This window comes from Taudactylus pleione, unplaced genomic scaffold (assembly GCF_031769625.1).
Source record: "Taudactylus pleione unplaced genomic scaffold, aTauple2 ptg000201l, whole genome shotgun sequence".
Taxonomy (NCBI): Eukaryota; Metazoa; Chordata; class Amphibia; order Anura; family Myobatrachidae; genus Taudactylus; species Taudactylus pleione.
The window spans coordinates 58,418,048-58,490,136 of NW_028284603.1; the positions used below are offsets into that span (position 1 = coordinate 58,418,048).

The following is a 72,089-nucleotide window of genomic DNA, read 5'->3' on the forward strand; positions in this document are numbered from 1 at the left end:
CGATCAACCTTTTCGCCGGGCATGTGGCCAGGGGTCGGGGACAGTGTGTGAGGGCCCCCTATGTGTGCGGGCCCCTGGACAACCGCCTGTCGCCCCGCCCTTAATCCGGCCATGGCTACTTGCCTCCCCTACAGCTCACCAGGTTTAATTTCCATATGTAAGCTATTAAGGATACATATTTTACATTTCCAAAGAGATAGAGAAATAAAAGAAAAATATTATGAATAGTATTTAAAAACCTTCTCAACAGCCACTGAGTAGGAATGCATTTTGGGAAATGAAATGGTGAACATAAAACAAACCCACATAAAGACGTATGACAAATAAAATCAAGATCAAAATGGATAAACCAATGTGAAATGGTTTTATTAGATCTTATTATACACCAAAATATTTTATAATTGAAAATAAAGCATTTTGAACACCATGATAAGTAACGGAATTAAATATTACTGATCATCACCAAATATTATTAACTTAAAAGGGGAGGAAAAAAGGCTTTATTAGGTTATTGGTAACAATCTAGGCACCATGCATGTCTATGTGTTTGTTATGTTACTATAGAGACTTTGATATCTCAAATGAATAATCAGAATGAGGTTTCCACCTTAACTGAAAGGTGTCAGTAAGGACCAAGCAGTGGAACTAATTAACTTTTCAATACTGTTACAATGAGATTGTTCCATATGTATAAGTAAAGCTGCTCAATGTGTTTAAAATAAAACAATTCTAACATAACATACCAGAACATTTACACTGAAATCTACACACCCAAGTTTATGAATTTGGATCACACTGCAAAGCTTACTGTATGATTGCAAAATGACTTCAATTTAGAATTGAATTTGATTTTATTTTTTTTAAAGACTACAGAAAGGAAATCTGGGTGGGAAAAAGGTAAACTATCTGGATACACCCTCCCACCACTGGTATATAAAAAAACGTCTGTTAAATATAGTAAATACTGATAGGCGTAGAATAACTTCTTCACATGAAACAGTTCATACATCAATGCTGAATGTATGAGAACATTGCAGCTGTAATGCACCTGAACAGGTTGCTGAGAACTTAAATCACCTTTAAATGACATCTAAATAATACAAATGCAAAGTGCTTTAATGTGTTTACAGTTTTTGAACAACTTTCTGAAGAGAAGAAATAGTTTGTGAAACCCTGAAGTACAAATAGTATACAGTGTGCTCACATCACAGTGACAACTCTAACCATACCTATTACTCATGGATATAAAGCACCAACTGATAATAAAATTATGTGACAATGTTAATGATTCCTGGGTGAAAAGGTGAGATACGGAATTATTGCTGATCATTAGATCTGCCGTTCCTGTCCTCACCTGGAAACGCAATTCTAAAGTGCATTATGCTTTGTAGAAAATCCGTTCACCCAGATCCATAGCCCTAAAATTAAAGTCTGCACAAATGAAATATAATATCCCAATAACTACAGTATAAATCAGGCTTTGGCCTGAAAGGCACTGTACTTTAGCTCAGCTGTGGAAGACTTGTTTAGGAATATAAACTCAATCCCAAATGCATAATTGAAATAGTGCTTTATCTCAGCTCACAAAAAATGAATGGTAAAAACATACAACAAAATAAAAAGGAAAAAAAACATTCTCAAACGTCCTTTTTAAATATTCTACTTTTAAATAACTTTTAATAATACAGAAAATAATGCTAAAAAATTGTAAAATAAAATGCATGTTAAAACTGTAGCTGTATACAATGTTTTATAAACCAACCTCCATTGTGAATTACACTGACAATAATCATGAAGCTAATGAGTAACACTGACTACACTGGTGTATTTGTAGTTGAATTTTCATTAGGTTTTGCAATTTGCAAATTTACTAAAGTCAAAAAAGACTATAAAACCGAAGCACCACCAAAACCGAATATCGACAAAACATCGGTACTTTCACAAAGATGACTACCGGATCCCCTCAATTACTAACAGTCGGATAAAAACACACTTTCAAAGCACCCAAACATTAGACCAGCATGAGGCAGTTGTGTTTGGGAGAAGAATCCACAGATCTCTGTGATCTGTGCATGCTTCTTAGGCTTAAAATAACTTAAATAGTTTAAAATAATAATAATTAAAAAAAAATGGAGTGGGGCCCCTCTAAACACATAACCAGCCTTTTAGCCTGATCTGGTCATGGAAAATCGGGGGGAAAAGCCGGTGTGTGGTTGTCCATATTTTCCATCAGCCAGGGTGTTAAAGCCACAGCAGGCATTAGACATCACACCATTTTTTTAAAAATTTAACTATTTAGGTTCTTTTAACCCTAAAAAGCATGCACAGATCACAGTGATCTGTGCATGCTTCTTTTTTTTGATGTGTTCATTTAGATTTTTAGGCTGTATTTGCATTTGGTTTTGAACAGAAAGATCAAAACCAAATGCATTTACACCTGCCAAAACTGACTAAGGGGGTCATTCAGACCCGCTCGCGAGCGCAGGACGCTCGCAAGCGGGTCGATGTTCCCCCACTGCGCATGCGCACGATGGAGGGAGCTCCGTCGTGCGCATGCACGAGACCCGGCGAGCGACGGGCTCTCCATTGCTCCGGGTCTCGCACCAAACGGGGCGTGCTGTCGATGTTGATTGACAGCACGCCCCCTTTGGTGGGCGTGCCGGGGGAGTGCCTGCCAGACGGAGGCGTTCCCATGGGAACGCCTACCGTCTGAAGCCGGCCCCACTGACATCACTAGTGATGTCAGTGGGAGTGATTTGGGCTCTGATAGAGCCAAAATCACTCCAGGGCTTGCGGCAGCGAGACCCTACCGCAGGGTCTCCGTCGCAAGCCCGATGGTCGCGATGGTCAAGACCATCGTGACCATCATCATGGACGCTTGCATATGCTGTGGGTGGTCCCCCACAGCTATGCGAGCGGCCAGGAGGCCGCTCCATTTTCATGGAGGAGGGCCCTGATTCAGAGCGAGTGCTCTGGTCAGAGCGTTCGGCTCTGAATCAGGCCCTAAGATCGATTTTGATTTTGAAATCAAAATTGAATGTTAGTAAATGAGAGATTGTGGCAGTGCATTACACAGGCGATTTTGAGTCGATTTCAATCGACATAAAAACCGACACCAAAATCGACCTCTGGTAAATATACCCCTAGGTGTGCAGCAAAACATTCCCCACAAAAGAAGGATGCAGAAAAGTTCCCTTTACTCCTACTGCACTTGATCCATAAACAGTCTGAAAAGCTTCCAGACCTTTGAAATAAAGTGTTAGCAGAGAAAATGTTCCATGACTGTTTAAATTAAACTGCATTTTTGTATTAGAGGAAGATAACAATGGACTGTAAAACGCTACAGGAGAAAAGTGTTCCATCTATGGTACCATTTGATGGGAGGCAGATATAGAGCTGGGGAAACTGGAAAGCAGGAGGTGTGCAAGTCTTTCCTGACAGCTGGAAGGTGACCAAGACTGGACTAACGCTGAAGACTACACTTACATTATAACGTTATTTTTCGTCATTATAAAGAAAAATAACAGTAAGTATTGTTTGAGTGCGTCTGCACCTCAGGAAAACGGCACTGGTGAATCAGCATATCGGCCTAAAAGATGAAGATCCGCAAGGAAGTTTAAATCATTTATACTTATTAAGGTTAAAGTCCAGATCCAACGTTCAAATTTCCACAAACATTAAGGCATTTCTTACCCCTTACACCTAAACTATTTCTCTGTAATAGATTTATAAAAAAATAAACATCACTTCCAAAACCATTGCTATATACAGTGAGTGGCTTTTTAGTTATATATTTAAGTGTCACAAATTATTTATATAGAGGTTAAAACTGGTGCTTGAGTGTTGGTGCTTAAAGAACAAGTTTCAAGACAGAACTGAGTGAGTGTCCATCTGTAATCCATCTTGCAATTAAAGGACAGGTCTCAAGACTGAACGGAGAGAGCGGCCATCTTTAGTGAGTTCCCGGGTTACGCACATACAAGGAAGAGGAACAGCATCCTCCCTTTTCTCTGTAGTGTTGTAACTACATTTCTTCAAATGGTCAGCCATGCTTACAACATCAGCAAACTTCCATTCCTTCACTGTACAGAATGCAGTGCTGAATCGCCACACCTGAAATGGAAAAAAATTAGAAAAGTCAGAATAAAACCTCGATTTACGTCCTCTAGTTTCCCTGCTTTTATATTTGCCATTTTGAAAATAAGTTTACAACAGTGTTGTTTGTCCCATGCATTTTACTGTATTATGCCCCACCTCAACTGTTCTATGGTTCCATCACTGTTCCTATATAATGGTGTCATCTCCAAAAGGGCTAAATCGCTGTTGCAGCGACACAAAGTAAAGGAAAAAGCTTCCTCTTCAAAGAGTTATTACGTTTTTTAGTTGCTGCATTCAGTGTATTCAGAACTACAGCGCTCTTGTGTGACTAGAGGGGGATTTTTCCCTTCCCCATGTGACACCACTGTAGAGATCCCATTCTTATGAATACTTCACTCTTCTACATGGCAAAGTGCTTTGTTGAAAATTCTATGTTGAGACTGCACCCTAAGTAATAATGATATTTTAGCTGCCATGCTCTAAGTTATGTAACAACTCATAGTAAGCGCAGCATAAACGGGGAACAGAACACGCCAGCTCTAAACAAGCACTCATGTAAACGCTGGATGGACAGTGCACTGTTTCTCCTTTTACACTCAATTACCATGAAGGCCGGGATACTGTGGTCTCATTCTTTCTTTCCTTATTAGATTTTTATTGAATTTGCAAGTAAATACATACAGTGGGAACAGAAAAATAACAGGGACAGATTAGGGGAATGAAAAGTACATAGACTGAGCGATAGCCCAGGGGGAAAATACACAATTATTACATAATCCAGGCAAAATACATAGAACAAATAGAATTATGTATACTGTATATAACAATAACACATACATCTCAAGAATCATCTCTAGGAGAATTAAGGACGTTAAGGTCTATAGTCCCGCTAAGTAATTAGGAACGATCTAGTGACTCCTGAGTAATGTCAGAGATTGTGCAAGTGTGTGTGAGGCTGTGATGATACTCGATGTTACCGATGGTTTCGCAGTCTTGCTAAGTATTACGGATGTACGTAAGATAAGGCATAGCGATCGCAGAGTATTAGCATATCGTCACATTGAGACTACATGCATAATTGCTACCGCGATCCGTACTGAATCAGGCCCTATATTTGCACCAACCAAACAATTTCATCAGGGGAGAAGAGGCAGAAGAGGAGTAAGGGCAATCAGATGTTTCGAAAACATAGTGTTTTTGAATCTTGTTCTCTATGGAAGCCAAATTGGGTACAGCTGCTGATCTCCACAATTGAGCAATAGCTGCCTTAGTGGCTATTAAAATATGACCTATAATATACCTGTCACCTGAGGATATTTCTCCCGGATAGAAATGAAATAAGGCTGTTAATGGTTCAATAGGAACTGTTATCCCAGTGACCTTCGCAATCAAAGTGCAAATTGCAGTCCAGAGGGACACTTCCAAAATATGTGATAACTGTCTCCAGTCTAACCGCAATTTCTCCAACAATATTTGGAAATACAAGGCCATATTTTATGTTGCCTGCCTGGTGTCAGGTATACTCTGTGAATCAATGTATAGAACATTTCTGTATGATTTATACAACGGGACACCTTGAAACACGAGCGGAATATAAGTGTCCAATCAGGGGCGTCTTAAGAGAGGAGGGGGCCCGTGTGCACTCCCCGGTCTGGGCCCCCTCCTCGCTCCCCGGTGGCCGGCAGCTGACTGACGTGGCTGGCCAGCCACCGGAGCATTAGTAGACTCCGAGCACTAGAGTGCAGCGGCGCCCATTTTTCCGGTGTTCTGAGCAGCGCTGACACCCGCCGTGGAACCACGGACAGGAAAGTTTTAAATAATATGAGTGCAAGGTGTGCGGTGCAGGGCACCCCTGGACTCGGGGGCCCGTGTGCCCCGAAAACACTGCACCCATTGTAGATACGCCACTGTGTCCAATCTTCCTCAGAGATCGGCAGAGATAGATCACTCTCCCATTTAGTTTGGCAAGAAAGTTTATCTTTTTTAACCTTCAACACTTGAAATTGATACCACCATGTAATCCCATTTTTATCGTTTGGAGAGTTAAACTTTGACAAAAAGAAAGATGGAAACTTTAGTTTCCTGATAGGGGAAGGCAAAGAACTTTGCAGCCAATGCCTTAATTATAAATATTTATAGAAGTTCCGGGATGAGACACTGCTCCTACCGCCGCTGCACAGACAGCACTACCCCCTTGGGTGAAAGGGGTAGAGGGCGCTGCTACCACTGTCTGACACCGGCCCGGCAGGCACTATCCTATCCCCATTAAATAAAAGGAGGAGGGCCCACTCAGGCCTGCCTATTTTGTCAGTCCCGGGCCCCATAATTTCTGACTGCAGCCCTGAGGACACATCTGTATGCCAATCCAATTGTGTTTTAGGAGGGAAGGGCTGGCAGGCACTTAGAAATGCTAAGCAATCCAATTATTACAGACCCGTCTCTAGCATTCCTCTGCCCCACCCCCATGTTCTTATTTGGACTATATGTCATACCTCCCAACATTTGTAAACTGTGTATGGAGAGTGGCTAATTCCTTGTAGTTCTTCACAAATGTATGCACTGAGGGGCTAATTCAACATTCTGCGAATGTACAGAATGGGTCCTGCGTGATCACACACAGCCACTTTTTGCCTCTACCTAATTGACATCCAGAGACATTTAAGCAGCGGGGTCGTGGTCAGCCGGCGTTCCCGGAAACGGGGGGGGGGGGAGGGTGTCTGCTCCAGTTTCCTGGAGTGGCAAGGCTAGGTTCTGCGTCCATGGACGCGGTATCCTGGTCTCGCAAGCCGGCCAACCTTTAAGAGACCATCCTATCTTTTTCTAGTTTTTTTGTATTCTGTATTATGTGTTTTGGAAATTAATTGTATATGTATTGTGAATGTATTACTTTACTATTTGCAGTTCTATAATAATAATAATAATAATAATAATAATAATAATAATAATAATAATAATAACAATATTTGGAAAAATAAAAGTAATATTAGTGATATATTATCATATTAGTTGGTGTGATTTTTAGGCAATCTGCAAATTGCAGCAGAATCTAAATATACCTATACAAATGGCAGAATTTGAAGATTAAAGCATAATATTTTGTAGATAAACAAACCTTTTCTTTGATTTGCCAAGAACTTCCATGTGGATACTGTCTCTTTTCCCAAAGCAGAACAACCATCCCACGGGACTGCAGCAAACTGGCACATACATCTCTCATATGTCGAGACACCCTTGAAAGTTGGCACATGGTAAAACCATCAAGAAATCCTGCAATGTGCTGCAGAACTTCGTAAGGCAAACTACTAAAATGATCCTCAGACAGCCCTAAAGTAGAGCTCTTTACATATTTAATGTCACTGGATAAATGAGGCTGAACCCCAAATGACTTCAAGTGTCTATCATGAATGATTTTTGATCCTTGTGTTGATGGACAAAATCTACGTTGGGAATATGTACATCCGTAATATGCTAATGGACATCTTTGCTCCATCCAGCCATTTAAGCCTGCATGAATATCACCATGTACATTCTTAAAGTGAGAAGAGAATTCGTCTCTTCTAAATAGTTGTCCACATACAAATGTAAACATAGACCTCTGTTTGGCTTGGTATCTTGCAACACATTCCAGAACTAAGTCAAGACCAAGTGTCTGGAAAGGGCTTGGATTGGAAAGTTGAGGATTAGCATGGTCACAAGCAGAAGCTGATGCAATTTCTCCAACCATAGTATTTGTTGCTAATATTGCAGATGGAAATGAAAAGGTTTGTGTTCCAAAGTCAACATGATAACCATCTACATTTCGACTATCTGAAATACCTCTGCCCCCAGGGGAATCCCCCAAGCAGAATAGCAAAGCTGCAGTAATGAAGTCGATACTATTGAGCCCCATGGGATCCTCCTGCAGCTCCAAGTCCGCAGTGTCCACTGCTTTGTTCTCCATTTTAGCTTTGAACCAATAGGTATCAACCAAGAAAGGACGTCTCCCAAAGACCGCAACGTTCCGTAATCCTTGTTCATCTTTTTTATCCATTATGTGTTCTTCTGACCCATTTGTAATGCATGATGCCGACACCTGTTCACCAGTGGGCAAATGATCACACAGATTTACAAGTTGTTCACCGGCTTCTAAGACAACACCAGCACCATTGTGTTTTGATCGTCGATCCCTTCCCATAGGAGCAATGTTGGCATCATGGAAACCATTGCACAATGTGGATGACTGGCTCATGTTAATGTCTGCACTTTCTAACACATAACTACCATTTGTTCCTGGGTAAAAATCACTTGAACCATTTTGATGCAGCGGTTTCAAGGAACTACACGTCACTCCAGCAGCAGTCTCAATGCTTTCCTCTTCTTCAGGTTCAGGATCCATGAGGATATCATTTGTACTACTTTGCTCAGTAAGCTGGAAATTTCGGTTCATCTCACAGCTTGCATCTCGTAGCCTACCATTAAGCATAGCAATGTCTCTTGTAGCATTATTTAAGATATCCAGAGCAGCGGCTAAACTCTTAGTGGTCTCCACTGTTGCTTGGTAAAGTGCATTATAGGAATCTTCATCACCAGATGCACCGTTTGTAAGTATGTTATCAACTTCCTCTGTTTTTACAGAGATTTGTTCTTTAGATTTAAGTTTTTCAGTTGTTTTGGACATCATTGTTGCCACTCTGAGAGACTCCAGAAGCATTCTTTGATCTTGCAAAGCTAAAGCCATATCTAGCTGTTCTACTTCATCAACATCTCTACTTAGGCTTTCATAGGATTTTCTATCTGCATAGCTCACTGGCCATCGATTCCATTCCATTGTGCAGCACACTACACTCGCAGGACATATTTGTAAGTGATCAGCAAGTTTGTTACGAACCATAACAAATGGACATCCAAACCCATTGTTTAAGCAAGGCACTCTTTCTAGGGGGCACAATGTCCGATGTTCATCAGCTTTGCATGAGTGAAAGACTGCTCCGCAAACATGTGGGCAGCCTACCAGGTCACACGAAACACCAGTCTCTGGCCTTATCATGCAACGTCGACTGAAACAGGTAACACAATGTGAATGTTGATGTTCTTCATCCATGATGAGGCCCGTTCTAAAGAAAGAAAACAAAAAAACTTTTATTGAATAAATTTTTTCAAAATGATGACTCTTTATAAGAAAAAAATCCTAAAAAAAAAGGTTTTATTCAAAAAGGGCCAAACACTACATAAATACAGCTGTGTCCTGTGGTTTCAGTCGCATCAAACAGCCCCTCTTGGCGCGCCATGTCCCTGGCGCCCCGGCCACGCTGAACATTTAACTCAAAATGTGTGACTTATTTGCACAAATAAAACAACTGGAAGCAACAAAGCTACTTTGCTAGATTGCACTTGGAACTGCCACATTTTTATATCTGTGTGCGAATGAGTCCACATCTGTATATGAAGTGCTACGATGCAGCAGGTGCTGCTTTTTCTCATGCCAAGTTCTGTTGTGCTTCATCTGTGACTTTGTTTGTGTTTAAAACTAATTCTTGTGCGGTTAAGTCACAGCATCTGTAGTAAACTTTGAGTGACGTTGCAAAAATAAGACACAAAATGTAAAGATAATGATGCTATTCTACATCTCTCTGAAAGTGTATGAAGACACATCTATAAAACATATGCAAACGTATGCATTACTCTGCTGTTTTACTTATCCTTCAAGCAATACAGTACATCTTAGAAACAGATAAAGAATCAGATTGTTTATCTGACCTCAAGGACTGTAACAAGCGAATAAAGCAAAAGAGGAAGGACGATAAAAAGAAAGCTCTATTTTGTTTTTAAAGTTATATCTAAATTTTGAATCTGTAGAGGCCATTAACCATAAAGAGGTCTTATTCTGGCCACTGAGATCAAACTCACTATCAGAAAGACAGACCAATTATCTGGCATTGCCATACACAGTCACATCATTGGTCTGTCTGATGGTGACAATGGGCCTGATTCAGAGCCCCTCGTAAGCGGCCGCTCGTTCGTTCCGAGCGATGTTTGCCCAACTGCGCATGCGTACGGATCGTAATACGCATGCGCGAACCAATGAGTGCGGCTGAAAATCGTTTATTCGCTAAATAGCGAATGCCTGCTATTTTGAGTGACAGGAGGAGGCGTATGTGGGTGGTAACAGGGGAAGGTGCTTGAAAACGGGGAGTGGAGATCCGAACGCAGGCGTGCTTAAAGGTCAAAACGGGCGTTTTATGGGTGTGCATAATTAATACAGCAGCGTCATTGACCACGTCACTGGGTTATTTTATAGTCAGAACTGCTCGCAAGATTGTGGTAGGAAAACCAACCACAAGAATAGCGAGCAGTTCATACGCTGGTCGATGTACTCGATTAATCTAATAAATAGCGGACATGACGTAGGATGCGAGCGGCCAGGGACGTAGTTATCCAAAAAACTACCGCAAGTTTTGTTCGCTCGTTCAGACATAGAGGCGTGAACAGACCGCAAAGAGCGAACGGTTCATTTGAATAGCCACCCCTTGTTTCAGAACGAACGACCGCAAATAGCGTCTGGCTCTGAATCAGGCCCAATATCCACTGTCAGATCCAAAAACACATCATCGCATCTGTCAGGCATGCTGGAAGATTTCTCATGTCAGACACATAATTGCTTCGCAGCCACAGCCGTGTGCGATGATTAGCAGCAACAAGTGCTACAATCAGAGTGATTTGCAAGATAGACAACAGTCCCAATCACACTTTAGTCATACATGCCTACTCTCCTGGAAGTCACGGGAGGCTCACGATTTTTCGGGTAACCCCTGCACCCCCAGAAGCGTAGGCATAGCTCCCGCATCCTGCCCACTTCCTAGTGAAGTGAGCAGGATGGGGAGATTTTACAGGGAATTTTTGGGTCCGCTGGTAGGAGGTGAGGCTAAAATGACGCAAATCGCGTCATTTAGCCCCGCCCCCTGCTCATGGACACGAGAAAAAAAAAATTGTATTATAGTACATATAACTTATATTTCATTGGTCTGTTTGTTTGTCTGTCCAGTTATGCATTCGGGCACCACTGCACCAATTGGGATAAAACCAATGCGAGATGGTACAGTTGGATTCTGGCCAGGTTTTAGGGGGTGTAGGGTCCCGGTTGGACCTCCCGTTGGATGAATGGATTTGGATGAAAACTTCACAGAGGGGTAACAATTGGTCTGGGATGCCTAATGGAGTGGTTGGTGTCCCATTCGGACCTCACGGCGAAGTGCGCTGGAAATGTATCCATACAAGTACTGTGACGCTACAGACCGTACCCCAGTGTGTATCCCTAACACAAGTACTGTGACACTGCAGGCTGTAGCCCAGTGTATCCATACAAGTACTGGGGGGTTGCAGGCCATACCCCAGTGTATCCATACAAGTACTGTAACGCTGCAGGCCGTACCCCAGTGTGTATCCCTATTACACAAGTACTGTAACACTGCAGGCCGTACCCCAGTGTGTATCCATAACACAAGTACTGTGGTGCCTTAGGCCGTACCCTTAGGGGTACATTTACAAAGATTCGAGTTTGGTCGAGATTGCAATCTCGGGTGAGTTTAGGCATTTTTTTCAACGCGCAAATTTACTAAAGACAAGCTCGGATGAGATTTCTCTTTTTTCGCTGTAAAACTCGGGTGAGATTGCAAACTCGAATAAACTCACCATTGGCCACACTCTGAAGTACTTTTCATGAAAAAGATACAACTCGGGAAATTACCAAGATTCGATATTACAATCTCGGGTGTAATTGTAGTAGCAAACTCGCAGCTAAATTGAAGTTTCATATAGACCACCTCCTGAGTTGCGAGTTCGTCAGAAACATACACAAATCAGTGTGATTTGTGTATGTTTCTGCATGTAAACACTATCTAAAGAGTTAATATAAAAAAATGATGTATGCCCCCCCCCAAAAAAAGCATAACCAGCCACGGGCTGCTCAACCAGTCCTGGTTTCTAAAAATACGGAAAGAAAAAAACGAGAAGGGTTACCCTGCGCTTTAGGAACCAGCACCGGGCTGCTGAGCCTGTCCTGGTTTTAAAAATAATGGGAAAAAAATTGTGTAGGGATCCCCCTATTTTAAACCAACTCCGGTCGGGGTGTAATGCCACAGCCAGTGGACCCTTTCACCGGGTCTCCCCAGCTAAAGCATTATAACCCCAAGCCACTCAGCCCAAGCTGGGGATCTCAGGGGAGGTAGGGACCCCCAATAAAGTGGTCCCCCCTCTCCTGAGCACCCCAGCCTGGGTATGCCTACTGATGAAACAGGGAACATCACAAGCCCGGAGAAACGCATCAAGGAACTAATTGAATTGGACACAGATACTTTGTTTCAATTCCTCTGGAAGCTTGCAGTGGTTAAGGAGTGCCAGCAGACAGAGCGAACGGAACACGGAGTTTCAGCCTGTTTAGCCAGACGGAGTTTACCTTCAGCCGCATGGACAATTAAAAGCGGCCTCCGTTGCTTTGTTAGGAATCAGCCATACCAGCGTAGTACGTCTGGTCCCCATCTGGAACGGATCCCGGTGTATAACCAGGTACTAGTCTGACCTACAACATACAGCGTATCAACTGGCAACAATAATACAGGTGATTATTGCACTCTAATGTATGTGGGCTTTATTGTATGTCATAGCTGCTGCCCCAACGGCTACATTATTAATGGCTACATTTGTATCACAAGCCGCCATGCTGTCAATGCTGTGCGGGGGTGAACGCCTGGCAAGCATTTGCTGAAGTCTCCTCCTTCCTCCTGTTAGGATCTGTGGTTGCAGCATTTTGTTTGCAGTCCCAGTCTTGATTGCTGCTGAGGCTCTACACTAATTACTGCCTGTTTGTGTGCAGTGTCAGGTGCACGCTGATTGATTCTCCTGTCTATGCACAGCCCAGGTGCTCACTGGTCTCTCATTAGGGAGTCTTGCTCTGGTTTGGCCCTGTTTTTGTTAAGTTCCAGCCAGCTCTTCACTCCATGCCGGTGATAGAGTTACTCGTGCTTCCGGTTGTTCCAGTCTCCTGTTTCTTCAGTCGAGTATCTGTGTCCAGGTTAAGTATTATTCACTGCCGTTTGTTCCACCCAGGCGGCACGGTCTGCATTCCATCTGCTGTGTGCTGCCTGAGTCATCTAAGCAGCACAGTGTGTATCTCTGCCCTCAGCCGCGTGTGTCAGCGTCCGGCGGCTAGTGTCAACCCGGCGACACTGGTCGCATCTCAGCATCTCAAGTGCGCAGTCCAGCGCACCGACGCCAGTGTCAACTCGGCGACATTGGTAGCATCTCAGCGCCTTGTTCACATTTTCTTATAGATACTCACCAGCCCTCAAGGCTTCCTCCATGGCCCAAAGGCTGTATCACATCTTCGGCCATCAGGCCACAACTAACCACAGCATTCCAGCCCTCAAGGCTGCCTCCACAGTCCAATGGCTGCATCACATCTTCGCCCGTCAGGCCACAACTAATCAAATCAATTCAGCCCTCAAGGCTGCTGCATGGCCGCATCCAGCCAAGATATACCAGCCCTCAAGGCTGTTGCAGGACTATTCCCTACTATCATGCCCAAGCCTTAACAATTTGAGTATAAGTGGACTTTATGCAGATAGCCATTTGTGGACATTAATAGGAGAAGGACCGTTTCAGTAGTCCCGTATTTATCCCAACATGTCCCTGATTTGCTCCTTATATGTATAATTGTCCGTGTTCATTCTTAGATGTGTGATTTATATTTTACTGATTTTGCTTTTCTGCAATAAATTGCATATTATTAATTAGTGTGGTCACTTGATTGAACTAGCGCTCCACTATTTCTTCTTGTTAGGCTGAAGCCTACTACTATTACCCCTGTACCCACAGCCCAGGGGTGCACAGAAAAGCCCCGGGCTTCAGACTAAGCCAGGGGTGCTCGGGAGAGGGAGGACCCCTTTATTGGGGGCTCCCCACCTCCCCTGAGATCCTCGGCTTGGGATGACCTGCTTGGGGTGATAATGCTTTGACTGGGGAGACCCGGTGAAAGGAACCCCTGGCTGTGTTATTACACCTGGCCCGGATTTGAGTCCGGTGCTGGTTTTAAAATAGGGAGACCCTTACGCATTCCCCCCCCCCTATTTTTAAAACCAGGACAGGCTCAGCAGCCCAGTGCTGGTTCCTAAAATATGCTAGAACCCTAATTGTTTTTCCCCTTTATTTTTAGGAACCAGGACTGGCTGAGCAACCCGGGGCTGGTTATGTTTTTTGGGGGGGGTTATGTTTTTTTAATGTTAACCCTTTTTTTACAGATAGAACACACAAGCACCCTTCACATATCTCACTGATATGTGAAGGCTACTTGTTCGGGAGAGTTTGGCAGAGAGAAAACACTGCAAACTCGGGTGACAAATCTCTATCTAAACTTGCTAATCGGGTGAGAAATCTCGATCTGCTTCACCATCGCCCAACTCATTCACAGCTAAACTCACTTCTTAGTAAATTCGAGAGATTCAGAAGCATCAAATCACCCTAGTTTTGGTGATGCAAATCATACAAAAAAAAACTCGATCAGGATCGATTCTTAATAAATTTACCCCTTAAGCTGCACACACATGCAACGATTTTGTTACCAACGATTTTATGAACGATTTTCTGTCAGATTATGTCAGATTTTTTAAAGTGTAATGAACGATTTTTTTGAACTACAAAAGATTTTTGCATATTCTCTTAATGAAAATCATTGAGTTGACAAGTCTGACTGAACTACAATAAACTACAAACGTGAACGCGCATGAACGATAATTGTTCATCGTTTGACTCAGAAAGTGAACGATTTTTTCTAACGATTATCATTAAACAATATTGTTTAATGATAATCGTTCAAAAATTTGTTGTGTGTGTATGCAGCTTTAGTACAGTGACACCTCAGGCAGTACTCTGGGGGTCATTCAGACCCGGTCGTTAGCGCCGATGCGCTCGGACCAGGTCGATGGCCCCCCACAGAGCATGCGCACGACGGTGACGGCGCCGTCGTGCGCATGCGTGAGACCCGCTACGAACGACAGCGCCGGTCGTAGCAGGTCTCGATCCAAAGGGGACGAGCTGTCGATGTTGATTGACAGCTCGCCCCGTTTGGAAGGCAGGCCGGGGGGGGGGGGGTGGCAGCCCAAACGGAGGCGCCTACCGTTTGGGGGAGGCCCCACTGACATCACTAGTGATGTCAGTGGAGAGCTTCCGGCTCAGACACAGCCAGAAGCTCTCCAGGGCTTACGACAAGGGAGACTCTACCCTAGGGTCTCGTCGTAAGCCCCGACGACCATCGCGACCATCACCAGAGCGGTCGTTAGAGCTGTGGGTGTTAACCCACAGCCTAACGACCGCAACAGAGGCGGGCGGTCAGGATGCAAGCGGCCGCCCAGTTTCTGAGCGACCGCTTTCATCCTCCGACCACCTCTGAATGAGGCCCTCTTAGTGTGTATCTATAACACAAGTACTGTGGCGCCTCAGGCCGTACCCTTAGGGTTAAATTTACTAAAGTGAGAGTTTTTAGAAGTGAGTTTTAAAAGTGATGTTGCCCATAACAACCAATCAGATTCTAGCTATAATCTTCTAGAAGGTGCTAGTTAAATGATAAGTAGAATCTGATTGGTTACTATGGGCAACATCACTTTTAAAACTCTCTTCTAAAAACTCTCACTTTAGTAAATTTACCCCAGAGGCGTAGCGTAGTGCTATGGCACCCAGAACATGACCATGTTATATATTCCTGATGTGTAACTAGGGAGAGAGCTTGGTCAGCATATTGGGGAACATTAAAGGAAAAAATAAAACAAGTAGTGCCACTGTCGGACTTGAACATGTGCTTACACAGTACTTTACACACAGTATATAAAATGTTACACAGAGAGACTGCACAGAAGCGTGAGGGAGCTTAGATATGGAATGTCTAAATCCGTATCAGTGCTGACCACTGTACTAGGATTACTCACTTACCTAGTGCTGCACAGTGGCAAACGCAGGATTTCTAGAGGGGGGTTTCCAAATGCTTGATTTTAGAAAGAGTGTGGCCAGTCCATGAAGAGGGTATAATTATCACTTAACCAGCTTTAATATGCGTCATACAAAGTGTATTGTGTGTCATAATTCCAGCATATACAGGACCAGTGATCACAATAAACCATTAGATGCAGCAGTAGGGCCATCCTGCCTGAGCTGAATGTTTTTATTTTAGATGTGGGCACCATTCCAGAGTATTAGAGCAAGTCCAGGAGTCTGGGGGAGCGTCAGAACAACCTAGCATTGCCCTGGATATATATGTACATATTGGGCTCTATAGCAGCATATCCCTAACAGTGAATGTTTTCCAGATCTCCTAGTTGGTGCACAGGTTATTTATTACTAGCTGAAACATTTTAAAAGATCAACAGGTGGTGCTAATTATTTAATTTGTGATACTGTGAAGAACATGCAGCGCTAGTAAAATTCTATTACATTAGTATTTCTATTGTGGCCATGGTGTGCACTTGGGAGGGGGGTTTCCAGCCAGACGGAAACCCCCCCTGTGTTTGCCTATGCTGCATGTTATCTCGTTGCACCCACTGCACTTACCCTTCACCAAATATACCACCTAACCACTATAGTACAGGAATAATAAACAAAAATACTGCGCAGTATTTTTGTTTATTATTCCAGTATCACTAAGGAGGACAACCCTTTTTTTACTCGCAGCACACTCCGAACAAATCAGCAATTCTATCCTTTGGTGCGCAGGTTTAACCACCTACTATTGTAACCACTAAAGTACCACTCGTCCATCCATCAATGCAGTATACTGTACCTGAGTATACAGTAGCCAATACCCACTAATACTGACAGAAGACAACACTCGATCGCCTGTGCACATGCAAAAACCTGGCAGTGATTGACAGCTCAACTGGGCGGGCAATTTAAATGTCCATCCAGTTGAGCTGTCAAGCCCGGCACATCGGACAGACAATTGGTACCCAGCTATAGACATAGGGTGGGCCTTTCTAGAGGGGGATTTTCATAAAGCAAAAAAAAAAAAAAAAGTCAGCGGCTCTGCCGGGTCTGCCCATCAGCGCACTGCCTGCCCACCACCAGCGCACTGCCTGCCCACCACCAGCGCACTGCCTGCGCATGGCTCTCTGAAAGGACCAATCTCCCTGCAGCATTCCTAGGAGAGGTGAGTGACTTTCTCCTGGTGTTGATCGAGCTGTGTCATGGGGCAGTTATTAATGTATCCAGCAGCAGGGTTACTTAGCTTACTTCCTTGTCATGTAGTACGTGCTCATATGGTGCTGTGCTTGCTTAGTTAAACTCCCCCATTTTAGTAGTTTATTAAACTGCCATACTGTCTGCCACTGCAGTGCCACTCTATTTCCTAGATGTGCCATGTTGGAAGCTGAACTGCCACATGCTTGTGACGCCCACTGCTGTCACTTAGCTTAATCAGTCAGCTAGCTTGGTGCAACTTTTTGGCCTAAACTGGATGAAATCAGTAATGGGTCCCATACATCAGAGATGGATTGCTGCTGTCCCGCGATGCTGCAACCCGGCATCGCAGGATCGCAGTAATCCAACATGTTGGATTTTGGCGATTTGACGATCGCGATCAAAAAATGATATCAAACGTGTCAAATGTCTGTGATCCGGCGACGGATCGCAGAACATGGATGGTGGGCTTTTGGAAATTTTCGACCGCATCCCTGCATCGCGGCGATCCGTCGCAGATGTATGGGCATCTTTATGTGAGCTGTGAGGTGGTCAAAACTGACTGGAAATGAATGATATTGAGGTTAATAATACTGTAGGAACAAAAACAGGCCCAAATTATGTGATTTGAACTTTTTTTTTATTTTTAGAAAAAATCCAGATCCATAACCAAAACACACAAAACCAAATCCAGATCCAAAACACAAAGTAGATACAGATCTAAAAACAAAACATATGGGAAACGGCGCACATCTCTAATATACACACACATACAGTAAATGAATGGACATGTTAGGACACCCTTTTATACGCACCTAACAGAATATTCAGAAATAAGTGAGGGTAGCTGTATGAAAAAAGTAACGCGTTCTGTATGCATATTGCAAAAGATTTGCCTCTCTGTTATTAAGCAACTGTTTCCAATAGTTCTATCAAATATACACATGAATAGGAACAGTTTGGCTGTAGAGAAAACTATAATTAGCATATTTCCAAAGAGGCTGCTTTAGTAAAAGCATTTCCACGAACACAAACCTTTTTTCTTTTTATGAACTGTTGGCTATAAAGGGCCTTTCCTAGACTGAGCAGCTCACAAGGTTATTAGAGCAGCTGCTTGCTCCGCTCATGACATGCAACTTGTGCCTCTTTATAACATGATTAAGCAATTCCCTGCTTAGTAAGACGTTTATCAGCATACATGGGACAATAGTCAGATTAGTATAGATCTGATCATTATGTATATTTAAACAATTTTTTTTCTTTTGTGTTAGACTGGAATATTTACTCAACTAGTACTAGTAGGGAAAAGGTAGCATTTCTATTTGGCTGCCTTATATTTGGAATGCTGGCACAGGATTTTAAAATACAGTCAATTATATTCATATGTAACTCCAGTTTAACACACATAGATGTATTCATTGTTTGGTATAAATTTAAAGAACCAGTAGGTGGGGGACAGCATTTAAAACTGGAAAACAACTTATATTTACCTCCACTGTGTAGGGCTTTAATGGGATGGCCCACTAGTGAACGACTGTAGGGTGGCAGGGAGATGGACTACACAGTAACCAGGGTCATTGTTCTACTACAGTTTATGAAATGAGAACAAACATCTGAATAATTGTCCAGTAAGCCAGCCACTTTGTGAGTGGGAAGATCGCTCCACCACCCTCCACCCCACCCCACACACACACTACCAACACTGTCTTAGCTGCAACAGACTTGTATGTGATCTGTATATAAAGAAAATCCAAGAATTCATACATTGGTCTGTTATTACCTGTTAGGGGCATATTCAATTCTTTTTTGAGCCCGTAGCTCCCATCTATAGTGACCAGGAGCTATTCAATTTTGTGAGTGACCATCACTTATCGCAGAGTACAGGCCTGGCCAACTTGTGGCTCTCCAGCTATTATGAAACTATAAGTCCCAGAATACACTCCCACTGATCAGCTGGTAAAGCATGCTGGGACTTGTAGTTTCACAACAGCTGGAGAGCTACAGGTTGGCCTGGCCTGGCATAGTAAGTAAGGCTTTTGGGCTGGGGCAAGAGTGCCTTAACAGCAGCATGCCCAGCACTTGGCACAGGAAAAGTCGCTTTACTTGGCTAATCCTGTACATTTGGATGTGACAATGCGGCCGTCGTGTTCCAACGTGGGGCTGGTCGCCCAAAACAATTGAATAGCTCCCTGTCACTTTAGACAGGAGCTACAGGCGCCACTATAAGATCAAAAACGCTTACACTACATGGCCAAATGTATGTGGACACCCGAACATCACACCCATATGTGCTTATAAAACACATCACACCCATATGTGCTTATTAAACATCTCATTGCTATAACAGTCTCCACTCCCCTGGGAAGGTTTTCCAATAAATTTGGGGACATGGCTGCAGGGATTTGTATCCATTTAGCCACAAGGAAAGGCAGTGAGTGGCCATGTTCTAATTCATCCCAAAGGGGGTGAAGGTGTGTAGGTCAGGGCCGGTCAAGTTCTCCCACACAAAACCATATTTTGATGGACATCTCTTTGTGCACAAAAGCACAGTCATTCTGAAAAAGACTTGTTCGAAATGCTTTGGCCATGGGGTATAGTGCAATCAGAGAGGACCAAACTTCTGGAATCCCTAAACTGCTAAAGTTATTTAAGTGACTTTATAGTCTCCACATGTATTCCTCTACTCGTCCAGCCCACCCTGGTCTCCTCATCTGTCCCTTTACTCGTCCAGCCCCCCCCCCTCTATCCTCATCTGTCACTCTCCTCATCTGGCACGCCCCCTCTCCTCTTGCTGTGCCATGCATAATGGCAGAAGGCAGATGCTTGCTTGTGGGGAGACTGAGGGGGGACCTCAATCTAAATCTGCTGTGGTGCTACATGCCCTGCTGGGACGTCCACGGCTCCTCCCACGGATGTCCCTGCACTGGCAGGCAGCAACACAGCAGATAGTATGATTTTGTCAGTGTGACTGTTGCACTGGCAGATAGTACTGGGTTCAGGGGGAGAAGAGGACCCTGGCGGCAGCCCAGGCCCCATAGCAGCTGCACCCCATGCACCAACGGTAGTTATGCCTATGGCACCAGTCACCAATGTGTGTGGCTGATTAAGGCTGTCTACAGTTTCTTTGTCATGTAGTATATTTCATATTGTTCATGTTACTGGAGGGCACAGCATCTCACAAAGGGGTCTATTCATCATGTTAATCTTCATTGCTACAGCGTGGTGACAGCTGATGCAAAATCAGCTGCCCCCGGGACCGGCCTCACTGCTCCTTTTCAGAGCAGTGAATCCTTTCACTGCTCCTGTCGGAGCAGTGACGGGAGTGTGCATGCGCGACCTACAGGTCACGCATGCGCACAAGAGCCCCGATGTCCGGCGGCAGGAGTCAGACAGGGGCGGAGGGATCCGAAAGGATCCCACTTCACAACCCGGACCTTCTTCCCATAGGGAAGGAGCTGGTTGCGATGCCGTAGCAGTCAAGCTCCGAAAATATTATATTTTTGGAGCTTGATGAATACTGTTCCCATACTAGTGTATGGGGACAGGGGGCCATTGCGCAAAAGGAAGGTAAGTAGGAGATATCTGATATCTCCTGCTTTACCCTTATGATGAATGGCACGATAACTTAATTATCACAATTGCAGGTTAAAATGTGCATTTTCATCTGATTTTGTGAAAGTTAAGTGATGATGAATAGGCCCCAAACAAACACAATGGCAAAACAAACTGAACACTTATTTTTTTCATAATGAGAAAGATATACTTCACAAGTCCAATCTGCCTATACTCTCTGTTTACTACCAGGCTACTTAAGTTATCAGGACAAAACCTCAAGAGGTTATTTAAGGACACACCATTATTAATCTCAGATTTCACTATGTATCTAGCTGGGAGTGACAATGCAGAATGCAGATGTACCAAGCAAGCATCATGAGCTTTATCCTTTTCAACAAAAACAAGCTTCTAATGTTACTAACAGCCTGCATGTGACCTGTAATTACAGAAATTCGACATAACACTTCTAGTAGTGTGTCCCATAAACAGAAGATGTAAACTATGATTTATTTCCAACTTTCTAAAGCATAAAATAATAGTAATGATAGATATTAGCATAATATTTGTTATGTAGATATATGATAGACTTATATATGTATTCATAGTTCATACCTATAGATTGTAAGCTTGCGAGCAGGGCCCTCTTACCTATATATCTGTCTGTTATTACCCAGTTTTGTTTTATTAATGTTTACAATTGTAAAGCGCAACGGACTATGCTACGCCATATAAGAAACTGTTAATAAATAAATAATACCATGGTTCTTTGTAATTTAGATATATGAAAGTCTAATGTATGTATTCATTGCATTGTTATGTCAGAGCCTCAAAATGGTTTTCCCAGAAATGTGAAATAACCACCATCTCTGTTCCCCTATGTATTTATTAGGACTAGAAGAACAGTGAAATGAATAGAGTATTATTCCTTTTTCAGCTGGAAATTCTCTTTAATTACAGTTTACCTTCTTTATATCACACCAGTGTTCTCCCCACGCTTTATCAGGGCCGCAACTAGGGCTGGGCTAAGGGGGTACGTGTCCCGTGCGCCGTACTTGAAAGAGGTGCAGAGGAGACGGGGGCCCAGGTGGCTGCAGGTGTTGATTTGGATTCGCACTGCCAGCCGAGATGCAGTTAAGATACTGCCGCCCGTCGGAATCCCGACGCTGGAAGCTCAACCAGGGACTAAAGATAGGCATCTTAATCCAGACGCCTATCTTTAGCCCCACGCCGAAATACCGATGCCTGGCATCCCAAATGAAGGTAAGCCGGGGCTTTCTAGCTGTTAGCCACGGTGGAAGAGGGGGGGGGAGTGTTAGGTGTAGGCACCCCTGGGGGACTTAAGGTTAGGCAGCCCCCTGGGGAGAGTTAGGGTTAGGCTAGGGTAAGGGGTGGTTAGGGTTAGGCACCACTGGGGGGCAGGTTAGGGTTGGGTGGGAGAGGGGAGTGTACTTACCAGCCCTAGTTGGGATCTTCATTGTTCAGGCTTCCGGCGTCGGTATTTGGTCTGCCAGGAATAGATCTGGCAGCATACCGTTTGCCTGCCAGCCAGCCGCCCGCAGCAGCCCTTGAGACCAATCGGAGCTCGTGGATCGGCAGCCAATTAGCAGCTGCTGCCGGTCTGCAAGCTCCAATTGGCTCGCGACCAATGACACATTAGAATGACGGCAGCGCTATGTCTCTAGTCTCAAGGGCTGATGCGGTCATCTGGCTGCCAGTGTTGCTCCAAATCAACGCCTAAGAAGGCACCTAAGGAACACAGAAGAACAAGATCCTTCTGAAGAAGAGCTCTCATTCTCGAAACGCGTCAAGGATATAGGACATATCCAGAACAAGGAGGGACCCTGGAACCTGGTAACCGGTACCTGTTGGTTAGACACTGCCTGGCATTATCCACATGGTACTAACAGACTTGTGTGAAAGACATAAATTTGTAGCACTCAGACACTGCTCACATTAGTAGTTACACATTGATCTAATAAACTGGATTTGGAAGTATTTGTGTATCTTCAATACGGGACATCAACCCCATATAAAAAAGTGCGTGTAGTGCTATAACTGAATTTGTACTGCTTAATAAAAGTGTGTGAGGACATCACGGATAAAATCTTAACAGCAAATATATAAGCAAACATATTATGTTTTGAATATTGGTGTGGTGGGAGTGAGGATGCAAATGGAATGGTGCTTTTTATTTTCCATTTGGGGACCACAATCTGCAAAGCATAACAATGACCTGCAAATGGGTTTAATGGTAATATTTTGCTGTAGGGAAGACAGTGAGAGAATGAGGACATTTACATTAAAAATAAAGGGCCTGATTCAGAGCCAGACGCTCTGACCAGAGCGCTCGCTCTGAATCAGGGCCCTCCTCCATTAAAATGGAGCGTCCTCTATCAGAGCCAAAATCACTCCCACTGACATCACTAGTGATGTCAGTGGGGCCGGCTTCAGACGGTAGGCGTTCCCATGGGAACGCCTCCGTCTGGCAGGCACGCCCCTGGCACGCCCACCAAAGGGGGCGTGCTGTCAATCAACATCGACAGCACGCCCCCTTTGGTGCGAGACCCCGAGCGATGGAAAGCCCGTCGCTCGCCGGGTCTCGCGCATGCGCACGACGGAGCTCCCTCCGTCGTGCGCATGCGCAGTGGGGAACATCGACCCACTTGCGAGCGTACTGCCGCTCGCGAGTGGGTCTGAATGACCCCCATATTGTAATTTGTATTTATTTTTTAAAGGGATAGATATATTTAAAATCTATTTCCTCTGTGTGTACCTGCTCTCCCTTGCACACATTTCCCCTTGCATAGTTGGAAGCAATCCTCGGTGACATCACAATCATTACACCTATTACTGTGACTTCGGCATAAGAGAATTTGGTTTATTAAACACTTTGTTCTTATTGAGTACCCAAATAACATTTTCTCAGTGCATAGTTATGCTGGAACCCGAGGCTGCTACTAACATCTGTGTTCAAGGCAATGGGGGACAAGCATACCACCATTATGAGTAGATGTTTATACATGGCTGGCAGTCTCAAGTCTTTAAATAAAGAACCATCACACTACAAACAAAACAGCAGGAATGATAGTTACTCTGGCATGTCAGATATACACTTCAGCACAAGACATATTAAAAACAACAACGTCTGTTGAAGAACCTTAAAAGGAAAGCAGACAACATTTCTTACACATCTGATTCTGGGCAATGTACCAGCTGTGTGTCATAAAATGACAACTCTGGGCAATGGGAAAAACAAGATCAGATTATAGGTAGAGTAGAGAATAATTTTGCACTGGTAAAATGCCTGCAACTTAAAATGAAAAGAAAGGATTAGTCACCACAAAAGTGACAGATGCTATCTGGTCTTCTCTGAGAAAGCCTATTCATAGGAATTTCATCTAAACCGTAAAGTGGAATGTTGGGTGTAGTTCACCAAAATAGCATTAGATACGACCACCTATATTTGATGCAACTTTCACCTAGTAAATAACTGGAGACTCCAAAGTGTCTGCACTACTTCCAATGGTTCCCTGCTTCAACAACCGTTTCCTATATGAGTTAGGTGAACAATGCGGTCGGGCAGAAGAAAATAATATATACAGATCACTTCCAAATGAGGATTCCCATATAAATTTGCCCGCAATCGGCATTGGTTTTACTTTTTATCTAACACAGTTTCCAAATTGCAGTCCTTGCCCATGTTTATAAGATCTCTGTCTGTGGAAACAATAGGATATTTACTGACCCAGCCTTGTAAACTAAGTCACCTGTGTATGATTAAAGGAATCTAGAAATGCAAGCTGATTGAGATGCGTGATCTGGATTCGGAAAACAGTGATCTAGAGCAGGGATGGGGAACCTCTGACCCGCGGGCCGTATATGGCCTGCACAATAATTTTATCAGGCCTGCCCTCACCTACCTGCAGCCGCACGCTGCACACATGCAGGATCCGGCTCTGTGACAAAGCAAACCGGATAGGATAGCATCTGCATCTTCTGCTGCCGTCTGCCCTGGAGAAGCTGAGCAGAGCAGCACTACGGTGGGGGCGGAGCTCAGCTGTCTGATGACTCCCGGGATATTTAAGCCAGTGATCTGAGGAGTCTGAAGTGAGCTGAGCTGGGAAGAGGGTGCACAGTGTGGGTGGCATGTGGGAAGAGGGTGCACAGTGTGGGTGGCATGTGGGAAGAGGGTGCACAGTGTGGGTGGCATGTGGGAAGAGGGTGCACAGTGTGGGTGACATATATATATTTTTATATATATATATATATATATATATAGATACATATATCAGGCACATTTTTAAGTTGATCATTTTATATGGCCCGCGAATGATTTTATAAATATTCAAATGGCCCTTGGCAGAAAAAAGTTTCCCCACCCCTGAGTTAGAGAAAGGATCATTATACCCCTTTCAGATATACAACCCGGGAAATTTCCTGCTCAGACCCGGGAATTTCTCCTGTGCAAATTCCCGGGTAATTGGTCGAGACCCCCCTTTCACACTACAGTGACTACCCGGGAAATTCCCAGGTAGACCCCTTTCAGACAAGAGCAGGGTTTTTCTGCTTACCCGCCTCTTCTCTGCCGTCTGCTCCTCCTAGCCTATCCCCTCTCTGGCTGATGATGATGATGGTGTCATAATTCAGCTGCCGGAAGCCGGCCAATCATAATGCAGATTTTTTTTATTATATATTTTTTTACATTTATTTTAATTCCCTGGTGGTCCAGCGGGAGTGCGGGTGGCCCACTATGGCTGGGACCAGTTGGCGGTCTCCAGTGCGGGTGTCCCCAGCGTCCGGCTGGAGTCCTGTGTCGCTGACATAGCAACCGGCGTGGCAGGCGACCCGCTGTGGCAGAGACCCGCCGGCGGGTGTCCCCAATGTCCGTCCGGGGGTTCTCTGTACACAGCCAGCCAGTGCTGGGGGTGATGAGCAGCAGCGCTGAGCATCCTATAGGACGCTCTGCGCTGCCAACTCAAGCAGCAGCGCTGAGCGTCCTATAGGACGCTCTGCGCTGTCAACTACATGCAAAAGCTGCTTGGTGGTGCCCGGGAGTAGTAAATTCCCGGGTAGCACCATTCAGACAGAAACAGGGTAATTTCCCGGGACTTAAGTCCTAGGAAAAAACCCTGGTCGATTGAGGGGGCGGCTACCCGGGAACGTGTTCCCGGGTAGGTACCTTTCAGACAGACAAGGCTACCTGGGAATTTGGCTGAGGCAGGCCAAAATCCAGGGAATCTCGAGATGTCTGAAAGGGGTATAAAACGTAGTACAAATAATTCTGTAATAGACCTTGATTCTGCTGTTATAGAAATGGAGTGTCCTTCTCAAACTGTCTGTTTTAAGGATTCATGTGTACAGTACAGCATATCCTGTGGTGAAGGGGTATGCAAAACTCATGAGTGTGTGACTTACTAAGGCACTGGAACATTCATCCCCATTTATCTGACCTGTCTGTCACTTGTGGCCATGACAGCTGGTGGTGGCTCCATTTATATGCCTCACACGTGACCAAAAGTGTGGATAGATGAATAGAGCACAAGTTAGCATGAAACTAGACCATTCCATTTTTTCTATATTTCACATAAATTTGTGCCCCTTTTACTGCATGCAGCCTAAACATTTCCAAAAATCAATATCTCTAGTTTCTGTTTTACACACAAAGGATAAACACAATTATCCCTGATTTCATAAACATATGGTGAAAATCTAAAGCCGAGTACACACTAGACGATGCGTGTACCCAGCCGACAATAGATGCAATAGATAACATTGTGTGCGGTCCGTACGCACCACACTATTTGCTGAGCGTCCGCACCATATGTTGTTCCCTCACTGTATCCTCAATGCATGGGATCGTCAATCACATCCTCAGATTGAGCTCCTTCTAAATCTAAATCACTCTGCACATTTTAAATCTGCCCCACCTGCAGTGCAGCATGGCTTTACCAAGATGCACAGTTACTTGCTATATCTTACTCAATTCCCAAAGCGGAATCAGGCTCATAGTGTGTACACGCTGGACGATTTGAATGATTTGTTGTTCTGGTCCGTTGCAAAACGACAAATCATTTAAAAAATTGTCTAGTGTGTACCCAGCTTTAAGATTTTTGCAACAGCTTTGGCTAAATATATAGTCCAGAAAAGACAAAATACAGACTCAACAATATTAAATGTTACATTTTAAATGGAAGTAATTTAGAAGACTTACTGCGTACACATGTAGCGATTTAAAAGAACGATTTGAACAATATCGATATAGTTACCGCTATCGTTCAAATCGCTCATTTAAATGGTCCCTACCAACTTACCATCGACCAGCGATGCGCGGCCACGTATGGATGATAGCGATATCGTCCATTGGCCGTGCATGCCGGTCAACCTGCTTGATTGTTGATCGCGGGTCGCTATAGTCGTCGGTAAGTAGGTGGTGTGCTGGATGATCGATATCGATCATCCAGCACACCAGGGAGGGTGCATAACGATCAGCCAGCGATATCGTATCGATGTCTGATCGCTACGTGTGTACGCACCATAACTTTGCCTCTTTAGTCCACCATGATGGCTGTACAACAGAAATCACTGATTATTTATGAAACACATTGTACAATATGAGAGGAAAAGAAGATGGTTACCCACCCACAAGGCATAATTACCAATAACTACAGCGTTTTCCATGGGTGCAAGCTTATCACAGCACAGAAAGGACACCCACTTACATACTGTAGTCCTTTACTCCATTACACAATGTTGGACTATATGTCATGTACAGAAGGTGCTACTATGACCAATTAAAACAATAGATGTCAGAGACGCTGCTGCACAGTTATTTTCCACTTTATTGTGGCGATATTTCATTTTTGATCTACTGGCCTCTCCAACAGGGAAAAACAGTCCAGTCATACAACATAAATGCTAAAATCAAAGCAATTAAAAATAATCTATGAAACCAATATGATAAAATACACTGGTCTTCACAATGCATTACAGGATTCATTTTAAACAGAGGAAAACTGTACACATATTACAATCCATAAGGACAAGCACGAGTGAGAGTATGCTAACCATCTTGGAGCAAAGTCACTGAAAGCTCACTGGTTGAATGTCCGAAATATACAGTGAACAAAGGTAATATAGAAATTTAGAGCTAATAAATATCAATAGTTTAAAGTAGATCACACTTGCCATTTGGTTTCAGATTATGCAACTGTACAGTTAATATAAATGTGTGAAGCAGTAATTGAATATACAGGTCTTCAGAATCTTAATTTTAAGGCTGATTAGACCAACTGTGGGCCTATCATGGAGATAAAACACAATTTAAAAGTTAATCTGGAATTTGGCAATCACTTAGGCCACCGACTTATATGATTTTTCAACTAAGCTTGATAAAAACTAAAAGGTCAGTCTCATACCATGTTAAGGGGGTGGGCTCAATTTGAGACTATTGTATAAAAGGGGGAGGAGTTCGGGGAGACGCCTTCAGCGGGACGGGAGGGGGGTCTCGATTTGCTGTGGGAGATGAGAGAAGGTGTGTCTGTCAGACATCCAATGAAAGCTCTGAGAGGGGAAGTGGAGCCTCCTTCTAGCTCTCAATATCCAACTGCTAAACTAATGGAGCCGATACATCAATCAACTGGACCAGTTCAGCGTTTTGCCGATGATTTGGTAAAAAATAAATTGGTAATGTATGGGGTTCACCGATCGCCAATTGTGACCAAAAAATTATCGGAATCAGCGGATCAGGATTTTCAACATGTTGGATTTTGCCGACCAATCGTGACACTAAATTAGCATGGTTTGATGGCCCTTTTTTCCCGCCATTACTAGTAAAATGGGAAACCGAAAAGAGGACGCTGTCGCCCCCATTTTCATCAGGCTGGGAGCATGCCAAGGGCTCTGGGAGCTGTTGGACATGCTCCCAGTCCCTCTCTCAATGGAATAGATGCTGCACGCATGCGCTATTCACTGCTATTCACAGCAGGTGAGAGGGGGCCTCCCACATTTTTCGGACACTGTCCAGTCCAAATCAGGACATGCCATAATGCATCCTGGTGCCATTTCTTCCCCAGGTAAACAACGCACACACCCCCTGCCACCCACATGATATAAAAGAGAACCTGATTCATCAGTCCAGGCCACCTTCTTCCATTGCTCCATGGTCCAGTTCTGACAGCCATGTGCACATTGTAGACGCTTTCAGCGGAGGACAGGGGTCAGGATGAGCACTCTGACCGCTCTGCGGCTCCATACACAGCATGCTGCGATGCAACTGTGTTCTGACACCTTTCTATCATAGCCAGAATTAACTTTTTCAGCAATTTGTGCTACAGTAGCTTTTCTGTGAGATCGAACCAGGTGGGCAAACCTTCACTCACCACACGCATTAGTGAGCCTTGGGCGCCTATGATCCTGTGACTACCACTGCATATTGTGAACACCACTGCATACTGTGAACACCACTGCATATTGTGAACACCACTGCATATTGTGAACACCGCTGCATACTGTGAACACCACTGCATGTTGTGAACACCACTGCATATTGTGAACACCGCTGCATATTGTGAACACCACTGCATACTGTGAAGATCTTCCATTTTGGATATGCTCAGGCTCAGTCTTCTAGCCATCACAATTTGGCCCTTGTCAAAGACGCTCAGATGCTTACATTTGCCCATTTTTTCTGCTTCCAACACACCCCTTTACAGGTGCTATTGTAACAAGATAATCAATATTATTCACTTCACCTGTCAGTGGTTTTAATTGATATGATGGGTGTATATTATATACACACATTCACTCTTACTTTTAAAAATTTGGTTTGTTTTTATTATTTCTTTACTTTTAACCATGAGGAGTGGCTCAGGATTCCTCAATTATCTGGTTTTAACTTCTAACAGTAGCCTGACATGTAAGCCAAACAAATAGCAAGCCTATCAAATTAATGATATCAGCACAAAAGCTCTCTGTGTGGTCAATAGTTCTCAGGAATTTATTTGGCTGCACTGTCATGAATATTGGTTAATCACACAAAATGGTTACGTTTGCTGACAAATTCATTGTGATGACAAATCAAGGGATAAATAAGGATATATGTGCATCATCTGCAGATTACTTGATAATATATGATACACGCTTTATAAAAAAATCCCTTCATACGGATGGGAAGTCATTGATGTCGACATTTGAAAACATCAACATTGTAAGAATGTCAACATTTTCATTAGGGTTAGGACTAGAATCAGAGTAAAAGCACAATGTTGACATTTCAACCATGTTGACATTCTGCTGCCGACATAATATACAATGGAAATGAAATAAGTATTGATCCCTGGACATTTCAGTTGGTGGAGCGTTTTATTTGTAAATATGGATAATAAATATGGATACTTTCCTTATGATAAGCTTGTCACCCATGAATGAATAAGAAGGTATTTCAACATGCAAAAAAATATGAAACATATATAGTGTAATTCAGTTGATGGGAAACATCATACAAAGCCAATGTAGCAAGATAAAATAACATGAAAATCATTAAGAAATAAGCTCAAACATAGAGCAATAAAGTGTATAAACAGTGGATTTAGCTATATAGAAGATAAAACAAATAAATCACAATAAATACCTAAAATCAAATTAACTCCGCTAATAGAGTGGCATAAAACAAGTAAAATAAAAATGTCCAATAAGGCACCCGTACCAGAGAGCATTGTGAGTTAGGTGAAGGTGTGCACACAGAGCAGTTCCAGAATCTGCCCTGTGTGTCTAACTAAACAGGAGGCTCCTTCTGGTCACTGGGTAGTCCCTTGGAGTATTTTACAGTACAAGGCAGGTTCCTGACACGTTTCAAGCTGCTAGACTCTTCCTCAGAGACTGTGAAGAGCCTAACAGCTTATTTCTTAATAAATTTCATGTTATTTTATCGCCAATACATTGGCTTGTAATACATAAACACTACATAACATCTACTGTATCAGTCTCTCCAGTCTTCCAACTTTGCATAGTTTTTGATAATTTTTTATTGTGTATGACATTTTATTTATAGTCTATTGTTATTTTATGGCTGAAATTTAAATTTTACCTTCTTGCTTCTACATTCATCCACCACTATCAGCCCTCTAAAAGCCCCATGTCACATCACTTCAAACTAAAATAATAGTACCAAAAAAATGTATACAACCACTTCAAACTTATATAATAGCATAGGAAACATATACAACCACTGTACACAATGACTCAGCAAAGTATATTACACACTTAATCATCAACTTATATGTATTTGCAGGTGGGAAAACTTTCTCATGTGACCACATGCCACACTGCATATGGTATTACTGCAACCCGATGCTTATATATCATATTATATGCTTATACAGGTTGAGTCTCCCATATCCAAATATTCCGAAATACGGAATATTTTTAGCATGACTGAGATAGTGAAAGCTTTGCTTTTTGATAGTTTAATGTACACAAACTTTGTTTAAGGCACAAAATTATTACAAATAAAGTATAAAATTACCTTCAGTCTGTGTGTATAAGGTGTATATAAAACATAAATGCATTCTATGTTTAGATTTGGGTCCCATTCCTAAGATATTTCATTATGGTATGCAATTATTCCACAATACGGAATATTCCGATATCCAAAATACCCTTGGTCCCAAGTATTTTGGATATGGGAGACTCAACCTGTATATCATATTATATGCTTATATATGAAATTAATCTACTGTGATTTCCAAAATATTTTAATTTAAAAATCATTACTGGACATATTGGGGGCGATTCAAATTTTTCGTGGGCGGCGATAATGGGCTCCCTGTGTTGAAATTCAATTGTTCTGGGTGCCCATTAATTATAGCGGTTATCACGCCATATTAGACCAGGTTTAACCCTGTCAATAACTGTCCTGCTTTATGGTCAGCAGGAAGCCATCCCAGGAAAGAGTATAATGCATGGGAAGGATGCTAGATTAAATGCTTTGGTGGGTTAACAGATTCACAGAAATGTTTTTTGTTAACTAAATAATGGTGACAGGTACTCTGTAAAATGAACAGAATTTATTAATAAAAAAACAAAACAAGTATTACCAATTACTGTAGCAATGCATACAAAATAGATGAATAATAAGGCTATGACCAGACTGACTTTGGTTAGGATGATAGATGAGAGTATGCAAGATGTTACCAAAATGCATATTTTTCCTTAGCATTTATGGGGAGAATCTTGTCATGCTGCATGTAGGACAGAACAGGAGCCCAAAAATATTGCAGGCACTGTGGTCACTGGAGCCCATGCCGGGAAGTGATCTACTGTATATACTATTTTACTATGTTTTGGTCTGACACTGGTTTTCTGTGAACAGCTAATGTTGCAGATAGAGACTGATTCAGATATGTAAGCAATGGCGATATTTACACAGTTGAATGATTATTGGCTGACTGCACATGCATCACGCACACACTGCGCACGCGCCAAGGTACCTTAGCGATGTTGCTTGCAGTGAAGATTTCTTTGCCCTGTGATTGACAGTCAGGGATCTGTTTGGGGTGCTTACAGGGAGTGGCGTTAAAAAGGCAGGCGCGTCGCATCCATTTTTGGGAAATGTCTCAGCCTACAACTACAATCCCATATGCAGATAAAGTGGTTCCGACATCTCAGTTCAGATGACCATTCTGCGCGAGTATAGGGCTACTCAGATGGGCGATTATTGAATGATCTGCAACGGCGGCTGCGTATATATGTACGCAGTTGCTTGAATTTGTGATGGCCCCGTTGGGCGTCTCAATACATATATACCGGCGCGGCGTCTGCAACATTTCCACACAGCAGCTGCACGCGGGATAGCAGCCGCAGTTGCATTAGCGTACTTATGTGAATCAGGCCCAAAGTTCCTTATGAATGTGATGGTGCAGAGCATTATGCTCCTGGCATCCACTCCATAAGGCAGCGTGGGAATGTAACCTGCTGAATAAGTTCATTTGAACAAGGCATTTGAACGAGTAAAATTATGTCTGCTGTTTGCTATACTCCTTCTTATGTCTACAGCCATGGCCAAAAGTTCTGAGAATGACACAAGTATTGGTTTTCACAAAGTTTGCTGCTTCAGTGTTTTTAGACTTTTTTGTCAGATGTTATTATGGTATACTGAAGTAATATTACAAGCATTTCATAAGTGTCAAAGGTATTTATTGACAATTACATTAAGTTTATGCAAAGAGTCAATATATGCAGTGCTGACCTTTCTTTTTCAAGACCTCTGCAATTCGCCCTGGCATGCTGTCAATCAACTTCTGGGCCACATACTGAGTCATGCCAATAGTAAAGGATCCTGAGACCATTCATGTGTGGGGTTGCTTCTCAGCCAAGTTAGTGGGATCACTCACAATTTTGCCTAAGAACACAGCCATGAATAATGAATGGTACCAAAACATCCTCCAAGAGCAACTTCTCCCAACCATCCACGAACAGTTTGATGACGAACAATTCCTTTTCCAGCATGATGGAGCACCTTGCCATAAGGCAAAAGTGATAACTAAGTGGCTCGGGGGAACAAACCATCTAAATTTTATATCCATGGCCAGGAATCTCCCCAGACTTTAATCCCATTGAGAACTTGTGGTCAGTCCTCAAGAAGCGGGTGGACAATACAAAAACCCACAAATTCTAACAAACTCCAAGCATTGATTAGGCAAGAATGGGCGGCCATTAGTCAGTATGTGGCCCAGAATTTGATTGACAGAATGCCAGGGCGAATTGCAGTGGTCTTGAAAAAGAAGGGTCAACACTGCAATTATTTGACACTTATGAAATGCTTGTAATATTACTTCAGTATACCATAGTAACATCTGACAAAAAGGTCTAAAAACACTGAAGTAGCAAACTTTGCGAAACCAATACTTGAGTCATTCTCAAAACTTTTGGCCATGGCTGTATAGTAGTTATATGCACAGAAAATAATCAATCATTCATATAGCCCCAAAAAGACAATACATAAAGCAAATTTAGTACATATATGGTGGTTCATGAACACCAAAACAAAACCTTTTCCAGAACAAACTTTTTTTTTGGGGGGGGTTATATTGTACCTAAATATAGTGCTGTGCGTCCTGTCTAATTTTGTCACTTGAAATTCCTTTTACAGATCATTACAGTTCTAATGGAATTAAACTGTATTTGTATTTCTAGACACAAAAATATTTAAGATTAGTGTGAGTTTCCATACTGCACATCAAACTAAGCTGTACATGTACTAAGTGGAGATAAGGGAGCCAAATGAAAAAGGCAGAGAAAATCCCTGTACATATACCATATCTACTAAAGGGATTTCTCTGTTTTCTGCCAACTAGTGCTAAGAGCAAGCTACAATATTGCGCTGCAGTGCTAAGTGACCCAGCTATTACTAAACATGACATGTCACTTACCATCAGCTGTCTTCCCCAGCTTCGTCACTTCTAGCTGCCGTTATCTGCTTCTCCTCACTGAAGAAGCAGGAAGTGAGCTGTCACTTTGGCTGGTTGTCAGTAAAGTTTGTTTAAAAAAAAAAGAATTCACTGAAGCAGCTGCACGGGAGGGAGAGCAGAGGTGAGAGTCGACTCCATAGTGTAGTTTTGGATTAGCTCAATTAGTACAAGGGGGCAGGAAATGTATAACCAAATATATAATATATATATATAATATATATATATTTACACAATATATATATATATATATATATATATATATACACGCTGGTGTCCAATATTGCGGACACATTTTGAAATTTGAATGTTTGGCAACTTCGAATGCTTATAAAAACTGTTTCACTTCACGCAGTGCAATGATTCATATATCAAATGAAAGGAAATTTAATGCTGAATTCAACACAATAAACTGAGGTAAAATATTTGCATTACAAGGGAAGTTATGCCGTGAAAACAACACTTATGGTGGGTACACACTGGGCGATATTACTGAGCGACTGCACAATTATGACATCGTAATCGTGCAATCGCTCAGTAATCGTGCACAAATCGTGTACAATTTGTGCACTTTAACGACCAGCGATGCGCACTCCCGCTGGTCGTTTCCGACATTGTCCATCGCCTGAACATGCAGCACAATCTGACGACCTCGTCAGGTTGCTGCATGTTGGGGAATGGGGGAGAGAGCCCGGCGCTGAATGATATCATTAATGATATCATTCAGCGGCTGTGCTCAATGTCATGAACGACAATGAGCGCAGCCTGCCAGGGACACACTACACAATATCGCTCAGGGAGCAAATCGTGTAGTGTGTACGCACCATTAGGGTGAAAATCCCTGTGTACTTATGATGTTACTGTCCTATCAGTATTTTGTTGGGTATCCTTTATTTTTCAAGACCGCAGCATGGTGGAGTGTGCCAGGCAGACCTTTGACCAAGGGAGCCTGTCCTGGGCCTTCCACTGGATGGATTTGGAGGACATCACATAATATATCTTAATAACTTGAAGATTTTAACTCAGGTAACGCCGGGTACTTCAGCTAATATATGTATATATATATATATATATATATATATATATAGTGACATGGAGCGAAGAAATAAGGAGTCATGACAGGCAGGTACACAGTAAAACAGTGTCTTTAATGACAGCAGACACTGCACTTTAGCATACATAGGCTTAGGCCTGCACACACTAGCACATAAAATAAATCCACAGCTGAAAGTAAAGGTCCCAGCACTCCTAGCCACAGATGGTCGCGTTCTTCCAGCATAGCCAAAATCATCAGTCTCTGGCACTACAGTACTTTGGCCTACTAAACCGACCACTAGCCGGTGTCAGTGCCCAGAGGACTGGGTGTATGAGAGTTTTAAACCCTTCCTGTCTCTCAGTGATGAGCTGCAGCTTAGCCTGTGCAACTGTGAAAACCCAGAATTCCACATCTCTACTACTACTGCAGAATGCACAGGCTTCACTCTAGCCTCCCTTGGGGAGCTGATCCCACAAAGAGTGTGGGCAATTCAGGTGAGAGACAACCCCTCTCACCATACATCCCCCCTTTTGCTTTTCCAAGCTTGGGGAAGTGCACTTTTCTCTTTGCGACGGCCAACACCATTTAGCCTTCCTAAATTCCCTGGAATAGACGTCTGTAAACCTGGTTCAGTTACCGGATTGTGGCTTTCTGACCACCTTTCTAGGCTATCTTTCTCAGGGTTGGGTATGATATGTCGGCGTATGAGATCAGTTGAAATACCGATGCTGGAATCTCGATCGTGCAGAATCCTGACAGAGTCAGGTAAGTATCCTAACCCTCCCCATCTCCCCCCCTAGCCCTAACCCTCCTTTGGTGGTGTCAAACCTAACCCCCCTGGTGGTGCCTAACTTCCCCCAGATGGTACCTAACTCTAACCCCCCCTTCCCACACCATAAACCTAACCCTCACCGGGGGGTGCCTAACCATAACCTCCCCGATGGTCCCTAACTACCCTCCCTCCAGCCTAACTCTAACCATTCCCTGGGGGTGCCTATCCCTAACCCTCCCGAGGAGGTTCCTAAACCTAACCCCCCCAATCCCCGGACAAAGTGTAATACTTACCGCGTGGTCGGGATGCTGGACGTCAGTATCCTACTATGTTCAGCATTGTGGCATCGGCATTATGTGGGCGTCGGTATTCCGGCATCAGTATATCGATGTCCAGGATCCCGTCTTCCGGCATCTTAAACGTATCTCCTTCCTCATACCTGACGAATGTGGTGCATTCTGATAAAGGAGTAAACATCCCCCGTTCTCTGCGGACACTTGATTATACTATTTTCCATTGCTTTGTGGACCACGTATTCCTGACAGGGACAGTGGGAGATCCGCGTGGTCTAGATAGAAGTACAGGCATCAAATTCTCCTCTTGCTAGGGTTTGAGCAAGTTGACATGGTATATCTGCTCTGCATGTCTCCGTCGTGACTGTTTGACTCGATAATTTACCTGTCCTATAGGTTCCACCACTTTGTAGGGCCCGTGCCAATGGGCAAACAACTTACTTTCTTGTGTTGGTACCAACACTAGCACTTTGTCCCCCAGATAAAACTTCCGGACCTGAGCTGTGGCATCATAGGCTCGTTTCTGTCAAACTTGGGCCTCTATAAGATTTTCTCTAACAATGGGTCCAATTTGATACAGCCATTCATACAATTTTCTCACAAACTCTACAATGTTTGGTTCCTCTATCTTCTGCTGTTCCCAGCCTTCCTTCAAGATGTCTAGGACACCTCTAGGTTGACTTCCAAAAAGAAGCTCAAAAGGGCTAAACCCGGTTTAGGATTTGGGTACCTCATGTATGGCAAACATGAGGTAAGGGAGTACTTCATCCCACTCCCATTTATTTTCCAGGACTGCTCGGCGAATCATAGACGTTAAGGTCCTGTTAAATCTTTCCACAAACCCGTCCATTTGTGGGTGGTATACTGAGGTATGGAGACGGGTTATTCACAATTTCTTGCACAATTCGGACATTAGCTGGGATATAAACGGAATCCCCTGGTCTGTAAGTATTTCTTTTGGAAATCCAGGTTGAAAAAAGAGAGCAGCAATTTATAGCAATAGTAGTTGTCTTGGTATTTCAAAAGGGTATTACTTCTGGATAATGGGTGGCGTAATCCATGATCACCAGGACATATTGTTTACCCTGCTTTGATTTTTCCAGTGGGCCGACGAGATCCATTGTGATGCAATCAAATGGTAGTCCGACAATAGGCATTGGGACTAGTGGTGCCCTCAGATGAGGTCTCGGGCTGGTCTTCTGGCACACGGAACATTGTTGGAACCTTTTGACTTCGGCCACGATTCCTGGCCAAGAACAGGATACGTTCTAGCGTTTTCTCTTCTCCAAGATGATCTCCCCAGAGATGGGTATGAGCGGCCATCAACACTAGTGGTATATGTACCCTGGGTACCAATAACTGCTCAACTTTTTTTACTTGCTCCATCTTGACTCTATATTGTAGATTTGACTTAAGGACAGAATATGGAGTGCCCTCCGGAGGGTAAGCAATTTTTGCTGGTCCCGTGCAATGCTTCGTAGGTCTATGTCAGCCGGAAGTGTATCCCAATCCAGACTAGGTAAGGCCTTGAAGACTTTACACATGCTTTGTCTCTGAGGTTCCTTTAAAAGCTCAGCAAATCCTGGGAAATTGAACGGATAAGGGAGCTTAGGTCCAGCCATGGCTATCACCTCATAAATGCGCCCTTTTATGGTGAGTAGAAGTTTTCTGTGGAACCATGTACACAGAGTACCTCAACTAACCCTGGCACTTTCTCTACTGTCGTGGGTAGGACAGCCTCTGAGATCAGGGTTAGCTCAGTTCTCGGCCATTGAGCAAAACAGACTCCCACATTAATGGGGGTCTGGAAATCAGGGGTACCATTGTATAGAAAGAAATATATATAGCGCCCGTGCTGGTGATACCACACTTCATAGGCTCTGTTTTCTTTGAACAGTCCCACCTTACATGACATGGCTCTCCCATTCATAGCAGACGACCATGGAGTCTCCAGTGGTGTTTCCAGGAATAGGGGTGGCAGACGGGTTCACAGGTCAGTGGGGTGCCAACTTAATGGGATGCCCATTCCCTGGTTTCTTTTACGGCATTTTTGCCATATTTTCTGTGCTCTGCTCCAACACTATAACTAACTCCTCTAGATTCTGAGGATCGGCGTCTATGACCCGTGGCGCTGCATAGTCCGACCTAGGGTCCATATGCACAGGTCGAAAACTACTGTCTCCACAATCCGAGCGGAAGTGCAGACCTCTGACTGGAGCCAACTTCGCGCGTGTCCTGCGAGTTCTGCAACCTGCTTCCGAATCGGGACCCCTGGTAATAGATCGCCTTTCATAGAAGCACTGCGATTTCTAAGCAGGAGTGAGTCCTGACTGGGCCAGAATGGCACTTTTGACCAGGTCAGCAGAGACTTGCCCCCTACCTCACCAGTGAGGTCTATCAGCCCAAGTATACTCTGGCCACTTTAAGTGCTGTGCCACCCTCTCAAATATCAGTATATATGCCTCTGGGTCATCTGAGGTAGACATTTTCTTTAGATGTCCAGAAGCTGTGGTGCCCATTGATTGGGTCACCAGCTGTAACATTTGGTCCTCTGTTTTTTGATGAGAGGCCAACAAGCTTACCATAGTGCGAAAAACTTCCTCTATTTTATCTCCTGGAGGTTTATACACAAGTCTAGATGCTTTTAAATAAGAAGCTAGTATTTCCCAAAAAATAAATAAATCTTTATCTTTCAGCAATGCAACAGTTATAAGGTTTAACACAGAAAAAGAGAACACTCTTTTTTCCCAGCAATGCAGTGGTTAAATATAACGCAATATGTGAGCCTGGCTCTGTTCAAACAGCAGGTGAATTTAATTACACAGCATGCAAACACTAGCTGGTGAACACTAACAGCATTTGACATGTCTTTAAGGACCTTTTTTTTTCCAGTAAAAAGACAACAGCTTTTTCTTACAGTGCACAGCAAGTTACACAGTGTCCTTAATATAACTGCATTTTTTATGGTTCGCCAACCATACTCACGTATACTGAACGTTCTGCCTTGTCAGATCCTTAGCCACGCCAGAGGCGTCTGGCATTTGCGCTGCGACATAGGAGTGCAGGTCCCCGTACGGGCTACCAAATGTAACAAATAATGTAGAAATAAGGACTCACGACAGGCAGGTACTCAGTAAAGCAGTGTCTTTAATGGCAGAAGACACTGCACTTTAGCATACATAGGCTTAGGCCTGGACACACAGGCACATAAATTAAATACACAAGTGAAAGTAAATGTCCCAGCACCCCCAGTGCTTTATGGTTAGTCTGCTGCAATGGCCTGCAGCCAAAGTCTGCCGTGCTCTTCCAGCATAGCCAAAACCATCAGTCCCTGGCACTACAGAACTTTGGTCTACTAACTGGTCGCTAGCCAGCGTCAGTGCCCAGAGTACTGGGTGTACGAGAGGTTTAAACCCTTCCAGTCTCTCAGTGTTGAGCTGCAGCTAGGCCTGTGCAACTGTGAAAACTGGAGTTCCACACCTCCGCTGCTACTGCAGAATGCACCTACTTCACTCTAACCTCCCTTGAAGGGAGCTAATCCCACAAGAATGTGGGCAATTCAGGTGAGAGACAACCCCTCTCACCCCAACATTATAGTATTTTCCTTTATTTTGAGTTTATTTATTTGAACAGCATAATAGTTTTAGAGATACAAACATGATTTAGGAATATATATATATATATATATATATATATATATATACAGTATATATATATATATATATATATATAAAATATATATATATATATATATATACAGTCAGGTGCATAAATATTGGGACATTGACAGAATTTTCATATTTTGGCCTCTATTCACCACCACAATGGCTTTGAAGTGAAACAAACAAGATGTGCTTTAACTGCAGACTTTCAGATTTAATTTGAGGCTAATTACATCCAAATCAGGTGAACAGTGTAGGAATGACAATGGTTTCTATATGTGCCTCCCACTTTTTAAGCGGCCAAAAGTAATGGGACTATCAACTCAAAAGCTATTTGATGGACAGGTGTGGTCTATTCCCTCGTTATTTCATTATCAATTATGCAGGTAATAGGTCTGGAGTTGATTCTAGGTGTGACATTTGCATTTGGAATCAGTTGCTGTCGACTCTCAATATGAGATTCAAAGAGCTGTCACTATCAGTGAAGCAAGCCATCATTAGGCTGAAAAATCAAAACAAACCCATCAGAGAGATAGCAAAAACATTAGGTGTGGTCAAATCAACTGTTTGGAACATTCTTAAAAAGAAAGAATGCACCGGAGAGCTCAGCAACACCAAAAACCCGGAAGACCACGGAAAACAACTGTGGTGGATGACAGAAGAATTATTTCCCTGGTGAAGAAAAACCCCTTCACACCAGTTGGCCAAATCAAGAACACTCTCCAGGAGGTAGGTGTATATGTGTCAAAGTCAACAATCAAGAGAAGACTTCACAAGAGTGAATATAGAGGGTTCAGCACAAGATGTAAACCATTGGTGAGCCTCAAAAACAGGAAGACCAGATTAGAGTTTGCCAAAAAACATCTAAAAAAGCCATTACAGTTCTGAAACAACATTCTATGGATGGACAAATGAGACAAAGATCAAGTTGTACCAGAGTGATGAGAAGAGAAGAGTATGGAGAAGGAAAGGAACTGCTCATGATCCAAAACGTACCAACTCATCAGTGAAGCATGGTGGTGGTAGTGTCATGTTGTGGGCATGTATGGCTGCCAATGGAACTTGTTCCCTTGTATTTATTGATGATGTGACTGCTGACAAAAACAGCAGAATGAATTCTGAAGTGTTTTGGGCAATATTATATGCTCATATTCAGTCAAATGCTTCAGAACTCATTGGACGGCGCTTCACAGTACAGATGGACAATGACCCGAAGCATACTGCAAAAGCAACCAAAGAATTTTTTAAGGCTAAAAAGTGGAATGTTATGCAATGGCCAAGTCAATCCCCTGACCTGAATCTGATTGAGCATGCATTTCACTTGATGAAGAGAAAAGTGAAGGGAAAATGCCCCAAGAACAAGCAGGAACTGAAGACATTTGCAGTAGGGGCCTGGCAGAGCATCACCAGGGATGAAACCCAGCGTCTGGTGATGTCTATGCATTCCAGACTTCAGGCTGTAATTGCCTGCAAAGGATTTGCAACAAAGTATTAAAAAGTGAAAGTTAGATTTAGGATTGTTTAGTTTGTCCCATTACTTTTGGCCCCTTAAAAAGTGGGAGGCACATATAGAAACCGTTGTAATTCCTACACCGTTCACCTGATTTGGATGTAATTACCCTCAAATTAAATCTGAAAGTCTGCAGTTAAAGCACATCTTGTTTGTTTCATTTCAAAGCCATTGTGGTGGTGAATAGAGGCCAAAATATGAAAATTCTGTCAATGTCTCAATATTTATGCACCTGACTGTATATGTATATATATATATATATATATATGTCAGTGGTGGCAGACCCTCGCACTCCAGATTCTGTGGGACTACATATCCCAGCATGCACTGCCAGAGTTTTGCTATTAGGGAATGCAGGGCATACTGGGATATGTAGTCCCACAGCAGCTAGGTTGGCATTGCAGGGGGCGTGCCAGCGGCAATTGTGGGCAGTGCGGATGCATGGTGGCATGATCGTGTCATCGCGGCCCCACCCCCACCCCCACTATACAATGTTGAGATTTCCACCATAGTAAAGCAGGGGGCAGAGTTACGATGATGCGATTCAGAAATTGCATTATTGCCCCCCCTCGGACCGTTCACTATCTATTTTCCATGGACTGTTACTGGGGTGGGTAGCAGGGGCTGGCTGGCAACTTTTAGCCTGGGGGGCAAATGCATGCAGGCGGCCCTGGCAGAGGAGTAGCATGTAGCCAGGGTGCCCGAAGAATATGCGTGCTACGGGCCCCCCCCCTCAAGTGTTCCAGGGAGGAGGCGGGTCCATATGGGATTAATGTAAGGTAAAAATAAAGATTAGGGCAGCCCCCTGTCGTAGTGCCCATATGCAGTACCCCTGTGTGCCACAGGAGAGAACACCCTTATGCAGGCCTCCAGTAGTGCCCCCAGTAGTGATCATCCCTGTGCAGTGCCCCTTGTGCCCCCAGTAGTAAGCCCCTTATATAGTGCCCCTAACAGTGGTACCCCCTATGCAGTGCCCCTTATATAGTGCCCCCAGTAGCAGTCCACCCCCCATGCAGTGCCCCCAATAGTGGTAACCCTTATGCAATGCCCCTTAAATAGTGGCCCCAGTTGTAGTCTCCCCCCTATGCAGTACCCCCAGTATTGCCCTTTATATAGAGCCCATAGCAGTGGTCCCTCGATGCAGTGCCCCCAGTGGTAGTCCCCTCCCCCTATGTAGTGCCCCTAGTAGTAGTCACCTCCCCCCTATGCAGTGCCCCTAGTAATAGTCCCCTCCCCTTGTAGTGCCCCTAGTAGTAGTCCCCCCCTTTGAAGTGCCCCCAGTAGTAGTAGTACCCCCTTGTAGTGCCCCCAGTAGTAGTAGCCCCCTTATAGTGCCCCCAGTAGTAGTAGTCCCCCCTTGTAGTGCCCCCAGTAGTAGTAGTCCCCCCCCTTGTAGTGCCCCCAGTAGTAGTCCCCCCTTGTAGTGCCCCCAGTAGTAGTAGTCCCCCCCTTTGTAGTGCCCCCAGTAGTAGTAGTCCCCCCCTTTGTAGTGCCCCCCTTTGTAGTGGCCCATTAGTAGTAGTCCCCCCCTTGTAGTGCCCCCAGTAGTAGTAGTCCCCCCTGTAGTGCCCCCAGTAGTAGTAGTCCCCCCCTGTAGTGCCCCCAGTAGTAGTAGTCCTCCCCTTGTAGTGTCCCCAGTAGAAGTAGTCCCCCCCTTGTATGTCCCCAGTAGTAGTAGTCCCCCCCCTTGTAGTGTCCCCAGTAGAAGTAGTCCCCCCCTTGTAGTGTCCCCAGTAGAAGTAGTCCCCCCCTTGTAGTGTCCCCAGTAGTAGTAGTCCCCCCCTTGTAGTGTCCCCAGTAGAAGTAGTCCCCCCCTTGTAGTGTCCCCAGTAGTAGTAGTCCCCCCCTTGTAGTGTCCCCAGTAGTAGTAGTCCCCAGTAGTAGTCCCCCACCCCCCTTGTAGTGCCCCCAGTAGTAGTAGTCCCCTTATAGTGCCCCCAGTAGTAGTAGTCCCCAGTAGTAGTAGTCCCCTCCCCCTTGTAGTGCCCCCAGTAGTAGTAGTCCCCCCCTTGTAGTGCCCCCAGTAGTTGTAGTCCCCCACCCCCCTTGTAGTGCCCCCAGTAGTAGTAGTCCCCCCCTTTGTAGTGCCCCTAGTAGAGCCAGACACACCCCCTCAAGTAGACACACGTAATATAAAAAACAAAATAAAAACACTTACCTGAATCCCCGCTCCCGCCGCCGCTGCCATCCGCTCCTCCGTCTGTCCTCCCGGGCCGCTCTGCATTATGGGAGAGACGTTATATGACGTCATGACGCCTCTCCCATTACCCACTGCGGGAGCCGGAAGATGGAGCGGCTCCCGCAGTGGGCGCAGCTGCAGCTAATGAGAGTCTGACAGACTCTCATTGGCTGCTGCTTACAACAAACACACAGCTGCTGGAGCCGGCGGCTGTGTGTTTGTCACTTATGTAGCGCTGACCGAACTCCGTCCGGTCAGCGCTATACACGCGGTGCAGTCTGTGTCACAGTGACACAGACTGCCCGCGGCCCGCATGACGCTGCGGCCCGGGGGGCACATGACACCCTGCCCCCCGGCCCAGCCCGCCACTGGTGGGTAGGAAGTACTTTCCACCAGTGGCCGCAAACCGGAGAGACTTGTCCTCTCTTGCGGGTTGCCGGGAGCACCACCCGATTTTTAGGAGCATCCTGGCAATTGCAGGAGAGTCGGCAACTCTGATATATATATTTAAAAAACCGTTGTAATTCCTACACCGTTCACCTGATTTGGATGTAATTACCCTCAAATTAAATCTGAAAGTCTGCAGTTAAAGCACATCTTGTTTGTTTCATTTCAAAGCCATTGTGGTGGTGAATAGAGGCCAAAATATGAAAATTCTGTCAATGTCTCAATATTTATGCACCTGACTGTATATATATATATATATAAGTCAGTGGTGGCAGACCCTCGCACTCCAGATTCTGTGGGACTACATATCCCAGCATGCACTGCCAGAGTTTTGCTATTAGGGAATGCAGGGCATACTGGGATATGTAGTCCCACAGCAGCTAGGTTGGCATTGCAGGGGGCATGCCAGCGGCAATTGTGGGCAGTGTGGATGCATGGTGGCATGATCGTGTCATCGCGGCCCCACCCCCACTATACAATGTTGAGATTTCCACCATAGTAAAGCAGGGGGCAGAGTTACGATGATGCGATTCAGAAATTGCATTATTGCCCCCCCTCGGACCGTTCACTATCTATTTTCCATGGACTGTTACTGGGGTGGGTAGCAGGGGCTGGCTGGCAACTTTTAGCCTGGGGGGCAAATGCATGCAGGCGGCCCTGGCAGAGGAGTAGCATGTAGCCAGGGTGCCCGAAGAATATGCGTGCTACGGGCCCCCCCCTCAAGTGTTCCAGGGAGGAGGCGGGTCCATATGGGATTAATGTAAGGTAAAAATAAAGATTAGGGCAGCCCCCTGTCGTAGTGCCCATATGCAGTACCCCTGTGTGCCACAGGAGAGAACACCCTTATGCAGGCCTCCAGTAGTGCCCCCAGTAGTGATCATCCCTGTGCAGTGCCCCTTGTGCCCCCAGTAGTAAGCCCCTTATATAGTGCCCCTAACAGTGGTACCCCCTATGCAGTGCCCCTTATATAGTGCCCCCAGTAGCAGTCCACCCCCCATGCAGTGCCCCCAATAGTGGTAACCCTTATGCAATGCCCCTTAAATAGTGGCCCCAGTTGTAGTCTCCCCCCTATGCAGTACCCCCAGTATTGCCCTTTATATAGAGCCCATAGCAGTGGTCCCTCGATGCAGTGCCCCCAGTGGTAGTCCCCTCCCCCTATGTAGTGCCCCTAGTAGTAGTCCCCTCCCCCCTATGCAGTGCCCCTAGTAATAGTCCCCTCCCCTTGTAGTGCCCCTAGTAGTAGTCCCCCCCTTTGAAGTGCCCCCAGTAGTAGTAGTACCCCCTTGTAGTGCCCCCAGTAGTAGTAGCCCCCTTATAGTGCCCCCAGTAGTAGTAGTCCCCCCTTGTAGTGCCCCCAGTAGTAGTAGTCCCCCCCCTTGTAGTGCCCCCAGTAGTAGTCCCCCCTTGTAGTGCCCCCAGTAGTAGTAGTCCCCCCCTTTGTAGTGCCCCCAGTAGTAGTAGTCCCCCCCTTTGTAGTGCCCCCCTTTGTAGTGCCCCATTAGTAGTAGTCCCCCCCTTGTAGTGCCCCCAGTAGTAGTAGTCCCCCCTGTAGTGCCCCCAGTAGTAGTAGTCCCCCCTGTAGTGCCCCCAGTAGTAGTAGTCCTCCCCTTGTAGTGTCCCCAGTAGAAGTAGTCCCCCCCTTGTAGTGTCCCCAGTAGTAGTAGTCCCCCCCCTTGTAGTGTCCCCAGTAGAAGTAGTCCCCCCCTTGTAGTGTCCCCAGTAGAAGTAGTCCCCCCCTTGTAGTGTCCCCAGTAGTAGTAGTCCCCCCCTTGTAGTGTCCCCAGTAGAAGTAGTCCCCCCCTTGTAGTGTCCCCAGTAGTAGTAGTCCCCCCCTTGTAGTGTCCCCAGTAGTAGTAGTCCCCAGTAGTAGTCCCCCACCCCCCTTGTAGTGCCCCCAGTAGTAGTAGTCCCCTTATAGTGCCCCCAGTAGTAGTAGTCCCCTCCCCCTTGTAGTGCCCCCAGTAGTAGTAGTCCCCCCCTTGTAGTGCCCCCAGTAGTTGTAGTCCCCCACCCCCCTTGTAGTGCCCCCAGTAGTAGTAGTCCCCCCCTTTGTAGTGCCCCTAGTAGAGCCAGACACACCCCCTCAAGTAGACACACGTAATATAAAAAACAAAATAAAAACACTTACCTGAATCCCCGCTCCCGCCGCCGCTGCCATCCGCTCCTCCGTCTGTCCTCCCGGGCCGCTCTGCATTATGGGAGAGACGTTATATGACGTCATGACGCCTCTCCCATTACCCACTGCGGGAGCCGGAAGATGGAGCGGCTCCCGCAGTGGGCGCAGCTGCAGCTAATGAGAGTCTGACAGACTCTCATTGGCTGCTGCTTACAACAAACACACAGCTGCTGGAGCCGGCGGCTGTGTGTTTGTCACTTATGTAGCGCTGACCGAACTCCGTCCGGTCAGCGCTATACACGCTGTGCAGTCTGTGTCACAGTGACACAGACTGCCCGCGGCCCGCATGACGCTGCGGCCCGGGGGGCACATGACACCCTGCCCCCCGGCCCAGCCCGCCACTGGTGGGTAGGAAGTACTTTCCACCAGTGGCCGCAAACCGGAGAGACTTGTCCTCTCTTGCGGGTTGCCGGGAGCACCACCCGATTTTTAGGAGCATCCTGGCAATTGCAGGAGAGTCGGCAACTCTGATATATATATTTAAAAAATATAATAAAATATATAATCTGTATACTTTAGAATATTCAATCCAGTTTACCCTTTATTTTCATTAGACAGCACACATATGTACTGGTTCTACCGCTTGCAGTATTCGGCATACCTTGTCACTTACAGTATTGGGGCATTTACTTTGTCGTCCTGTCCTACCTACACATCTGGTAGTTAAATGCATAAAAAGCTACTTAATTGAAATTCAAGGCATCAGCTGGGCCTATGGGTCTACTCCATCTGTATCTATGCATTCTGTGACTCTCTCTTTGAAGTAATTGAGAAAGTGTTCAGCTTTTTAGAAATTACCTTATGCAATGAAGTATAAATGTCACTCAAAAGGAGCAGATAGGAGGTGTGGCCTATCTGTTTAACATAGCAGATGCATTTTGAAAGAGCTCCGCTGTATACTCTTTTTAATCAGCATAAATCAGATAAAATTACTGGCTTTCCACCCTACACCTTCTAAGAGCAAACTGTTTGTGCTGCCTACAGTTCTCTGCATGTGCTAATGGATCTCCTCAAAGAGACTGAAGGCCTTCCCTCACCCAGCCTCTTGGTTCCTTGTGGGGACTCACTTGGGATCTGCATATATGTTTTACCTGGGGATGGTGCCTTCTCCTGATGCACCAGCGTCTGGCTCCCCACGCCACAACCAATGCCATCCCCGACAGCCAGATGCCTGCCTTCTACTGCCAGCGATACACGCTCCAGCCACCTGCTGTCCTCCTCCACCCAGACACCCCTCTTGCTATCAGGGCAGTGGATACCTACTCTGGTGACCGGCGCGCCTCCTCAGCCTGACTGTCCTCTACTGCCAGCAGTGTGGCAGGCCATCTCCACCCTCCAGCAGGGTGGCCAAGATGGGCTCGCAGCATCTGAAGCCTTATGATTTTGCTTCTACGAGGGAGCACATTGAAGGGTATAGCTTCGATACACAGAGAGAGAGGCTAGTTGGTAGCGAGCAACACTCTACATGGATATGTTGGCACTGCATGCAATAAGATACACGGAGGTGTTGCTTTGTTTGTATAGCATGTAGCGTGCAATAAGGTCCATGAAAGTGTTGTCATTGTGGGAACAGTATCTAGCATGCAATGAGAGGCATGAATGTGTTGGCACTGTGAAAACAGCGAGTAGCATGCAATAAGAGACACAAATGCATTGGCACTGTTGTAATAGCACATAACGTGCAGTAAGATGCATGGATGTGTTGGCACCTGGGAACAGCATGTAGTTTGCAATTAGAGATACAGATGTGTCGGCACTGTGAAAACACCATGTAGCGTTCAATGAGATACACAAATGCACTGGCACTGTGGGAACAGAGTGTAGCGTGCAATGAAAGGCATGGATGTGTTGGCACTTTGGGAAGAGCAAGTAGCATGCATTGAGTGGCACGGATGTGTTGGCACTGTGGAAACAGCATGTATAGTGCAATGAGATACACAGAGTATTGAGCAGATGCAATAACCCTGGAACACAAAACCAGAGAGTATACGCAATCACATAAATAATAAATGTAAACAGGTGAAATTGACACAACCAAATACACTTGCGCATAGTCTAAGACACTGAGTGATCCCCACAAGAGGATATGAACTTTACTTAGTGAGGACCCAAGTCATTGCCCAGTGTAGTTCATTCCCATTGTGAGAGCAACAGATTACTGGCTGGCATGAGGACTCTGCCTGGAAACACCACCAATGGAAATGCGGGTCGAGGAGACCAAAACCTGAAGTTGAAACAACACTGGAAGCAAACTATACCTAAGTATAGTTCTTAGAGCAGGAGCATCTATGTAGACATATTAGATACTCAGGCACTGTAGAAATATACTGAGCAGGTTTATATAGTGACTGGTTGAATGGCAATTTATGAGTCATTTAGCAATTATACCTGAGAGATGTTATGTCATCTCTAGCCTGAGGCTGAATCCAGGTGGGTTTTGTTAAGGTTTTTAATTGAGAATTCTAGCAATTACAAACCTGCTGAGTGTAGGAGGCAGGCCAGTGATGTCTAAAGCTGGGTACACATGTAAAGATTTTCTGTCCAACCATCCAACTAGTTGATTGGTTGGAATGAAAATCTGGTAAGGTATGAAAGCAAATGACAATCAGCAATTTGCTCCCAAATGCCGGAAAATGAACAAATACTGTTGTTTGAACAAATTGTTTAGATCAAACATTTAACAAACTTGTCTGATTGACCATTTTAATTTGTTTTCTGGCATTTAGGAGCAAATTGCTGATCATCAGTTACTCCCGTATGTTACCAGATTTTCTTTCCAACCAACCAACTAGTTGGATGGTTGGACAGAAAATCTTTACATGTGTATGCAGCATAAGACTGCTGGTATGACTGTACCCTCCCCCCACCCCCCATCAAAAGGGTGGCCCTCAGACACCCACAAATCCTTAGGAATTTCTTGATAGCCTATGGAGCATGGCCATCTGATACCTCTATCCAAGTCCATTCCGCTGAACTGTGCCCCTACCAGTCTATCAGATATTGCAGGGCACTTCTATCTGTGGACATCTAAAACCTGCTTCATTTCGTGCTCCTCCTGTGATGTCACCACAGCTGGTGATGGTGGCATGTCCTGGGAGGAGTAATTGTAGATGATGAGTGGTTTAAGCAGTGAGTTGTGGAAAACATTGGGGATCTGCAGAGAGTCTGGTGGTTTCAGTCAAAATGCCACTGAATTGATGACCTGGGTGATTTTGGAAGGGTCTGATGTACCTAGGGGCATATTTCATAGAGTATACCTGAAGATGAATATTCCTGGCAAACAACCAGACTTTGTCTCCATGACGGAAACGTGGGCCCTTTATTCTCCTTTTGTCGACCGCTGATTTGTATGCGGTGGAGGATTTGGCCCGCAGTGGCTTGACACTAACCCAACTGTCGTGGAACTACAGGTGTACATTATCCACTGTTGGTACGTCGAAATGACAGGAGGTGGTATCCATGGGGAGAATAGTGTGGAGCCTGTACTCGAGTGGTAGTGCAGGTTGTGGGCAAATTCTGCCCATGGGAGAGAGTCTACCCCAGCCCTCCTAGTTGCCTGAGACCTACATATGCCGGAAGGCTTCGAGGTCCTGGTTCACCCTCTCAGGCTGACCATTAGACTGAGGGTGGTACGCTAAGGAAAAGTTCAGTTCTATGCCCAGCCAAACCACTGCACAGTCTGTATAACAAAGGCACAGGTAAGACCTACATGCATTTAGTACTAGGGAGCTAGCCAGTTATAGGGTGAATTTTGGGGCGTGGGGCCCCTTGAACTGCTCTGGCTGGACATCTTTGGGGCATCACCACTTAACACTTATTTTTAACACTTTATATCGCTCTGTTTTTTGTTTAGTTATCACACATTCATTTTTCATTTTTCTAACACTTTCAGCACTAAGCCACTCTCACTTACCTAACACTTCACACTTTACTGCTATTTTTTATTTTATTTTGTGTGGTGCCCTGGGGTGGTTTGGCTGGGGTGGTTTAGGGGTGCCCCAATCCCTCAGACATGAACCCCCATAGTGTTAGGGACGTACCCAGTGAGGTTACCTTGACGATGGTGGGTAAGCTCATAACTTTGGCCAAATTTATGCCAAAAACCTTGCATATAATGCATAATTATTAATGGTTGTATGGTGCATCTGGTTTTTCTTTTTTCTATGTTGCTTCTGGCATTCACAGTCTGTGGTTACTCCCTTTCCTGGTTTTGTCCGTCATCAGGGCTACCATCATGGAGTAGTTCTTAATGAACTGCCGGTAGTAGATCAAAAACCCCAGGAATCGTTGCTTGGTTCGGAAGCCAGTGTACAGTAGACACCCCTCCATAGCCATTGCCAAATCCATCTCCAAACCTATGCCTGAAATGATGTACACAAGAAAAGGTAGTGAGGTTTACTCGAACTGATACTATACAGTATAAATGATTGGCTTGTAGTAATTTCAGCACCTCTTTTACTTGTTGATGGTGGGTTGTGAGGCAAGAAGAAAAGATTAAAATGTCATCTAGGTAGACTACAACACATGAGTACAGGTGATCTCAGAATATCCCATTCATGAATACCTGGAGAACTCCAGGTCATTGCAGAGCCCGAAGTACCTGTCCTTTGTGTTAAAAGCGGTTTTCCACTCATCTCCTTGTCAAATTTGGACAAGGTTGTAGACCCCCTCAAGTCCAGCTTGGTAAGAACAGTGGCCCCTTCCAGGTGGTCGAATAATTTGGAAATGTGGTACACATCTTTTTTTTTTAAATCTTTTATTGAGGTTATAATATTACACCAGTAGAAGCATAGTTGGAGCCAAACAATAAAAAGGGAGTAGAAGAAACAGAAACTCATGTCAGGGGTCATAAGTAGATTGGAGTTGGGATAACAGGGTATTTGGGATACATATTTTTAATAGTTATGGGATTGAGGGCCCGATTCAGACCCGCTCACTAGGAAGCGTTCGCACACAGGCTGTCGATGGTTGCATTTTGCGTATGCATCGCAGTGCACGAACCAGTCCAAGCGTTCAGGAAGCATTCGCTCACTGCGCATAGACAGCCCGGCAGAATGAGTGACAGGAGAAGCAGTTTGTGGGTGGTGACAGGGACTGGGCATTAGAAATGAGGGAGTGGAGGTGCGAAGGCAGGCATGCCAGAGCATCTTAAAACCGTTTCAGAGGTGAGCATAATTAAGAGGCAGCGTCATAGTACATGTCACTTGGCTGAATTTTACTCTACAGTGCTCACAGTGCTTGTGGTAGGGTATGGTCAGCCACAAGTTCTGTGTATGTGTCAGATGGTACCGATGGTTGCATACACTTCCCGGAGATGACATGTGCAAGTGGGTTTCTTAAGACAGGCTGGTGGGCATCTGCATTTACAAAGCGATCACACACCAAGACATAGTGGGCGTGCTAATGCCTTGCCGTGCGATGGCCTGCCTTGCTGGGTGTGTGCCGGATTTGCATATGCTGGGTGCGTGCGAATGCATCTAGCGAGCGGGTCTGAATTGAGCCCTCAGACCCCTATAGTCGATGCAAGGACAGAGTGCTCAATCCTTCTTGGCCATGAAGAATAACTCAGGTCTGGCTGGTGATTTGGACTTTCAAATACAATCATTCACCAGGCACTGGCATCACTAGGGGGTGCGGGCCACACTGGGTGACACCATCCAAGGGGGTGACACCAAAATAGCAGAGCTGCTCTGCTATTTTGGTGTCACCCCGTCGTATGGTGTCACCGTGACATGGAGAGAGCAAGGGGAGAGATTGTGGGCTACCCCAGCAGCTGCAGGAGCGCTGGAGAAGCCCACTGTGTGCCGAGAATGGGAGGCATTAACGCCTACCGGATTGGCACACATAGGGGGCGTGGCTTTGCAGGCGAAGCCATGCCCCCTTTTGCAATGCCACACCCCCTTTTGAGCGTGTGCGCCAATGGCGCGTAAAGCATTTCAGCCCTGCCACACCGGGGGTCACAGAGGTAAGTGACGTCTCTGTCACCAGGTTCTCCTGGATGTAGTCTGACATTGCCTGTTTCTGACAATGAGAGTGGAAAAGCCACCCCTGGGACATTCCTGGAACCAGGTTTATTCCACAATTTAATCAAAATAAGGGGAAAAGGGGAAGGGGGGAAAAATCAACACACTGACAAGGAAATGATGAAATATATATATATACAGATAGATAATCACTGTACCCTACCAATATCAAAGTCACATATCGGGTAGTGGAGGTGCTCACTAGAGTAAATACTAGTTTGAACAAAAAGGAGAAAAAGAAACTCTATTTTGTGAGCACTCTTAATAAATAAAGTAATAGAAATAATTAAAACATAACTTTTATTACGTTCATAATAAAATATCTATAGCAAGGACAAAAAACAAGACAAATAACATAAAACATGAATACACCCTCAATATAATCAATTAGAGAGGTCTCTAGGAACAATATAGTGACGAGTCATATCGCATAATAGGACCCCTATAAATCGATGAATAAGGGGATTGATTATTAGAAGTCAATGCTTCATAAGTGAAACCTAATCACATAGTTCAACACAAATATTGTATCATTAAACACATAATTCGATACAATCAATGTATCATTAAACAACGGCGAACATCTTAGGCATCAAAATTGTCACATAACAACTGAATAGCTCTGTTTGAATTCTCACCAGTCTGTCTGTTGGGCTACCTGGTTAGAATGAAATAACAGGACGGTCAGGGTAAAGATTGATCCACCTGTAATACTACTGCCCCTCACTTAGCAGAAGGCCATCAATGAGGGGTGAGGGATCATCTAGTGGCTGTTTGACCCTTAGAAACAACAGTGTAACCGTAACGTTACTCACTATTTTGCTTCTGCTGTTAAGGGTCTTACAAAATGCATTGGACCCTTAATGAGAGAGTTACTCTAAATGAGATTGTCATCAGTTAATAGAGTAGATAGGAAGGAAGTGAGTAACTATTCATAGATATTTGTCACAATATTTGACAGAAATATAAACTGGAGGTTTAGTCCTATGATATAATGTGTAAATGACTTAACTATAGTATTACGGATCATATGTTAACAGATAAATCTTTAAACAATAAAAACCCTTCATAAGAGAATGAACCCGGACTGTTTGATTCCTAGAAGAAGGTAGCCAATGCTTAAGAAATTTTGTTTTTATAATCAAGTTGACAAACATATGGTGCTTATAATGGACTTGGACTAAGTGAAAAAGATAAGACATATATACTATTTTCTCGTATGCAGATGTATAATATACAAAAACACAATAATAGAGGGGGTGGTATAGGCTACCTGTTGATTATAGAAGGGGTTATAGTTTGTATCTTGGAACGATGTTTGACCTACAAGGGGTCGACTATAACATGAATTTAAAGAAACACAGGATACAATGTATAGGACAAAAATGTCACATTAAAACGATTTCTTGGTAACTGAATACCCTAACATATGGTAAATTAAATAAGTAATAACTTCAATATTCTCAACAGGTCCTGCAATATTGACCACAATACACATAGAGATGATATATTGAGTATAGAGCATTTCACTTGCAATACATCGATATACAGAGTATAACAGGTATATGGGCTGAATTAGTTCATATGAACATTTAACAAGGTAGTGCTTTGATCCAACCTTCTACCTCAGTGATGCAACACTCTGCAAATATAGCAATTAAGGACTGTGCATAAACACAATACCCATAGTTACATGTAGTGATCTTAGTTGTTTAAATATAAACCCTCTAACTGACATTGTGGATATAAGGATATCTCATTGACAATGTATATCCATATGAGTGCAGAGTGTAAAAGAACATATCAACTCTAAATGGTTAACAGGTTATATTAAAGTCAAAAACCCACTGCCTAACTAATATCACACTCTGCATATGTAATAATCAAAGCTGTACATAAGCTATATCTCATAAAGGTAAAAATAGTCCAAGTCTTTAGACAAGTGTCCTCCTGCTATGGCAGCCGATCACATCCCCCATACCTAAACGGGGCGGTCGCCGCACAGCGACTCACTATGTCCAAGTACATGGGACATGCAGTCGCCTGGAAGGAGCAGCACACAAATGAAAATACCGTATATACTGACTGGTAGAAGGGGTGTCCTGCACGGCGCCCACGCAGACACCCTCCCGCAGACGCGCGTTTCGCCGGAAAGGCTTGTTCACGGAGGAAGCAGCTGCTGCATAGCAGACCCAGGTAAGTTTAGATAGTTATACTATGTGCTGTCCAATCCCACCTCTGTATCACATGATTGACAGAGCGTCCAGCCAAACGGCAGGTGACCTATCATATCGCATTGGTATTTGATTGACAAGGCATCTAGCCAATGAATGGATAGCCTTTATTATTACCATGTTAATGGGGGTAAAGTGAGTCTTTTCACTTTCTAACAGTACAACCCGCCCATATATCCGGACTCTAGCCAAACATTTATTATACAGCCAATCTTATAAATAATACATTAATATATTGTATTAAAGGTAAATAGAATGATTTGAAATCCCTCTAGAAATAGAAATTTAATATCAAGATTTAATATCTAACAAAATATTATAATTTACAGAGAAAAGGGCTAGTCATTATTATTATAAAGATTATAATTATAAGAATTGTGAAATTATCAGAATTAGTGATAGGAAGAAATGCATAGTAAAAGAGGGTGAGAGCTGCCATATCATTACTGTGTAAGTGAAAAAATATTTTTGGAAAAAACACAAACCAATAAGTGTTTCAATTAGTATTATAATATAACTATATTTCTGGATATATATAAAAATTGCTGGATTAAAGAAATATACATAATAATAATAAATAATAAAGTAAAAATTTTTTTTAGGTAAAATGGGAGAAAAAAATAAAGAAAAAGGTAAATAGAAAAAAGAAGATCAAAAGTAAGGAAAAAGGTGAGGACAAAAATGTGACTAATTAGACAAAAGATTTTAAATGTGTATAAAGTGTCAACACTATATCTATACAAAAGTAAGGTGACAGACAAAAAAACATAAATGATACCATCGTACAAACTGATGGATAAAGTAGTGTTATATACACCTATAGTTGTACATACATCCGTAAGGTGTATGTACGTGACGAAGGGCACGAGTGTTGATACAATATATGTATAACTGGCGTGCCTGTGTCTATTATATAATCAAAGTGACCCTAAATCTCCACAGTGAAGAAAAGAAGTGAATAAAGAAAGTATCTTATTATTTATGAGGATATACAGAACAATTCTTAATTATGTATTATCTAAATTGGAGTCAAACATGTCTTCCAAAGCCACAGAAAACTTACAAAAAGGGACTATAGCTATTGTACTCATTCATACCATTAGGTGTTAATGTATCCAGATTGAAAATCCATTCTGTTTCTTTTTTGAGAAGGGCTGAGCTCAAATCCCCTCCTCTTATGCCCATTTTAACTCTTTCTAGGCCGGTTACTCGTAAATCATCTGGAGCATTGTTGTGTTTGAGCAGAAAGTGTCTGGATACTGATGATAGTTTTTTCATTCTGGCTATATCCGACCTCGCATTTTTGATGTTGTTAACATGCTCTAAGACCCTTACCTTAAGAGCTCTCGTGGTCATGCCTACATACTTGTATCCACAAGTGCAGATCAGGCAGTAGATGACTCCTGTCGTATTACAATTGAAGAATTCGCGGATCTGAATGTCTCTTCCATATTTATCCTTTAAGGGAAATGTAGTGCCTATATACTTACAGGCTTTACAACTTCCGCATGAGAAGATACCCACCACCTTAGATTTCTTCCTTGGCATGTGTTCATAGTGACTATGAGTGAGCAAATCCCCCAAATTCTTTGCTCTTCTCCAGCTCATGGACACTTTTGTTTTCAAGTGGTTATGCAGATCCGTATCTAGTAGGAGAACTGGCCAATGTTTCTGAATGATATCTTGAAGTTTATGCCAATCTCTGCTAAACTCTCCCACAAATCTTATCTCTTGTTTATCCTCTTTGATTTTCTGTTTTGGGAAAACAAGGGTATCCCTTTCAATTTTTGACACCAGATATCTTGCTCTCTTAATCGAACGTTTGCTATAGCCTCTATTTATCAATCTGGAGGTGAGATCTTCACATTGGTTTTTAAAGTCCTCTTCTCTAGAACAGTTTCGCCTAAGGCGTAAAAATTCGCCTTTGGGTAAGTTGACAATCGTAAGCGGAAAATGACAACTTTCTTCAAAGAGAAGACTGTTGGTTGCCGTTGTTTTCCTGTACAGTGTGGTAGTAATCTCTCCATCACTTTCTTTGTTAATTCTTAAATCAAGGAAAGAGATACTTTTGTTGCTGATCTCCCAAGTGAATTTCAAGTTTAATTGGTTGGTATTTAATATATTCATAAACTCTAGGAATTCATGTTCTTCACCTCCCCAGATGACAAATATATCGTCGATATATCTCAGCCATTGTAACACATGTTGTGTGTACTTCTCATTGGTTTCTGCAAAAACCACCTCACGCTCCCACCAGCCCAGAAATACATTGGCATAAGTGGGAGCGCAGGTAGAACCCATAGCCGTTCCCCTGGTCTGGAGAAAAAATTTATCCTGAAAAGTAAAATAATTTTTATGTAAAATGAAGGAAAGTAGCTCGATCAGAAATTCATTGAATACCCCATTGTTGGTCATCTCCAGGAAATATCGTACTGCTGACAAACCATCCTGATGTTGAATGGAGGTATACAGTGATTCTACATCTATGGATAACAAAAGATGTGTTTCTCCTAGTTTGATACCATGTATGCGCTGTAATACATCTCTTGTATCTTTTAGATATGACGGAAGAGAAAAGACATGGTCTCTCAAATGTAAATCTACAATTCTACTTCCCTGTTCTGTCAGGCTGCCAATCCCGGAGACTATTGGTCTACCTGAGGGATTGTTGGTATTTTTATGTACTTTGGGGAGTGCATAAAAGGTGGGTACCTTGGGGTCCTTAACCTGTAAAAATTCTGATTCACTCTTAGTGATTGCATTCTCATAAAAGGCTTTCTGAATCATTCTATTATATTGTATGTGAAATTTGTCAGTTGGATCAAACATCAGTTGTGTATAACAGGAGACATCCTGTAATTGACGCATGATTTCTTTCACATACATTTCCTTTGGCCAGAGAACAATATTGCCTCCTTTATCTGAAGGCGTAATAATCAAATGATTCCATTGTCGCATTTCATTTAGAGCTTGTTTTTCAAATTCTGTGATGTTGTTGCTCATGTTTTTAAGGTATAAATTGTCTTCAAAGAGTCGATCCATATCCCTAGATACTAATGCCATAAATGTCTGTACCAATGCACATGTATTCTCCGGTGGAAAGAAAGTAGACTTCTTCCTGCAGGTGGGTCTACCAACACTTATCTTGCTACTGAGTACAGAAGTAGATTCTCCTGCCAGTTCTTCTAACACAGATAGTGCCTCCATGTCGCTATCCGAATCCAGACATAATGCTTCTTGTGAGACAATATTTGACTCAGCAGAAACTGGGGAAAGACTACTCATCTCCTTCATTCTCTCTTGATTACAAAAGAATTTAGTGAGAAGTTTCCTCGCAAATAGATGTAAATCCTTCTCCCATAAGAATCGGTTAAAATTAACCGTGGGGGAGAATGTAAGTCCCTTCTTTAGTAAGGATATTTGTGCTGGTGTGAGAATTTCATCTGAGAGATTAATAATCTGGAGTTCTTCCTGTATTGAATTTATTGTCTCCGTCTGTTGATTCGTGATGACTGTCTCTGTGGTAGGGAGGGTTCCCAATTTGGGGTACCCCTTCCTCTTCTTCCTCCCCCTCCTCGTAGGCCTTCTGTAAGGTATCTGCCTGGAGGTTCTCTCGTGCCATCTAAAAAAGAGACCGCAGTGGTGGAAGGTGTTGATCTAAAAGTAAGACGAATATCATGGTAGTCTTCTGTACCAGAGGATTCTGCCTCTGATGATGAATAATTAAAATTCTCTCGTCTAAGAAATTTTGGTTTAGTTTGTTGGTTCCATTTAAAAATGGTGCCTGTAGAGAAGTCTTTCATATCTCTGGCGAATTTCTGGCGTTTCCGTGCAATGATAGTCTTCTCAAAGTTTTCTAGCTTCTGTTTGTTCTTATCAAAGCTTTTCTGAAATTGTAAATCCTGTTCCCATTGGGACAGTTGTTTTCCCAAGTTGTCTATCTCTTTCTCACATTCTTCAAGTACAAGAAGATTGTGTTTTATAAGTATTGTGATCAAGTCCTGGGAACACCTCAGGAGACTAGATTCCCACTCTTTTTGCAAGTTCTCTGTGGCTAATTTAAAGGATGGAAACACTTTGGGTCTCAAACCCCTGGGAGAGATTTTGTGTTTTTGTTAATTTTCCAAAGTTCTCAAATCCCAGTTGACCCGGAGTTGGTTGTGTAGCAAGAATTTAAGTTGAGTGAAGTCCTCCTCCCATTTGATGTTAGTGGTAGAATCTATATCTAATGAAGAAAAAATACTATCTAAATCTTCCTGCGTTTTACGTTTCGAGGTTAGTTCCTCCTTCAGATTGAAATTTGCCATAGTATCAATTAATTACTAGAATCATGTAAGAAAATCTAAAAGGGTTGGTCGTGCTGTCAATTACTGAAACTGAGAAAAAACCTCAGCGAGTATACTTAGTCAAAATAAGGGGAAAAGGGGAAGGGGGGAAAAATCAACGCACTGACAAGGAAATGATGAAATATATATATACAGATAGATAACCACTGTACCCTACCAATATCAAAGTCACATATCGGGTAGTGGAGGTGCTCACTAGAGTAAATACTAGTTTGAACAAAAAGGAGAAAAAGAAACTCTATTTTGTGAGCACTCTTAATAAATAAAGTAATAGAACTAATTAAAACATAACTTTTATTACGTTCATAATAAAATATCTATGGCAAGGACAAAAAACAAGACAAATAACATAAAACATGAATACACCCTCAATATAATCGATTAGAGAGGTCTCTAGGAACAATATAGTGACGAGTCATATCGCATAATAGGACCCCTATAAATCGATGAATAAGGGGATTGATTATTAGAAGTCAATGCCATACATTCCTGGAACCAGGTTTATTCCACAATTTCCCTCCCAGTGGGGTGGCATCTGTGCCACACACTCCGCTTATCAAAGATGTCCGTAAATTTTAAGTAGTGGGGGGGTAGGACAGTGGTTACTTCAGTGTGGCATATCATCATGGGGTTTCTCTTGACCATCTTGGCGAAGCAATGTAGTCGACACTTGGTCCCCCATGCTTTGATCTCCGACAAGGGCCAGTGGGTGAGTGTAGACGTTGCCCTTGTAGCCCTAAAATTAAAGGGTGGATGGCTTGTGGCAGGATCATAAAGGAGATGAGTTTGGAGTAAGTGACTCCTGTTTGTATGTGAGTAGCAGTAGTACTCTGGGCCTAATTCAGAACCGGACGCTATTTGCGCTCGCTCGTTCAGAAAAAGGGGCCGGATATTTAAATAGAGCGCTCGCTCTTTGAGGTCTGTTGATGCCTCTATGTCTGAGCGAGCGAACGAAATATGCGCTCGCTACTTTGTAAAAACACTCCCTGGCCGTTCGCATCATACGTCATCTCCGCTATTTATTAGATTAATCGAGTACATCGAAAGACGTCTGAACTGCTCGCAGTGCTTGTGGTTGGATTTTCCTACCGCAATCATGCGAACAGTTCAGGCTAAGAGACAACCAAGTGACGTGGTCGTTGACGCTGCTTTGTTAATTATGCACACCCCTAAAACGCCAATTTTGACCGTTTGGCGCGCCTGCGTTCGGATCTCCACTCCCCGTTTTCAAGCACCTTCCCCTGTTACCACCCACAAACGCCTCATCCTGTCACTCAAATTAGCAGGCACTCGCTATTTTGCGAGCACACGATTTCCGACCGCAATGACTGGTTGGCGTATGTGCATTACAACCCATACGCATGCGCAGATGTGCGAACATCGCTCGGAGCGAACGAGCGGCCGCTTACGAGCGGCTCTGAATCTGGCCCTCTGTGTGATGGAGATATGTGAGATCTTACCCTCATCCATCAGAGAGAATGGGTGGGGTAGTTTGTAAAGTTGGAGACCCCTGTCTTTAGCAAAGTCAGCAGTTTTTAAGTTGCCAGCTGTCCTGGAATCAATAAATGCTTGTACCTTGGTGTTGCCCTTGTGGGTACTGAGGGTGATGGGTATCAAGAAGAGTTTTTCATAAGGGAAGGTTTTTACTGAATAGTTAACAAGTCTGGCCTCCCTGGTCCTGACTAAATATTTTTAGTGAATACTGTAATTACCAAGTCTGGTCTCCCTGGTTCTGACATGGGCATTTCTCAGGCAGGTTATCTGGGACAGCACAGAACAAATATAGTTTGTGCTTAAGGTGGCACTTTTGCCAACTGCTCTACCCAACTGTATTAGTCACGAGGTGGTTGGTACTGGGGTGCCGGTTGGGTCACAGGTCCTGGAACCCTCCTCTCTCAGCTGCCCTTTCGTTCAGCCAGATGTCACACTTAATGCAAGTAGCAATCATGCTATCTAGTTACTGTTGAAGGTCCCTGAATGCTAGGGTATCCTTAATGTGGTCTGCCAAAACCTTCCAGAAGATGGCTAGGAGGACATCGTCATTCCAAGTCAGCTCAGAGAACAGAGACTGGAATTGGACAACGGTATTGATAAATGCTTTAGAGTCCTGGACAAGAGGACTATCTTGCTCCCAGATGGGAGAAGCTTATGCCAGGACCTGGCCAGATAGTACTAAAATGATAAATACTACCCTGGTAAACAAAATTGTCAGAGAATAAGTGAATTGATACTTGACTGAGGAATCACCAGTAACTGCTGGGATTCTCTCCATATTCCCTAGGGTTGGGTTTCCACAGGTGGCTGGACTCTGCCCTGGACAACGGTCGTGTAGGGCTGGCAGGTGGAACTGTTGAATGAAGGATGAAAGCCTCTAGTGGCCATATTCACATAATTACTATCCCAACATACAGATTTGTTTTACATATTTATTGTAATTATTATCTTTATCTTTCAGGTATTCCTGGATATCACTGACTGTATTTCTAGCACACAAGCAGAAAGAAAAGGTTATCTTTTATACAGGGCAAACATGAGGGACCAGATGAATTAATTCTAATTAAATTAGGGCCGGATTCAGCATGGATCGCAAGTCTGCAATCGCACGCACCTGACCGCTGTTAGAATATGCTAATGAATGCATACGCACTGCCACAGCATCATATTATGAAGATGCCCAGCGCTTCATAAAGATGCCCCCTTACCTTCACTCACATCCGTAATAAAGTGCAAGATAGCGAACACATGGGTACAATCGAGAACCATCGGACCAAGACACTGAATAGTGGTTGACCTGACCCTCCTGCAGGAATTGCTAAACTTCCTGCACGCAGTGAGTACTCAGGCTGCTCACTGTGGATAATTTATGCATGCCCCTGCAACAGCATTCGAATGCACTGACACGCCTGCATTTGTACGACCACCCCGTCACCACCCACAAACTGCACTTTCTGCCAATCACTGAGTACTGGGTCTGCGTACTGCCTGCGATCGTATTCCCGATCGCAGTGATTGGTTCGCGCACATGCGCAGATTGCGAAAATTGGCCGACTGCGTGCATCTTAGCCCTTGTGATCCGTGCAGTATAAGGCCCTTAGTTCAAATACTGAGGGGTTTATTTACTAAGCGTCAAGTTCTAAAACCTGGCGCTTCCAATCATGTTTATGCCAAAAGTTTAATAGGATCATTCCATAATTAATAGGACACATATTTGCATTAAAACTATACAGTATAGATTAATAAGTCTATAACAATAATGATCATTTTAGTATTTATCCAGCACAAAAAATAGAAACTCTTAATTGGCGCAGTGCACACCAACAAACAACGCCATGTGAATGGCATCAACTGACAAATAAGATAATGAACATAAAGATATAATGGAGACTTTGGAATCATACCAAGATAGGCCCATGGTGTGTGTAAACTTGATGTTATAGAGTCAGGATCCGGATTTGGGCAACACACCACAAGCGTTTAGCCTTTTCCAATAATGGTAGATCCGACGTTCCAAGGTTAGTACGTATTCATTGTCTTATTTGTCAATTGATGCCATTCACAGGGCATTGTTTGTTTTTATCTATTACCTTTGTTTTTTATTGTGAAATAAATGTGATAATTTTCTTGACCACCTGGTCTCAATACCATGATTTTGAGAACCTAATTGGTTTATAGCAATTTATGAACCTACATCTAACATAAAAGAGCGCTGTGTGAATTTAATAATTTATTTTCTAATATATTTTAGTATTTAGCGTATAAAATGATTCACCATTTTATTTAATATTCCCAGGCATGTAATTTGTAGTATCAGATCCCTACAAGAGATACCCAAATGGGCAAGCAATGCATTCTAGTCACTTCTCAAGGGGAATGTTCTTATATAACATACTGTACTGTAGTATTGGTATAAGGAAACTATTTGCACCTCTGGCATGAGTTTGAGTTTCATTGCTCTGAGCAGAATTTGTAGCTTATAGACATAAAGGGCCTGATTCAGCATGGATCACAACTGCAACAGTGTACGCAGATCGGTCGATGGTGCGTACTGCGCATGAATATGCAAGGCAGTGCATGTGCATAAGTTAGCATTGCGATCACTCAAGCAGAAGAAAAGCCATCAGAGAGTGAGTGACAGCCTGTGAGCGTTTGGGGGAGTGGTCGGTGTATCGCAGGCATGTCTGTCCGTTTGAACGCCATTTCCTGGGCGTGCATAAATTAGCCACTGAGATGGCATATGCAGCTTGTGTACTCACTGCGTTCAACAAGACTTGCAGTTTCTGCGGCAGGTCATACCTGCTGTAATTCTACGTGAGGGGGCGATGTTACTCGATGTTACCGATGTATATGCAAGACAGCACGTTATTACGGATGCGAAATAGCGATAGTAGGCATCTCTATGCTGGCTGTGCTAAGGCTTTGCGATTGCATTCAGTAGCATATTTTCGCAGCAGAGTTGCGATCGCATAGCGATCCATGCTGATTCAGGCCCATAGTGCATTAAAAATTAATAATAAAATAAATGCTGTGACACCCTGGGACACAGCTAACTTTTGGAGTATTGGAGTTTTGTCTGCTTTTACGCTGACATCTAAATATTTAATTTTGAAACTAAAAAACAAAATCTGACAAAAGGTGGCACTATTGTACCATACAGTTCATAAGCATTTTAAAACTCATTGAAATATAGGAATGGGATACTGTAAAGGTGCCCACACACATACCAATGTGCTCACGATACGATTTTTTGGCCAATTTCCTCATGAACTTTCACGGGAGCTCCCTTGCCGTCGTGATCACGATTTTGCAAAAAAGACACCCAATCTGTTTTACGATCTCACGATCTATCGGATCGTACGCATTGTGAGATTGGCCATAACAAATCGTGAGTTTAAAAGGCTCTTGACTATTGGTGGGAAATTTAAATAGCCATAACAATGGGAGGGACTATCTAGGGAGTATAAAAGCAGGCACCCTTTAAACTCTGTGTACATTCTGCTCTGCTACTAGATGAGGCTAGGTGTATTCCTGCTGAATCCTGTACATTGCTACTGTGCTCTTTGTATTTGGCTTGCCTTTTACAAAGTTTATTCTACCTGCAAGTGTGTGCTACATACCTGCATTCTATCCTGTTCCTGAATTCTGTACTGATGCGTCCCTATCAGTATAGAGTGTTGGTCGCTGAAGCTGGGGTCCCGGAGATTAGGAAGAGGGCCCAGCGAAGAAGGACGAGAGCATGCTGGACCAAGGAGTGGCTTCTACAAAGGGATACCCGCTCTCACATGTCCCTGCTGATGGAGATCAAGGAGAACAACCCGGACGACTATCGGAACTACCTGCACATGGATCACGCCACCTTCCAAGAATTGCTGCATCTGGTGACCCCCCACATCCAGAGACAGGACACAAGGTGGTGGAGGGCAATCCCTGCTGAAGACAGACTGGTGGGTACCCTAAAGTACCTGGCTACAGGAAGGTCATTTGAAGACCTGAAGTTTGGGACACTCATCTCACCTCAGTCCTTGGGTGTCATCATTCCGGAGACCTGCAAAGCCATCGTAAAAGTGCTACAGTACCAGTATTGCAAGGTAAGTTAAAAAAAACCACCACACATTGGTTTCTTGTTTAAAAAAATTTTTTTTTTTTCAACTTTTACTCAACTTAAAGCAAAAAATAGCCTTCATTTAGTACAATGTGCACGGACCTGCAGGCAGCTGAAAGTGTGCACTAAACTGTGTGCAATATACTTTTTTTGTAACACGTTCACAAAAGAACATTATCACCAAATTTTATGAATCTCAATAGGTAGCCGGCTGTATGTGATAGGGTGGGTCAGACGCCAGTTTGAACAGGCCAATACACACATGGCACAAGTATACATTGTGGCCCTGGCTTCCAGCAATGTGTACTTGTGCCATGTGCATAGTGACCTTGTCCAAATGGCGTCATCACCACCCTATCCCATGCAGCAAGCACCTATTAGAAATCATAAAATTTGGTGACATTAAAAGCAAGAAAAAATTTACATCTCTGTATATTGGGGCGACTCATCCGCTGCATCCAGCAGAGCATTATACAAGGTCGTGCTGGTGCTTGGTGGGGGAGTAATATCTAACTGGGCAGGGGGGGACAGACATACCTATTTGGGGCAGGGGAAAATAGCATTGGATCTGCAATGTATGTAGAATTTGTGAGATTTTTGCTCATACAGCGACTCAACAGGTCGTGGGTTAACCTTAGAAAATTTCTTTGGATATCTGTATCCATATTTCTCAATGTGCTGTTCACATGAGCTGTGAAATCATCTATTGCATCTGGGGATTTCTGCAGCAGCCGTTCTGCGTTTTGGAAAAAATTGTCCTCACGTTCAGTAAGATTCTCCTTTCTCCCTTGTTTTTTTTTCTTTTTTTGAGGGTCCAGGTGGAAGTGGAGTTTCCACTTGTGTGGTATTCTCCAGATCACTGTCACCACCGAGCAGACTGAGGTCTGGTGTGGATGATAAATCAGGGTGTTGGGTGGGAGTCTATATAGGAAAAAAAAGATATAAAAAAATATTATAGTCATGTTTTAACCCTTTATTTTTACTATTTTTACAGTTTTCTAACACCGTGGAGGAGTGGACCAGCATCGCGGAAGATTTTGAACAACGTTGGAATTTCCCTAACTGCGGAGGAGCCATCGATGGGAAATGCATCCGCATCAACCCACCTGCCAACACCGGATCAACTACAAAGGATTCTTCAGCATCGTTCTCATGGCAGTGGTGAATGCCAACTACGAATTTCTGTTTGTGGATGTCGGCAAGAATGGCCGTGCTTCGGATGGTGGGTGCTTCAAAAAGACGGCTTTCTACTAGAGACTCGTCAACAAAACCCTCAACCTGCCCTCACTGGACCAGACAAAGCACGGCCTAACTTACGTTTTTGTTGCAGACGAGGCTTTTGCATTACATGAACATGTGATGAAGCCATTTGCACACAGGGGTCTGACGAGAGAGAAAAGGATCTACAACTACCGTCTATCCCGGGCATGGTGCATTGTGGAAAATGCATTTGGAATAATGAGCATTCCGCTTCCGCATTTTTCACACCACCATCAATCTATGTGGAGAAGATAGACTGGGTCGTGATGGCATGCTGTGTGCTGCACAACTTTCTGCGAAGATAATCTACTCAACGAGGACCAGTCCCAGCTAGACCAGAAGATGTAGGACTCCTGGAGGACATTGAACATTTGACATATGTGTCTGCACCACCAACTACAACAACATCCACCACACGTGCCAAAGAAGTGAGGGAGGAGTACATGACCTATTTCAATGGACCAGGTGCTGTACCATGGCAGGAGGACTGCCTGTGAACTACTGACTAAATTGGACATATGGGATTTAACAACAAAAACATTAAGGATTTTGGTTTAAAATGTGTCACTACTTACCAAGACTTCTGCAACCTCCTCTTCTCCCTCACGCTCAGCCATCAAGACGATAGATTCCGTTTGAGGCTCTTGTTCACTGATGAATGACATCATATGGTAGTACCACAGTGCAGGACTATATATTTCATCTGTGCCCACTCCTGATTTTTTGGAGTCATCCACCTTCTTTTTTTCTTTGATGTACACTGAGATTTTTAATCTTTTGCCGTACAGTTTACAGGTCTGCATCAGATATGTATTTTTTCGTATACACCAAAAGTTCCTCTAGTGCAGCCAACTTGTGCGACTTATTGTGGTCCTTCGAGAACTGATCTTCCACAGACACTCTTTCGAGTGCAGGATTTCAATGAATCCTGTAACGAATTCACGATCAGAATCCATGGACATTATCTATGGATAAGAAAAAAAAGGACATTTAAATATTTGTGTATACAGTTTTAAATGTAATGTTGTTATAGTTCACATTTTTAATGTTTTAATATTTTCTTTTTTACAGGTCTTTAAAGGTTTGCTATGGTATTCTAATCGTGTTTTCTGTTACAGGAATGTCATGTGTTCATTGCTTGGTAATATAATGTTTTTCTTTGTTTGACAGTATGGGTTTTCCACCTTTGGGCCTGTTGTTGTGGTAGAACTACAGATCCCAGGATGCCCTAAAAACAGTTTCAAAGGTGGGTGGCAGGTCATCCTGGAATCTGTAGTTTCACAACAGCTGGAGACCGAAAGGTAGAAGACCCCCAGCTTTAAATAATGTGTGTTTTAAAATGTAATGTATGGTGATTATTTTGTAAAATACGTGTTTATTTATATTTTTTTGTGTTATATTACACACATTGGTGGGCAGTGGGGGAGCTTAATGCAAGACCCAGCCACCGCCCGCCTCAATACGGCGGGCGGTGGCTGGGTCATGCATTTATTACCTGGGGGCACACATTGGTGGTCAGTGGGGAGCACATATTGGTGGTCACTGTGTTTGTTGTTAAACTGTACCAATGCTCACCAAAAATTGTCCAAAACAAGAATCCAGTGTGCAGGCTCCTCAATGTGCGACTGTCTTGCTCCATACACGATGCTGCACAAGATGGCGATGGGGCATGTCCAGGCTTCTATCAGTCAAATTCCGCATTGTGTGATGAATCATACGATTCATCATTAGGGAAAAAACCCTCACGATCGGCTTCCATCGTGTTCATGGTTGGCTAATCTGCCCTACAGCACGGCAGATCAGAAGATGCGATGTACAACGAGCGGGGACGCGCATCGGCATCGTGCTCGTGAGTATAAACTCACGATTTGTACTTTTTTTACCCGATTCGTCGTCACGGTTCGTCGAAATCGTTCAGATCGTGTAAAATGTCGCTATGTGTGTGGGCATCTTAAAGAACAGTATATAATGATAGAGGACATCATAGGAAAGGCTATGAAATTAAAGTAGTACACAGTGATATAAGGGTGAGAAAGCGCTGCAGTTTGGTCCCATTAGAGTGTTTGGCCTAGTTGCAGTCCAATCTGAAAGAAGACCTTGCTTCATACAGTGGGCCTGATTCAGAGTGGAAGGTAATGCAATTGCAACTGCATTCTCATGGATCGCAGTTGCTAAAATATACTAATGCTTTCCAAAGCATAGGGACGCCCACTGCTGTTTTCTCATATCAGTCTAATGACATGCAACAGCATAAACATCGGTACCATCAAAACACAGCAGAAAACTATGTGACTTGTAAGTCCAGTCTGGCCAGCCGCAAACACTGCAGCTCTCCTGACACGCAGAGAGCTCTCATGCTGCGCAGGAGATCGGAATGACTAATTTATGCACACCCATAAAAGGGTGTTTAAATGGTCCGACATCCCTGCATTCTTCTAACCACCCACGGTTACCACCCCCAAACGCTGACTACCTGTCACTCGCTTTGTGAATGTTTCCTCTGTACGAACTGAATCACATTGCAATCATTGCGCGTGCACATTACGGCGTTTGCGCATGCACAATAGCAAACAATCACTCGTTCTGCGAAAATTTTGGCATTGCGTCCGTCTCTGAATCAGGCCCAGAGTCAGGAGAAAGTCAGGTAAGTGCTGAAAAATACATCTGTCATGAATTGTCCCACAGGACTGGTACTAGGAGTTTTGTTCTCCAGCCATTGATATTTTCTGTTGTATTTAGCATGTTCAGTACAATTTGTATATCTTACCTATTTAATTCCACTATTTGTCCTAATTAATTTATAATTTATGGATGACATATATTTCAGTTTGTGGGCATGTTGGATCATTTACAGCCCAAAGCTCTTGCATTAAATCTAAATGAATAAATCCAGCATTGTTACATGACATGAAAAGGGCATGGATGGTTGATAATAAGTAGATCAGACTCATTAGCTGTGAAGCCATTGTCGTCAGGACACTTTTACAACCATGTATTATTGCCTTTAACTATTGGGGGAGAAAATAATTTTTTTTTTAAAATAAGCTTAAATAGTATAATCTAAATCCAGTAATATCAATGTGATTTGAAAATGGTGGAATGACCATTAAATTCCCCCCATTTTAAGATTTGAACTATGACGGTGTACTGCAGCTCTGTTTAAGAATAAAATATTATTTCCCACACCACTACTTACAGCTAAACCCTCTCCCACTCTTTTAGGACAGTCTTGGTGTATTCCACTACCACCACTACATGTATTGCTCCATCCCAACGCACGCCATCTGCATTAACCTGTTTCTGACTGGATCTGACTCATACTACATGTTCCTGCGTTGTGTTGCATTAACCCTGTGTTGCGTCTCACATGCTGCTGTTCTACCTGGTTAAATAAACAATCCATGGTTAAGCTATTCATCATGTGGACTGACCTCCATCACACACCGCTGATACGTATCAACATAGGGTCTGCCAATAGGTTATGGGCCCAGGCCACCAGTGTGTGAAGATTAACGATACCAAGAATGAAGTTGTGAAATACTGTTGGCGCCAGTGTTCGGAGAAAGGGACTCTTTTTCATGCCTTTTGGGAATGTCCAGCACTTCACCAATTCTCGATTGAGGTTTTTGATTTATTGTTCAAAGTAATTAAGGTTGTTGTAGACACGGATCCGGTTCTTGCTTTGTTAAATTGGTGCCCCCCCTTCTGTTACCAAAACTGAATGTTACTTGACAGGACAAATTTTGACTGCAGCTAGAGTCGCCTTAGCTCAATTATGGAAATCCCCCAATCCACCAAGTTTGCTTAAAGTGATCTCTAAAATCCAGGACAACTTTGAAATGGAAACCTTTGCAGTTCCATACTCTACTTTGCCCTCCTCTCCTCTTATGAAATGGATCTCGTGGCATTTATATGTTACCAAAGGAGATGGAGTTAATGCTCTTATACATACTAGTCAATCGGATGCCTCTACACCAGGCTCCCCCTCGCAGCGAGATACCTGATACGGATCCTCTAGGTTCCTTGATTCTTTTTTTTCCTTTCCCTTTGATACATTATACTCTGTCATCTTATTCCTGAATATTTGCTGATGCGCCCTCTTATTAATCTGTATATTTACACTTATACAATGTACCTTTGTTTAAATGTGTCTCCGGCTATTTGTTTGTTATTTATCTCTTAATATTTGATGGGTACTGTCACCCCCTTCTCCCCCCCTTTATTCTTTCTGTATCCCCTACTCCCTTTTGTTTTTATTGATGTTTTTGTTTAATAAAAATATTGAAGTGAAATAAAAAAAAAAGAATGTAGTTGTGACAATAGGAATGAAAGGATCTGAGTAAGTAGAGAAAGCAGGAAAAATTGTGGAAAGTCACAAGTGATCCCAGTGATAACCCCATCCCTGATAATGTGAATAAGGCCATGGGAACTATAGGTCTAGCTGTTGCGCAGCATGTGTATTCCATCATTCACGGGAAGGTGACAGCACACAAAATGTGGGTAGCATTACGGCCTCTTGAGCAGTCTCTGGAGGGGGCTTTAGGCCGACTAGAGGTCTTAGACATGGGCTAGAGGTCAGGCAGCAGTGTCTGGAAGTGGTTGCTTAAGCAGCCTTGAGGTAGGGCCATAGTCTCTGGGGCAACCTTGAGGATGGCCACCAGTCTCTGGTGCAGCTATAGTACAGCCAGCAGTCTCTGGAGTAGGCTGGAAACGGGCTGGAAATGGGCCAATAGTCTCTGGAGCTGTGTGGGGGCCAGACAGTGGTCTCTGGAGCAGGCTGGAAACAGGCCAACGGTATCTGGAGCTTGGTAGAGACCAGCCAGCAGTCTCTGGATGTAATTCTACACCAAACAGCTGTTCATCTCTATTCAAGTTAAAAGCCCTGATGCAGACCAGGACTAATATAGATTACAAAACAGAATTGGTCTCCGAGGAGCTGTACTGCAACAGACACAGTGGACTGTACCAGACACACTGCTCGGGTACAAGCTCCTGACACACTGAGCTGTCAGCGTTGATCAGTAGCAGAGGCTGGAGCTGTAATTAGTACTCACAGCCAGATGTATACATCTGTAGTTGCCACTTATCAGACTCGTTGCTAAGGTGCAAATATGCAGTAGGTGCAAGTTAGAAGGGACGGTGCTGAAAGTAAACTTCACTCCTTGTGCAGCACTAAATGGCCATGCTGACCACAGGAGTAGTCCCAACTGTGCAGCCCATGTACTGTCTGATCCAGATAGATGCTGGCATACTGTGTCTAGTGAACTCCTGGTAATTAGGAAGGTTCAAAATTACTTTTCTCTGTATCCCTTTATCTTCTAATCTAGACAAATACCAACATACTGCTTGATACGTGAAACCTGCCATTATCCCAGCACTGATGCCAGCGCCCAGCATGATGTACACTCATGTTTGTAATGTGATAGGTTTATCCTCTAGGTGGTCTGTAACTCATCTTCAGTTTTGTGCTACCACAGCTATCACCTTCTGGCTCCTAGTGATGACCTTGTCAGACTTGCAATCTTAGGTTTATGCACCTTAACACCAAAATACAAGTATTTAACTAATCTGCAGTCTTTTTTACTATGCATATCACATCGATATGTTCCAGCATTTTGCTCCTGTATGTTTGTAAACTCTAAGCATATCACATCTTTAATAAAGGAGGCAGATGCAAACAGAGCAATATTTGCAACAGATTGGTTGTAACTACACAATTTGACACTAAAGCATCAGCCTTCTCCAAAGCAGTAGGAAAGAACTGGCCCATGATTGGTTCTGATAATGGCTTGAGCAGCCTACATAGACCACCATTAATCTCATTCTGTAGAGGACCAAATTTGAAGCAGATATTAATGAGGCCAACATTGAATTTTGAAAAGGAGTCCTGTAGTACATGGCTATGACAAAGTAAGGCGGGATGCTTCCACTTGCAACGGTATGCAAACAGGCAGAAGCTTTGCCCATCATCATACAGGAAAAAAGATGGATATCAAGTATTGGTTTACATGTACTTCCAGTTTTGTCATACAGCATATATCCTAATATGTCCCTGCGGCATATACTATGTGGGAAAGACATCACGGGCGTTCAGAGAAAGAATGGCAAACCATTGGTCCTCTATAAGACAGGGGATTAAACAAGGACAAAGTGACCAATCTGTGGCACACCATTTCTTAGAGAAAGGACATCAAATATCAATGTTGAAGTGTATGCTTATCGATCATGCACCGGCACCTGAA

At 43.6% G+C, this 72,089-nt stretch overlaps 1 protein-coding gene across 2 annotated transcripts; it reads right to left on the bottom strand.

Annotated features, from left to right (window-relative positions):
* Positions 1 to 347: 347 nt before the first annotated feature.
* On the bottom strand, positions 348 to 34,362 carry LOC148518434 (F-box only protein 30-like). 2 transcript variants are annotated; one of them, XM_088477399.1, is made up of 3 exons: positions 34,275 to 34,362; positions 7,211 to 9,191; positions 348 to 4,113 (listed from the first exon to the last, which is right to left on the bottom strand). In XM_088477399.1, the coding sequence occupies exons 2-3, from the start codon at positions 9,176 to 9,178 to the stop codon at positions 3,910 to 3,912; spliced, it is 2,172 nt and encodes a 723-aa protein (XP_088333525.1). In that variant the 5' UTR covers positions 9,179 to 9,191; positions 34,275 to 34,362; the 3' UTR covers positions 348 to 3,909. The 2 variants fall into 2 exon arrangements, with proteins under 2 accessions (XP_088333525.1, XP_088333526.1); XM_088477400.1 differs by having other exon boundaries at positions 7,211 to 9,213.
* Positions 34,363 to 72,089: the final 37,727 nt, after the last annotated feature.

Coding starts and splice junctions, on each gene's coding strand:
- LOC148518434 (XM_088477399.1), bottom strand. CDS start 9,178: ATGGATGAAGAACATCAACATTCACATTGTGTTACCTGTTTCAGTCGA. Junction 4,114..7,210: donor CTTGGCAAATCAAAGAAAAG/GTTTGTTTATCT, acceptor TTTCCATTTCAG/GTGTGGCGATTCAGCACTGC.